The 72,089-nt window shown below is 39.2% G+C and overlaps 4 protein-coding genes across 4 annotated transcripts in view; 3 read left to right on the forward strand and 1 right to left on the reverse strand.

Annotated features, from left to right (window-relative positions):
• The first annotated feature begins 33,270 nt into the window (after window positions 1–33,270).
• LOC111896967 (uncharacterized) lies at window positions 33,271–36,398 on the forward strand. The gene is made up of 3 exons (XM_023892944.3): window positions 33,271–33,856; window positions 35,242–35,840; window positions 35,924–36,398. The coding sequence occupies exons 2-3, from the start codon at window positions 35,263–35,265 to the stop codon at window positions 35,943–35,945; spliced, it is 600 nt and encodes a 199-aa protein (XP_023748712.2). The 5' UTR covers window positions 33,271–33,856; window positions 35,242–35,262; the 3' UTR covers window positions 35,946–36,398.
• A 4,483-nt stretch (window positions 36,399–40,881) lies between these two features.
• LOC111896940 (uncharacterized) lies at window positions 40,882–42,120 on the forward strand. Its single transcript, XM_023892913.2, has one exon. The coding sequence runs from the start codon at window positions 40,882–40,884 to the stop codon at window positions 42,118–42,120; it is 1,239 nt and encodes a 412-aa protein (XP_023748681.2).
• Window positions 42,121–53,106: 10,986 nt separating this feature from the next.
• On the reverse strand, window positions 53,107–55,184 carry LOC128127551 (uncharacterized). Its single transcript, XM_052766107.1, has 2 exons — window positions 55,034–55,184; window positions 53,107–53,837 (listed from the first exon to the last, which is right to left on the reverse strand). Exons 1-2 carry the CDS (start codon window positions 55,182–55,184, stop codon window positions 53,107–53,109), a joined length of 882 nt encoding a protein of 293 aa, XP_052622067.1.
• A 16,853-nt stretch (window positions 55,185–72,037) lies between these two features.
• The window catches only part of LOC111896903 (cytochrome P450 Tp4149), a 10,097-nt gene continuing 10,045 nt past the window's right edge, over window positions 72,038–72,089 (forward strand). Inside the window, exon 1 of the mRNA XM_023892871.3 lies at window positions 72,038–72,089. This exon is cut by the window's right edge and continues 924 nt beyond it. The gene's annotated coding sequence lies outside the window, so the exon portion shown is untranslated.

Consider the following 72,089-nt stretch of genomic DNA (forward strand, 5'->3'; position numbering starts at 1 on the left):
GCAGTAGTTCCGGACTTCAGTCCGATGCAGTAGTTAGAGTGCTTGATGTCTTTGTGATTCAAGCATGTTTGTGTTATGTGTTCCGGACTTCAGTCCGATGCAGTATATGTGTTATGTTAGCAAATACGTGTTTATGTTATGCTATGTTCAGACAGTTCCGGACTTCGGTCCGATGCAATTAGTTCCGGACTCCGGTCCGATGCAGGAGACAAGGTCCCAGTCAGATTCAGACTTCGGTCCGATGCAGTTAGTTCTGGACTCCGGTCCGATGCAGGGGACAAGGTCCCAGTCAGTTCCGGACTTCGGTCCGATGCAGTTAGTTCCGGACTCCGGTCTGATGCAGTCAGTTCCGGACTTCGGTCCAATGCAGTCAGTTCCGGACTTCGGTCCGATGCAGTGGGCAAGGCCCAGTATGTGCTTTATTTGTTATTGTATGGTATGTAGTAGTTTGGGGGAGCTCACTAAGCTTCGTGCTTACGGTTTCAGTTTTGGTTTCAGGTACTTAGTTTTCAAAAGATGAGCTCGGGAAGATTGCAGTGCACACACCATTTGTTCAGCCTGGGATGTTTATACTCTGATATATTTGACAGTTTTTATGATATTTTGAGATATATTGTTTATGATTCTTATACGACGTCGATTAATATGGTTTTATTACTGATTTAAAACGAAATTGTTAGACTGTATTTTTGGGATGTTACACCGATACTTGCCCACATATGTAGCGATGTCAGCTTTCCTATTCAGCCACCGATGTTACTTTTTGAGGTCTAGATACCTCTTGTCTGAGCCTGGATGTATGGAGTAGCAAGTTTTCATGTGCTTCGTTCATGACGTCATTTCTGATTTCATCAACTTCGGTGTCCAGATCCGGTTCATGGGATAACATGCCCTGCCGCTCTTGCCTTCTAGGTTTTGTGATCGGTGAAGATCGTACATTTCGTGTTGTGCAGATAGTGCCTCAAGGTATCTATGGCGAATACTATTGTTCCTAGTTCGAGGTCATGCGTGACCTAGCCGACTCTGTACGTCTTTAGCTATCTTAAGTCAAAAGAAGTAACTTCTGCTCAGATCGCTGTATAGGGCTTGCTGTAGTGTTTCTTGTTTGTCAATTAGATCGGTAAGGATCATATGGGTTCAATTTACGCGACTTGATTAATTCGAATGGTAGAACATCCACTTGCTCTCTTGGGTAGCCTTGTCCCGAAGTTCATGATAGGACTCATACATGGTCCATCTTATTGGATTAGTGTCTAAGTCCATAACTATTTTGGTATGTACTTGACCCGATGGTGCATGGTCCTTTTGGGTTGCCTTCACCAAAGCAACTTTATAGGATGAATTATGGAGAGAGAGGATTAAATATGATTTATTAATATATTATGAGAATAATATATTAAAGGAGAAATCATATTGTTTAATTAATATTAGTCAAGAATTAATAAGAATTAAGTTTGTGGCTAAAAGACATTAATTAAACTTAAGGGACTAGAACTGTCAATTGTGTGATAGTTGAATATTGGGCTAATGGACTCCATATCAAAGGGGTGGACGAATTCTATGGGGAAACCCATTAGAAATCGTCCAAAGGCCTTTAAGAAAGGGGTTCATGGGTTGCTTAGGGCCTAAGCATCCAAATTAGGGTTTCCTTGTTAGATAACCCTAATAGCCTCACTATTTAAGGAACCCTTATGCCCCAAAAACGTGGTGAACTTGTTCTTTAGGGTTTCCACACGTTTTGGGCAGCCTCCTTCTCTTCTCCTCTTCATCCTCTTGCTCTTGGTGTTTGTGAGCCATTAAAGGAGTGACATTTGTGACTCTAAGCTTTCTAAAGTCATTACAAGGAGGATTTAGGATTGTTATTGCTATATAACAATCAAGGTAATATCTTAAACCCATTATTATGTTAATATTGATTATCATATGCTAGAATTAGGGTTTATAGTCTTGGATGAATTGCATATACGATAGAGAAACCTAGATCCAAGCATTAGGGTTTATATGAGCACATAGGATGTTCTTATGGCTAAGACCCATCAGTGGTATCAGAGCCTTGATTGGTTTCTATTGTATTGATGCCTTGTATGTTTGTTCAAGTTGCAAAATCGATTTTTTGCCTCCTGCCTGATGAACTCGGCGAGTCCCATTGTGGACTCGGCGAGTAGGCCCCTACTCGGCGAGTTCGAGCGTCAGAAGGAGGAAGTTTCGGGATTTTTTACCTATTTGGACTTAGGATAATTGCCATAATTGTTTAAAATTAATAAAATTCGAATTTTATTGATTCCTTATGATTATCCTTGTCAAAATAAAAGATTTTGGTCATCTAATTTGATAATTGTTACCTTATTTGATAAATGTTAAATTATGGAAATTATTTGATCATTATCTTGCAAGAATTTGAACTAGATCTAATTAGATAACCACCAATTAATAGTTAATTGCCTTATTTGAATTATGTGATCTAGAATATTCTTGACAAAGTTTGGAAAAGTTTCAAATTAATCCCTTTAGGTTTTATAGTTTAAATTAGAACTTGAAAGTTTTGGTTTTGAAATTTAAATAAGTTAAACCCTAATGTTTTGAAATGTTTCAAAACTTGCCCTCAAGTTTTGGAATTTAAAAGTTGATTAAAAGTTTAATTTGGAAATGTTAAATTCTAAAACCCTAGTATAGTTTTGAAAAGTTCAAATCACACCCTTATGGTTTTATTAATTAATTAAAGTGTATAATTAAAAGAGATTTAATAAATCCATAAAGTTTTGGTTTACAATTTAATTAAATTAAAAGTATAATTATTAAATTTGACCACCTAGTATTTTAAAAGTGTAAAATACACCCTATACTATATATAACATTAAAAGTCTAACATTATATATATATATATATATATATATATATATATATATGAGTAAAAGTCAGTCTTACCGTTAGTAGGCCTCATTCACGAAGCTGGTCTATAAGGGGTGTTTAAGGAAATTGCCTATAAAATGGCGATTGAATGGTTATCCACTCTTACCCACCGCACTCTTGACTAGTGGAGAGTCGTTAGCCGAACGGGTAGGATAGGACAGAAACCTTCCATTATAAGTATAATGAAATACAAAAGTAACTAAATGCTTTTACAAATTCCCAATCTTAGTTACTTTAGACAAAAGTGAATTGATGCAATTCCATGAAATTACACTTTGTACCCTTGCGAAGACGTTAGTGGAGCGTGTGTTGTTAACCGGCACACTAAATGGTTCTAAGCAAAGGTAGCAAAGGGTGACTCAATGTTTGTCATAGTTCGATGGAGCGTGTGTGGTTTACCGGCATATTGAATAGGTGACCGTAACATGTGAGGGCACCATGTAAGTTTGCATGGTTATTCACACCCGTTTTGTGATCCTCGGCATCCCAGTCACAAACTAGATGGGCATATCGAGATTTAAACATGCCATTGAAATGTTCAATGAATCTCATAGGATCTAGGAGTTTTCAATACATTTAAAACTTAATCTGTTTTTCGTTTTTAATGGTGGAGAATTAGTGAATCGCCATTCACTTACCTTCAAATGTTTTGTAGTTAGCGTTACGACATCCCTCTCCCGAGTTGTGGAATATTGTGTTGGGTCCTAGCCTTGATATCTCATTTGGGTGATTTATTAAGGACTCAATCATTCAACTAACTTGAATTCGTTTCTCCCGTTTTGTAGATGTCAAAGTACGACAACTATGGTCTTCCCAAATCCCGTGGAACAAGCTTTTCACATGAAGATGATATTCCACAATTCGATCGAGGAACAAGAAATCATGCTTCACTTCCTCCTCCTCCTCCCGTAGTTCTCCCTAACCCACAAGATCGAAGAATTGAAAGGTTTAATGTTGTAACATCCCGGAATAGCAAGAGTATAGTTGAAGGGATTAAAAAGTAAAATTGGAAGGGGAACTCGGCGAGTCCATGGGTAGACTCGTCGAGTAGAGTCGCGACTTGGTCGCGTGTTAAGTGGCCGACTCGGCGAGTCAGTAAGATGGACTCGGCGAGTAGGCGCTGAATGGAGAAAACCCTTTGATGGAGTTCAGGACCCGATTGTCGCTATGAGATGGTTATTAGACGTGGAGGGGTGTTTCTTCATGTGTTCATGCCCTGCTGATCAAAGGGTGAGGTGTGCTCTGAACCTGTTGAGGCTCGGGGCGAAGGATTGGTGGAGATTGACCACGGGGTCATATTCAGAAACGTAGAGGGCTGCGGTTTCATGGGATCAGTTCAAAGAGATGTCCAGCACTCGTTATGTTCCGCAAGTGGAGAGGGAGAGATTGGCTCAGGAGTTCCTTGAGTTGAAGCAGGATTCGGAGTCGGTGACTGAGATCACTAGGATGTTCACTGAGAGGGCGATGTTCTGCCCAGAGTTCGCTTCGGAGCAGGCTCAGATGTCTCGATATCTAAGCATGCTCAAGAGGGACATCAGACAGTTTGTGTCTACGCAGAGGTGCGAGACCCTGTTGGAGTTGTAGGAGGCCGCCAAGTGGCGCGAGTTAGAGATTGAGTTGCAGTTGCGTGAGCTGAGGCAGGCTCCGGTGCAGTCGCAGCCGGCGCCGAAACGGTCCAAGACCGTTGATGCTAGAGTGGGAGATCTGAGCAGCCACACGTGTGGGAAGTGTGGGAGGGGTCACACCGGAGTTTTTAGGTCCGGTGGTGCATGCCGCAAGTGTGGAAAGGAGGGTCACTATGCGAGGGATTATCGTCAGTCAGCGCCGGTTCGGGATTTGAGGATTTGTTATCATTGTCATCAAGTTGGACATTTGAGGGTCAACTGTCCACAGCTTGCTGCAGGACCAGTGCAGGCTCCAGCACCGGCCACTTTGAGGATTACGGGTGGAGGTCAGGGTGGAGCATAGCCCCCAAGGGCTTAGGGTCGTGCTTTTCAGCTTTCAGCAGAGGAGGTCAGAGCAATGCCGGATGCAGCTGCGGGTATGTTTCTTTCTTGATGTCTTGTTATCTTGCGATTATTGTGGTGTATTGTTTATGTGCCGGTATCTTTGTGTGGTTTTCGATGTTGTAATCGTCGTTTTTGAGGATTGTGGTTTGGTTATGGGTTATTGTATTGGGAATTTCGTTGGTTATTATTTATGAGGGTTATTAGTGGAATCAGGCGCTGGTCGGAATGCCTGGTAGCATCTGCTTCTGAGGAGTGGTTAGATGCAAATTGAGTTTCTTTCGAGCGGGTTAATCAGTGATGATGTGGGATCTTGTTAAGGTTGTTTATGCTTGTGTGAATCAATCCGCGTGTAAGTGTTGGTTTTATGCAGAGTTGTTCTGGGAGGTCGGTGATGGCGACCGGTGGTTGTTAGTCAGTACCCTAAGTGGGGGAGAATTGGAAAATTCTCCGGAAGATCGATGAGCATGTGAGGTTGCTTAGCTAATTGGGATTCAGCAGTGTTCTATCAGCCCAGAGTGTAGGCTGGTAAGAGCAAGTGTCGGGCATGCGAGGCGGGATACAGACCTAGGGCAATTGATTATGGAAGGCCTGGGGATCGGGCCGGGATCGAGTATGTATGATGGAGATAGAGTTTGGAACCCCAAGAGGGCTAGAACGGTATGCACGGGAGGATTTCCCGGAGAGATAGCTCAGAATGATGAATCCTAGTTGAGCGGCCTGGATAGACTGAAGGCCGGTAGGTGTACCAGTCAGGCCGAAGGCTCGGAGAATGGTCCAGCCAAACTGAAGGCACTGAGAGCGGTCCAGATTGGCTGAAGGTTCTGAGAGTGGTCCAGATTGGCTGAAGGCCCAGTGAGGCGGTCCAGTCATGCTGAAGACTCTGCAGGTATTGTTGGATCAGTTCGAGGATATGGATTGTGTATGTTGCAGTGTGATTGCATTAGAAGGTCTAGCCCCGGGTAGTAATCTTGATTAGTTGAGATAGTGCACGGGCTTGAGAGTCCCTGCGATTAGAGTTAGAGTATGTGTGTTGGATGGATAGCAGATACGCTATAAAAGGGTGGTGTAGCGTTGGGCGAGCACCGTGGCACTTGTCGGAGTGACAATGCAGCCAAGTGGATTCCTTGGTAAAGGAAAAGAGAGAGGTGTGTAACTCCGAGAGGGACTGCAAGTTCATGGAAGTGAAAGCGGCAGGGTAGAGTTATGATTAGAGTAATCCGAGTATGGTTATTGAGCAGCGTGTTTGCGGCAGTGGAATGGAAGCACATCCGGTTTGGGATGTCTGCTGAGGTCGCGGAGGGAATTCCGCAGGTGTAGAGCCAAGAGGCTCGAAAGGTATGCAGGGAGGGAGTCTTGGGCTCTCAGTGTGATTCTGATCAGGGAATTGTGTATGTATTAGTGGTTCATCCTGGGGGATGTTTGAAGATATCATCAGTGTATCGGGTTTTCCCAACCTGAGGGTGCTAGAGCTAGTTCAACATATGTATGTGATTGCAAGAGGAGAACTCATGGGAGTTGCTCTGAAGAATGTGTCTTTCTGTCAGCGGAATGATTAGAGTGGGCTTTGGATCGGTAATCCGGTGGTTCATGGTTATCTTCTAGCTCATATGGGTCGAGTGATGGTTGTGATTTGGAGTAGTGTTGCATCGTGAGTAGTACTCAGTAGTTAAGTGGTGTTATCAGAGGGTAAAGTCGGTGGCCGACTTGAGTCGGTGGTTAAGACACCGTAAGAAAGGAGAAAGTGAGCTTCTGGTTTCTATGGTTGTGTTTTGAGGAACCTGGTTGGGTTAATGCCAGGTGGTGCGTGGCGGGGGTATTTCTGGAATTGAGTTGCCGCAGGCTTCGAGGACGAAGCCTAATGTAAGTGAGGGAGAATTGTAACATCCCGGAATAGCAAGAGTATAGTTGAAGGGCTAAAAGAGTAAAATTGGAAGGGGAACTCGGCGAGTCCATGGGTAGACTCGGCGAGTAGAGTCGCGACTTGGTCGCGTGTTAAGTGGCCGACTCGGCGAGTTAGTAAGATGGACTCGGCGAGTACGCGCTGAATGGAGAAAACCCTAAATCCGGAAGCTGAGCCCTATATAAAGAGCATTATGTTTCCTCCCCAGCCTCCTTATCATCCCTTGAGTTCCAGAAACCCTAATTTCGTGGAGAAACCCCATTGTTGAGTGAATTGGAGCTTGGAGAGGTGGTTGTTGAAGAGATCTTGAAGAAGAAGAGGCTTGGATCAAAGGGCTTTGCAAGGATTCGGGTTGATCTTTCCTGGGAGCTTCCTTTTGAGGTATCATTTCATTGTTTGAGCTGCTATTGTCTAGATTCTTCATTTTGGGGGTGTTAGAGATCATAGCTTTTGGTGTTTTGGAGTTTAGAGGTTAGATCTGAGGTTGCTACCTCAGATCTGGAATGGAGAAGGGTTGGAATGCATGAAAGTCTCTGTTTGTGAGTGATTGATGGAGCCATTATGTCCCAAACCCTAGCCCTAGGGTGTAAAAGGCCTAGATCTCTTTGGATTCACGTAAAGTTTGCCACTTTACGTGATGGATGGGTTTTAGGAGGCTAGAGCTATGTTTTGGATCAATTGCATGGCCTGGATTGCTTATGTATGGATTCAGACCGATGGTACTCGGTGAGTCACATGGGTGGACTCGACGAGTTGCTTGAAGATGAGCTGGAACTCGACGAGTTGGAAGAACAACTCGGCGAGTTGGATGTAGATGGCCTGGAACTCGACGAGTTGGAAGAACAACTCGGCGAGTAGGTTGAAGATAGCCTTAGGCTCGACGAGTCTGTTCTTGGACTCGGCGAGTCTTGTCGAAGAGTCCCAATCCTTTCTGGTTAAACCGTGCATCAGTGAGTCAAGGGGATGACTCGGTGAGTTGTATGTGAGTGGACTCAGAGTTGTTGAACTCGGCGAGTCTCGGGGTGACTCGGCGAGTTGAGTCGCTGATTGGGGAAGTTCTGAGCTTGGGGACTCGGCGAGTCACCGGGTTGACTCGGCGAGTAGAGTCAGTCAGGGGTTGACTTTGACTTTTTCCAAGGGTTGACCAGTTGTCTTTCAGGGGTATTTTGGTAATCATGAGTATTTACTGAGTTCAGTGCTTTGGTGTTGTTCAGTGGAGGAGTTCATGTCGGGGTTTGGAGCAGCGGGATCTTATCCTTTCAGCCGTCAATTTCGAGGTGAGTTATCCTCACTATATCAACAGGGTCTAAGGCACCAAGGCCGACCCTTTATCGGATTGAGATCCGAGTATTTGATGTGATTGCTTGATATGTTGCATCCTGGTAGCTAGGATGGTATGTATTAGAGGCCTGATTGAGATTGGTATTCTGAGATGTAGGGTGATGCTATGTTAGTGACCTGTTAGGTCGATATCCTGGTTAGGATGATGATATGCCATGTGATCTGTTTGATTGGTTTGTTGACTGTGAATTGTTATGTGATTATATGATTATGTGCACATGGTTGTTTGGACTGGAGTTGGGTTGAGACGGGTCCTGCTTTGTGTTGTAGGCCAAGATACCTAGGGCGGACCGGTTGTCCTGAAGGCCCAGCGAGCGGTCCGGATAGGCTGTAGGCCCCAAGAGGGCGGACCAGACGTGCCGAGGCTCGGAGAGTGGACCAGTCATACTGTAGACTCAGAGAGTGGACCAGGTGGATTGAAGGCCCGGTGAGGGCGAACCAATCACACTGCAGACTCGATGTATGTGGTTAGATTCAGAGAGTGGACCAGGTGGATTGAAGGACCGGTGCGGGCGAACCAATCCCACTGCAGACTCGATGTTTATGGCTAGACTCAGAGGGTGGACCAAGTGGACTGTTGGCCGGTGCGGCGGACCAGTCACACAGTAGACCCAAAGTGCATGGTTGTTCTGTGATCGGATATGTTATGGCATGTTATGCGTGTATGGTATATGTAGTTGGTATTTTGGGGATATCTCACTAAGCTTTCGGGCTTACAGTTGTGGTTCTATATTTTTCAGGTTCTTCAGGAGACCGTGGCAAGGCGAAGGCGTGATCGTACAGCTCCTCGTGTTTATGTTGTGATGAGATTCTGGGAATTCTTAAAATAAACTGTAATGAAAACCTTTTTGTAATAACTTTAATGGAATCGAGTTGTTTTCGAAAATTTTAAATTGGTTGAAATTTTTGGTCGTTACAAATGTCACTAAAGCCCTATTGGAAATGAAACATGAAGATGGTAAACCCGTGTGTGCCCACGTTCTAGGAATGAAATCACACATCGATAGGTTGATAATGTTGGGTGCGTCATTCCCTGATGAGTTGGCTATAGGCTGGGTTCTACAGTCACTCCTTGAATCATATAATGAGTTCAAAAGAAAGTATTATATGATGGATCATGACGCAAACCTCATTGACCTACCTTACATGCTCATTGCTGCTGAATCAGAAATGATTTGGCAAAGCAATGGAGCATATTTGTTGGAAAAATCAACCAACCATGCTTCCGAGGGCGTTCTAGGAGAACCAACCTGCGTTTGCTGCCAAGAGAAAAGGGTGTTGGATACAAGTCTGCCCTAAGAGCCTGAAGAGTCTAGAAGATGGCAGAGTCAAAGAGTATGGTTGTGCTTCAGGTAAAATCCACTATCTAGCTCCATTAAGTTCCTATTCATTGATTCTTAATACATAATGTGATAAGATTGCATTTGAATGTTTTGCAGGATCAGTGAAAAGAGAGGAAGCTTGATGAAAGAGCAAGATGAGTCTAATCACGAAGAAATGGATCTCGATCGCATGAATTCGAAGATTAGATTTTGAGCTTAGAAAGTTATGATAGAATTGTTGGAATATTTGATTACATAGCTTTTCAGTTGATTTTGCATTATAAGGACAAATGTTTTCCGCTACTGTTATGAATAAAAATAAATTTTGGTTTGACTCATTTATTTATTTATTTTTTTCCTTGCAATAAAATCGTTATGAAAAATTGATGTTTGCATATTTCTACAACGAATGGATGTGATTCTTATTATGATTGTGAAAAAGTCGAGAATTTGCCAAATAGGGAGAGTTTCTCATCGCCCAAGTTTCAATTGGACAGAAATTTGGAATCACGCAACTTGGTTGCATGATGAATGACAAATTTCATATTTGTAAATTAGACTAATTCGTTGACAAGTGTCAAGTGAAGGACTAGGAGATCGAGTACACAAAGTTGTGTGTCGATCAAGTCCACCACAAGAGTAACAAGACATTCGTCATGGTTTACTAGAGGTTTAGTAAATATGATTATACTTACAAGATTAAGTGTAATTCTGAATTGATTGAAAAAAGTTTAAATCAATAGCAGAACGAATAAGAAGAATCAAGTAGGCAGAAAGATAAAAGTTTCTGTATTCTAAGAAGAAGGGAGAGTACCTTTTATGCTTTATGATAGGTCTTAATGATTAAGAACCATATCTCAATTGATCCTCTAAATGAATCTTTGTGCAATTGTATGTCTAAGAAAGAGGAATCGGGAATTGAAGAAATGGTTAAATCAAGAAGTCAATCATACTTCGTTCCAAAACAAGTCTTAGAGTTAAGATTGTGACATTGAGTGACAAGTCTTAAAAAGGTTTATAACATTCATCAAATGTAGAACTTGGAAAAGGTTTTCTTATTTGAAATTGGTAAGTTGTGATGTCTTGGATAAGACAAAGACCAACTAGGACCAATTTTATGAAGTGTTTTGTCTTGATAAAAGCTACACTAACTCTTGAATATTTGTTTGTCAAGAAATGTTTATTGACAAGAGAATCTTATATGTCAAGGAGTCAGTGGGAGTCTTAATGGTCTTGAAAAGTTTCAAGAACTAACCAAGAATAAACCTTATCGATCATCACTAGCACACAAGTTGAGGTTTTGACATTATCTTGTTTCTGTGCCGTTCCAGTTGAGTTAATTATGCATGTGAGCCCTATGAGTTCTCATTTGAGTGCATAAAAGGCAAGGACCTTAATTAGTGAAAAGTACATTGATTGGAAAGGGTGAGCTGCTTAACTACTTGGAAGACATGGTGGGCAGCCGTGTTACCATAAGGCAAGAGATCAAGATTAAGAAAGCTCGGTCCATATGAGTTTGAATTTGTCATAAACTTTGGTTTTAACAAATTTACATGGATAGGAACATATACACCATTAAAATCGAAGTGTCATAAGATTTCCTCCTTCATTAAAATGACTGTGAGAAAATGCTTTCAATAAGAAAGATTTTAAGAAGATAGTGATTGTGAAATTGTATTCTCAAATTTGATTATGGTTACGGTATCCCTTTCCGTGATTCGAATTGTGAGATTTGGCAATTAGTCTTAATTGTTTAAGACACACACATGAACTATCTAAGGCAAAGGTGTATAAGTTTATAAAGCCTTGATAAAAGATTATCAAATCATTGAGTATTAGAAATATGAACATAAAGAAATTCAATAAGCATTGTTTTTCTGAAAGTTAAGCTGTTTCTGAATACATGTCAAAGCTAGTGGGAGCATAAGTGTTATGTTTATAATAATCATCGTGATAGTGGGAGCATAAATGTTATGCTTGTATGATTATTAAGGCAAGTATTTCAAGTTAGAAATATTAATTATAGAAAACAAGAGTTATACTTTACAAAGTCGTAAGGATTGAATAGTTGTTTTGCTATAATTAAGGGAGAGAATATTATACTTCATTTCAAAACTAAAGGCTTAGGTTATGGAATGTTAATAAACTTAGTCAAAGATACATAGTGAGTTCTTAAAATTTCGATTATGATTATGGCATTCCTCTTCATAATTCGAATCACAAGAACGTAACACATAAAATATTATGGCAGAAGATTGATAAAGTATCAAACCTTTATGTAAGACAATATGCATCATGTCCCATACGCTTCACGTATAGGATAGATTGCAAATGCTATAATATTTGACCATTCTAAAATTTTCCAGATGTTTAGCGCATTTAGAGGGAAAAAGGACTAGAATCGGTTTTGACTAAGATAATTAAACAACTATCAAAGGACGATCCAAAGCTTGCTAAGGATTGGTCGCTTGTGAGTAATTGGAAGTATGATGTTGGATGGAGCATATCGACATAATTATGAATAGATAAGATTCTATTAAGAATGAGTTGTCATATGGTAAGTATGGAAAGGTTTCCATATTGGGAGTTGGATATTGAGAATCTATGTTTAGATTAGAAACTTTTATGCAAAAGGATGTTCAAAGGAATGTACCTTGAGTGAGAGACATCACATCTATGGAATTGTCCTGTAACAATCTCCGATAGAGGACTTTGTAATTTCATTGGCAATAGTCATTGTGACCTTAGTGCAGTGACATTACAAAAGGATCATTGCGTAAAATGTTAGAATCTAACATATTCTATAAACGGCAAGAATTTGATATTCTTTCACTTGTGGAAAGGATTGGGAGTTGTGAAATGAGGATGATTGGAAATGTGTTCATTTGATCTATTTCACAAAGTAAGAACCATAGGTAAACATTGTGTGCATGCTAAGAGCATGGGACAAGTGTGGTAATAATTCAAGTAAGAAGTTAATTACCTGAAACAACAAATAATGAGTAATCGATATGGTGATAAATAAAAGGTGTTTTATTTATACTCAAAGGTTTGAGGCTATATGGGATTAGTATTATTCTTGTGTTTCACTTTGCATGTTTTGACTTCCTGAATAATTTAATTGGTTCAGAACAGTCAAATTATTCGAACAGGCCACAATCGTTCATATGTTGGAAGTAGATATGAATAAAGACTGTCGTGAATTGGTGTGTGGATTGTCTTGTATTAGACATAAGCAATTGTTTGCTGCAACGTTCATGAGTGCTTATGAATATGATTTGAGCATTGGATTAAACCCACGCTCACTTGGATCACTTCATGGATTAGTATCACGAGTGATTGGTGAGACGATAACATCTTATATTCTTGAAACCGAGATGTGTGAGTTGTATCTTGCGAGTCGATTGCACATTGATAATATGTAAACGCACCAGTAACTTGGTGTTATAAAACATATTGTTGTGTGTGATTCGGTGAGTGAGTGCAAGCGAGCATTGAGTCAAATTTTATCCGTTCCTTTTATCCAAAGTAGGATACAAGCGATATCTGTGGGCCCCTCGATGATTTAGTGATGGCACCTAAGCGCTTGGCCAAGTCGGGACTAAATTGATGTGTTCAATTGTAGTCTGTTGTCAGTCGTCATAAATCTTAATTCGGGAAACAACACATAGAGAGATAGAATGATTTAGATCCATGTCTTAGTTTATACGATATCTAGAATGGAGGAATATATGATCCCTTATCTAAAGGACACGCGTATCTGATAAGATCAGAGTTGACAGCGGCTTTGGAAAGCTACGATTGCAGATCAGGATCTGAAGTCATATGCGGAATAGTTATTAGACTTATCCAAGTGGGAGACTGTTGGATTAGTGTCTAAGTCCATAACTATTTTGGTATGTACTTGACCCGATGGTGCATGGTCCTTTTGGGTTGCCTTCACCAAAGCAACTTTATAGGATGAATTATGGAGAGAGAGGATTAAATATGATTTATTAATATATTATGAGAATAATATATTAAAGGAGAAATCATATTGTTTAATTAATATTAGTCAAGAATTAATAAGAATTAAGTATGTGGCTAAAAGACATTAATTAAACTTAAGGGAATAGAACTGTCAATTGTGTGATAGTTGAATATTGGGCTAATGGACTCCATATTAAAGGGGTGGACGAATTCTATGGGGAAACCCATTAGAAATCATCCAAAGGCCTTTAAGAAAGGGGTTCATGGGTTGCTTAGGGCCTAAGCATCCAAATTAGGGTTTCCTTGTTAGATAGCCCTAACAGCCTCACTATTTAAGGAACCCTTATGCCCCAAAAACGTGGTGAACTTGTTCTTTAGGGTTTCCACATGTTTTGGGCAGCCTCCTTCTCTTCTCCTCTTCATCCTCTTGCTCTTGGTGTTTGTGAGCCATTAGAGGAGTGACATTTGTGACTCTAAGCTTTCTAAAGTCATTACAAGGAGGATTTGGGATTGTTATTGCTACATAACAATCAAGGCAATATATTAAACCCATTATTATGTTAATATTGATTATCATATGCTAGAATTAGGGTTTATAGTCTTGGATGAATTGCATATACAATAGAGAAACCTAGATCGAAGCATTAGGGTTTGTATGAGCACATAGGATGTTCTTATGGCTAAAACCCATCACATCTATCATTAATTTGTGCGTATAGGTCAAATGTAATTGAGTTGACAAAATAGCCGAATGGCGTGACACACCTCTCTTGAGTACTTCGAGGTTTCGTAACGAGAGATGACCCGGAGGTCCATGCCGGATTTGTGTTTATGAGAGACAAGGGTTTCAATATTCAGGAGGTTAGGTGAAGGGTCTTTCCATAGCATATCCAAATGGGGAAGGTGAGGACTAAACCAATCCAAATCAAACGATGTCATCGAACCTTCCTAGTAAAACATGTGTTAAGTTGTATCCGAACGAAATGTTTGTTAGGGAGGTAGAGCATCATGTGCTTCTTGTTAGTACGTTCAGTGTTGGTCGGTTTTATTATTACAGAAGATGATTTGCGTTGCAGTAGCTAGTACTGATAGTATATGTGTTCTGATAGTTAGCGATGATACTTGATATTTTGATCCCTAACAGGTCTCTTGATGATCGCTCGATGCACATAAGTGTTTTGATTTAATTGAACGAGAGAGTATTTTAACTACTTTTAAAAGACGATAATCTTAGCACCATACCACGTACATAACATACATATGGTACTTAAATATTCTTGTTTTGAAATGTTCCAAAAGTCCTAATAAGGTTCCTTGTTGCTTCTGCTGGTTCAGTTGTCACACTCCTCCTGCTCCTCCGTCATTCTTCTCGGTTGGGCAGTCTCTCTTGAAGTGTATCGTTTCACCACATAGGTAACATACTGGACTTACACCAGTATTGGTGGTTGAAGCGATGTGTTGGGTCGGGGTCCTGCAAAAGTGGACGGTATGTCCTTTCCTGTTGTAGTTGATACAATGTAGAATCCGGCAAGCTCCTGTGTAATGGTAGTTACACTTGTTACACTTTGGAAGTGTTCCCATATATTGCCTGTCTGGTGCTTGAGTGACAGATGTTGTGGCTGATGTCGAGCCATGTGTTGTGATTGCTGTCGTAATTGTAGGGGCAGCCACAGATTGCTGTCTCTTAGCGAATTTTTGAGATGAGTTGCACTTCTTTCTATCCCAAAACTTCCGTTTCTTGCTCTTAGGTTTGTGGTCTGAGGTATTTTCGTTGGTAGACGACCGCTGGTGTTCTTGATTGTTATTGCAGTTAGTATTTTCGGCACCATCTCCGCGCCCGCTGGCGTGGTTAGCATTGAGCTGCGCCATGACGACTGTCATGGCTGCCATGACTGCAGCTTGAAAAGTAGCAGAGTCTATCTACAAGTTTGGTGCCTTGCTAGTTGGTTGGTTACCTATTGGTGAAGACATAATTCTGTTTCATAATAAAAAACGACTTCGTGAGTGGGGATGATTACCTCAAGTGCATTCTTACAATTTATATTCACATATATAAATTTCGCACATTGTTGTACTATTCTTAGTGTTTCTGCTAAACACTCCTAAGATGGAGTTACGGAAATGGGTAGAAGTAGGTTTTGTACGAATGTTAAATTTATCCATCCTAGTTAATATCTTTGCCCAAACACTCTTAGCTGAGGAGTTCTGATGGGATCCGGTGCATTAGTTTTGGTATGATCACACACTATAGGTCTACGAAGAAGGCACCTTTCAACCAAAATGTTTAAAGGTGAGACAATAATGAGTCGTTAGAAAGGGCTATGCATCGTGAGTTATCTAACTAAGTTTATCTTAGTTCTAAGTGTATTGTATTTCGATTTTTATGGTGTTTTGAAAGCAATTCCTAATGAAAGTCTATATATAATAAACCCATGTATTTAGTAGTTCTGTATCGAAGTGAAACCTTTAATTTGATGCAAGCTAGGTCCTTCTTACGACCACTTGATGTATGCTTAGTTGCATGAGTAAGACTTAATAGACCTTCGAGTCTAATGGGTCTGCCGTAAGCCCATTTTGTTAATATGATTATAGTAATTTTGGTTTCAGAGAAAATTTTGAACTCGATGCAGGTCTACACCAGATCATTGTAAGGAAAAGTTTTGACAGCAAATAAATCCCCCGATTAGTATAACCACTTAAATCACAGGGTTGAGCTTACACATATAATAGAGTAGCACCAACGCATACTCATGAACCTAATCTACAAGGTCTTGTGAGCAGTATGAACTCTACTCACGACAATCCGTCCCTTGCGATGCCTGAGACAAAGTCGATGCACCTTGCAGCTCTACCAATCGACGCTTGGCTACAACCATTCTCTCTTCGAGTGACGTGCGTCTACCCTGTTACTCTTTTGCTTCTGCCCGAGCGACGATAAAGTTCTTAAGAAGTTGGTCTCTGGAATAGCAGTCTCTTTCCAAGTCTCGGGTACGTGGGATGGTAGTGTCTGTAGTAGCGAGCAGTTTCCGAACTCGATTTGCAGTCTCCCTGTTTTGATCCCCGATGTTCGCGATTTGCCGGGTCTTCGCCGAGAGGGCTCCGTCAGTCGGTCCCTCGTGGTTGAGGTCATAGCAACCTCGTTGGTCTCCAAATGGTAATCATTGTCGTTGCTTTCGACTCCAACCCTCGATCACGGTTGCCCAACGGGGAACAGGTCTGTTGTATTCGAAACGGTTCGCGGGAACCCTGGCTATGTACGGAGGGTTGATCACCTCTAGTTCCTCTTCTGATTCTGCCTCGTCTTCATCTTCACCCATCATTACTTCGATTTCTTCCTATTCAAATCCCTCTTCCTCGTCTTCCTCGGGTTCTTCATTGAGGTCTTCTTCGGGTTCTTCCTCGAACACCTCTTCGAGATCCTCTTTGGGTTCTTCTCCTAACCGTCCACCATTTCCCTGGTTGGGAAAGTAGGGGTCGCCTGGTAAGTAGAATCTTACCATGCTATAGTCCCCCTCTAGGGTCTCGTATAGTCACCAACTGACGCTCACAATCGATGACAGCGCCGAACCGGCTCAGCCAGTCCATGCCCACGATGACACAGACATCCCCCATCGCGATAGGAATCAGATCAATCGGGAATCCAACCCCGAAAATCTCTAGTACACATCCCCGAAGAACCTCCGTAGCACAAATCACCTTCTCGTCAGCTATAGAGACTCTCAAAGGTCGACTCAACGACTCACGACTAACGCCAATATGCTGACTAAAGTCCAAGGACACAAAGGACCTACTCGCACCCGAGTCAAATAACACTAAGGCAGGCACAGAGTTCACAAGGAAAGTACCTACGCGCATAACAACATAAGCATAACATATCGACATTAAAATAATTACATGAATTACAACATACCTGCCACAACATCGGGCGCAGCGCGGACCTCTTCCGCTGTCAGCTGAAAGGCTCTTCCCCGAGCCCTCGGGGCCTCGGCCTTCACCGGTCGAGTCGCAGTAACTCCGGCAGCAGGTGCAGATCCCTGAAGAAGCTGAGGGCACTCGGCCTTCCTATGGCCAGTCTGGTTGCAATGAAAGCAAACCGAAAATCCCTTGGGGCACTCCCTAGCAATGTGCCCCTCCTTGCCACACTTGTAGCAAGCACCAGATCGACATGCTCCATCATGACTCTTGCCGCACTTCCCGCAAGTGCGACCCTTCGAACCTCCTGTCCTCGAATCAGCGGACTTGGTCCGCTTGGCTGCCGGCTGGAATTGAGCCGGTCGCCGATCCACCCGCTGAGACTCGGCCTCCTCCCTAGCCTGAGTCTCCAACTCGATCTCGCGCTTCCTGGCATTCGCCTGAAGCTCAGCAAAAGTATGGTAAGTGGAGTTTGACACAAACTCCCGAATATCCCTCCTCAAGACACCCAAGTATCGGCTCATCCGAGCCTGCTCTGAGGACACCAGCTCAGGGCAAAACATCGCCCTCTCATGAAACTTCCGTGTAATCACCGCAACAGAATCGGTACCCTGCTTGAGGGTTAAGAACTCCTGCACCAATCGTTCCCTCTCCACCGGGGGAACGTACTCATCCCTGAACATGGCAGTAAACCCCTCCCATGTCACCGCTGTAGTCTCTGCCAACGTGAAATTCGCTGTCACGAACTTCCACCAGTCCTTCGCTCCCAGACGGAGCTGGTTCAAAGCGAACCGTACCCTCAGGTGCTCCGGGCATGAACAAGTATAGAAGCACCCCTCTATATCTGCGATCCACCTCATCGCAGCAATCGGATCCTGCGTCCCATCGAACTCTGGTGGCTTCGTGTTGCTGAACTCTCGGAACAACAATGAATCACCCCCCTGTGGCCTAGCAGCGGCCACAGCTGCGGTAGCTGCAGCGGTTGCAGCCTCAGTCAATGCGGCGTACCGCTCGTCGAATGTCTCCATCAGAGTGGTCTTGATAGACCCAAACATCTCCGGGATCTCAGCCCGGATCGCCGCCGCCACCTCCTCGTGGATCATCTGACGAATATCCTCGTCACTCATACCGCTCGAACTTGCCCCGTGCCGCGGTCTAACCATGATATCTCTGAAATACAACACAAAACTATCAGAGATTCCACCGAGTATAATCGTACTCGACACGCAACCCTACTCAGTCCTAGATATCCAGGGATTCTTACTTGGGCCTCCCACTGACCCGGTGTCCTCGGTAGTACGGGCCCAATACTACCGACCACACCGCATCAATGTTCATCCCAAGTCCTCCTCCCCAAACTCCAGATAGTGAGTACTCTACTTCTGATACGCTCTATTTACCCGCATACTAGCAAAGCATCACATATAGGCAACTTCCCTAGACTAAGGCATCACAAATCAGGCCACTCTAGTCCTATCATGAATACCTAGTCTTCTAGCATGCATAACAATTCATATCATATAATATTGTAAGGTATTTTGGGGATCGTTACCGTTCGGGCGCTGACTGATCGTACACACTGCTTCTTTCTTGCTTACCACAAACCATTTACCAAAGTTTATGCCTTTATTTGAAAAGTTTCCTCAAATCCTCGGTTTGAGTTCAGTTACCCCCGCAGGTGTACCCGAATCCCTCAAACCAAGGCTCTGATACCAATTGTAACAACTCATATTTTCAAACAATTTTTTTTTTCATTTTTAAAACATAAATATTTCCATTAAAAACCAAGGCATAAACAGTTTAATTATTCAGTCAATACAATTATTCAAACTCCCAAGATCATGAAACATTCTTCAGTGTGTATCGATCATGCCGGCGCCTTCCCACGGTCCTCGCTAGTATCTGAAACACATACATACATAACAACTGTAAGCATAAATGCTTAGTGAGTTCCCCAATATACAACTTACGCACATACGCCTTTCCAGGCCCGACCTTCCGGTTCATGTGTCTCAGGGGACTTCCGTCCCTGCTGGGTAAACCTTCCGGCCTTACCCACGCCGACCTTCCGGTCCATCACACATCCTCCGGTCCATGTGTCTCAGGGGACTTCCGTCCCTGCTGGGTAAACCTTCCGGCCTTACCCACGCCGACCTTCCGGTCCATCACACATCATATCGCCTTCCGGCCCATAATACATAGCACATATAACATATAACATACCACATATAGCATACATATCACATATCATATCCGACCTTCTGGTCACACAGTCAAACCCTTCCGGGTACAGTATAGTGAGAAGACTCACCTCGTAAGTGCTGAAAGCTAGCAACTCCTGAAATCACTCGCGCACAAACCAACGAGCTACAACCCTCCTATAACATTACATAACTCATTAACACTCATATCAGCTAAGTGTGACTATCCCTAAGAAGTCAGACTTAGGTCAACTCTGGTCAACGGTCAACGGTCAACTCGACTGGACTCGGCGAGTACCATGGCGACTCGGCGAGTCTAGTCGTCCTCACAGATTCCTGAATATTCCCTTTCTACTCGTCGAGTATACCTCTCGACTCGACGAGGTCCTCGTGGAAGAATCGCGGGGCTACCCCGACTCCACTCGCCGAGTCTGATGAACAACTCGGCGAGTCCCAGCACATCTTCAAGCTACTCGCCGAGTCTGAAGAACAACTCGGCGAGTCCATGCCATGCAGACGAGTAACTGCTTCCTGAGATAGGTCTCGTCCCGAAGTACACATGCATGGGACCTTCTGGACCTCTATAGGTCCTAATACATGACTATAATCGTGGGATAACAAGGCATTTCTTCATCAAATCACTAAATGGGTTCTATAAACCCTAATTTCATAAATACATCAAAATAACAGATTTGGTCCGAGTTATTACCTGGAATCGCACTCTCTGTGTCCCCCAAATCTCAGGACTCAATCCTCCTTGATATTCCTTTAGCCAAATCCTTATTCTTCTTGCCTAACCACTTCTTCCAAGTTCCAAAGCTTTCTCCCTTGCTCTAGGCGTCCACAGCGATTAGGGTTTCTCTCAATTGATCAAAAGACTGAAAATGACGGCCTAAGAGGCGTTAAATACGATCCAAACTGAACGGTTAGGGTTTCTGCTGAACAGCGTCGACTCGCCGAGTCCATATCTGGACTCGTCGAGTCCAGTCGCGGACCCGCGACCAAGTCTGCGATCCTACTCGGCGAGTCTAGGCTCCAACTCGCCGAGTCCCCTCTTAAATCACCCCAAAAACATAATTTTAATAATACCTGGGATTCCGGGCTGTTACAATTCTCCCCCACTTGGATTAGACTTCGCCCTCGAAGTCTCATTCTGCAAATAGTTCCGGATGCTGCTCCCGCATTTCGCGCTCCGGTTCCCAAGTCATTTCTGATCCCTTACGGTGTTGCCATTGAACCAACACCAGAGGTACCTCCTTGTTCCTCAGAACCTTGATCTTCCGATCCCTGATAGCCACTGGTCTCTCCGCGTAATTCAGGCTCGCATCCACCTGAATATCCTCCAATGGAACCACTGCCGACTCATCGGCTATGCACTTTCTCAACTGCGACACATGAAAAGTGTCATGGATCTGACCCAACTCCGCTGGCAACTCCAACCGATAGGCTACCCGACCTATCCTTGCAATCACACGAAATGGCCCAATATACCGGGGCCCCAACTTGCCTCTCTTCCTGAACCGAATCACTCCTTTCCAAGGGGAGACCTTCAGGAGAACGAAGTCGCCGACTTGAAATTCAAGCTCGGATCGGCGCCTGTCTGCATAGCTCTTCTGTCTGCTCTGGGCAGTCAATAATCTTTGTCTCACTTGTTGAATCTGCTCTGTCGTCTGGAGTATGATCTCCGTGCTGCCCATCACTCTCTGTCCCACCTCTCCCCAGCAAATGGGAGTCCGACACCTCCTACCATACAACAGCTCGAAAGGCGGCATACCAATGCTCGAATGATGGCTGTTGTTGTAGGAAAACTCTGCCAAGGGTAAATACGCATCCCAACTACCCCCGAAGTCTAACACACACGCTCGGAGCATGTCCTCCAGTGTCTGAATTGTCCGCTCGCTCTGACCGTCTGTCTGGGGGTGGTATGCGGTACTAAAATGCAATTTAGTACCCAGCTCCTCATGAAATTTCTTCCAGAATCTGGAAGTAAAGCGCACATCACGGTCTGACACAATCGAGATCGGCACCCAGTGCCGAGATACCACCTCTCTCACGTATATCTCCGCCAATTTCTCCGCCGAAGAACTCTCACTGATGGCAAGGAAGTGTGCACTCTTTGTCAACCTATCCACGATCACCCAAATTGCGTCAACTCCCCTAGCAGTCCTCGGCAATTTGGTGATAAAATCCATAGTAAGCTGTTCCCACTTCCACTCGGGGATCTCCAATGGCTGTAACTTGCCATGCGGTCTCTGGTGCTCAGCCTTAACCCTACGGCAGGTCAAGCACCTCTCAACGAACCATGCCACGTCCCTCTTCATACAGGGCCACCAATATTCCTTCTTTAAATCCAAATACATCTTTGTAGCACCAGGATGGATCGAAAATTTCGATCTATGAGCCTCTTCCATCAAGGTAGTACGCGTACCGCCTACGAACGGTACCCAAATCCGACCCTGAAACGTCATAAGGCCTCGACTATCCTTGACAAACTCTGAGATTAACCCCACAACCCGCTCTTTCTTCTGCATTTCTGGTCGCACGGCCTCCGCCTGGGCCCCACGAATGGCGTCCAATACTGGAGTCATCACAGTCAGTCTCAAGCATACGTCTCGCAATTGAGTGCTCTCCGCCCTGCGACTCAATGCATCGGCTACCACATTAGCCTTGCCTGGGTGATACAGGATCTCACAATCATAATCCTTGACCACATCCAACCACCTCCTCTGACGCATATTTAGGTTGGGTTGATCCATCAAGTACTTCAAACTCTTATGGTCCGTGTATATCGTACATCGAACCCCATACAAGTAGTGACGCCAAATCTTGAGAGCGAACACCACTGCCCCCAACTCTAAATCATGCGTGGGATATCTCGCCTCATGAGGCTTCAGCTGCCTCGACGCATAAGCTATCACATGACCCCTCTGCATTAACACTGCACCCAATCCCGAAATCGATGCGTCGCAATATACCACGAAATCTTCCATCCCTTCTGGAAGAGCTAATACCGGGGCTTCGCACAATCTTTGGCGAAGTGTCTCAAAGGAGGTCTGCTGCTCGGGCCCCCATGAGAACGTAACACCCTTCTGGGTCAATCTGGTGAGTGGCACTGCGATCTTGGAGAAATCCTTGATAAATCTCCGATAATATCCTGCCAACCCAAGGAAACTTCTGATCTCAGAGGGTGACTTCGGCACCTCCCAACTCATCACCGCCTCAACCTTGGCCGGATCGACCAATATCCCTTTCTGATTAACCACATGTCCTAGAAACTGGACCTCCCGCAACCAGAAGTCACATTTGGAGAACTTTGCATAAAGTTTCTCCGACCTCAATACCTCAAGGACCTCCCTCAAATGCTCCTCATGCTGCTCTCTCGATCTCGAATACACCAGAATGTCGTCGATAAATACGATCACCGACCGATCCAACATCGGCCTGCATACCCTGTTCATGAGATCCATGAACACAGTCGGGGCGTTGGTGAGTCCAAAAGGCATCACCACAAACTCATAATGTCCATATCGCGTCCTAAACGCTGTCTTCTGGACGTCTTCATCCCGTACTCTCACCTGATGGTACCCTGACCTCAGATCGATCTTGGAAAACCAAGATGCTCCCTGCAACTGATCGAATAAATCATCGATCCTCGGCAACGGGTAACGGTTCTTGACCGTTAGCTTGTTCAACTCCCGGTAATCAATGCACATCCGGTGTGAACCATCCTTCTTTTTGACGAACAGAATAGGTGCTCCCCATGGCGAGCTGCTCGGCCGAATGAATCCCTTTCCCAGCAACTCCTGGAGTTGCGAGGACAACTCTTGCATCTCTGGAGGTGCAAGACGATAGGGCACCTTGGCAATAGGCGCTGCCCCCGGAACCAGATCGATACTAAACTCTACTTGCCTCACAGGCGGTACTCCCGACAACTCCTCGGGAAAGACATCTGAAAACTCGCGCACCACCGGAACTTTCTCAACTGACTTCGGTTTCCCAGAAACCTCCCGCGTATCCATCACATACGCCACGAAACCCTTACAGCCCTGCCGTAGACACTGCCTCGCCCTAGCGGCCGAACAAAAAGCTGATCCCGAACGGGTACCCTCGCCATATACCGAAAGAACTCCCCCTCTAGGGTCTCGTATAGTCACCAACTGACGCTCACAATCGATGACAGCGCCGAACCGGCTCAGCCAGTCCATGCCCACGATGACACAGACATCCCCCATCGCGATAGGAATCAGATCAATCGGGAATCCAACCCCGAAAATCTCTAGTACACATCCCCGAAGAACCTCCGTAGCACAAATCACCTTCTCGTCAGCTATAGAGACTCTCAAAGGTCGACTCAACGACTCACGACTAACGCCAATATGCTGACTAAAGTCCAAGGACACAAAGGACCTACTCGCACCCGAGTCAAATAACACTAAGGCAGGCACAGAGTTCACAAGGAAAGTACCTACGCGCATAACAACATAAGCATAACATATCGACATTAAAATAATTACATGAATTACAACATACCTGCCACAACATCGGGCGCAGCGCGGACCTCTTCCGCTGTCAGCTGAAAGGCTCTTCCCCGAGCCCTCGGGGCCTCGGCCTTCACCGGTCGAGTCGCAGTAACTCCGGCAGCAGGTGCAGATCCCTGAAGAAGCTGAGGGCACTCGGCCTTCCTATGGCCAGTCTGGTTGCAATGAAAGCAAACCGAAAATCCCTTGGGGCACTCCCTAGCAATGTGCCCCTCCTTGCCACACTTGTAGCAAGCACCAGATCGACATGCTCCATCATGACTCTTGCCGCACTTCCCGCAAGTGCGACCCTTCGAACCTCCTGTCCTCGAATCAGCGGACTTGGTCCGCTTGGCTGCCGGCTGGAATTGAGCCGGTCGCCGATCCACCCGCTGAGACTCGGCCTCCTCCCTAGCCTGAGTCTCCAACTCGATCTCGCGCTTCCTGGCATTCGCCTGAAGCTCAGCAAAAGTATGGTAAGTGGAGTTTGACACAAACTCCCGAATATCCCTCCTCAAGACACCCAAGTATCGGCTCATCCGAGCCTGCTCTGAGGACACCAGCTCAGGGCAAAACATCGCCCTCTCATGAAACTTCCGTGTAATCACCGCAACAGAATCGGTACCCTGCTTGAGGGTTAAGAACTCCTGCACCAATCGTTCCCTCTCCACCGGGGGAACGTACTCATCCCTGAACATGGCAGTAAACCCCTCCCATGTCACCGCTGTAGTCTCTGCCAACGTGAAATTCGCTGTCACGAACTTCCACCAGTCCTTCGCTCCCAGACGGAGCTGGTTCAAAGCGAACCGTACCCTCAGGTGCTCCGGGCATGAACAAGTATAGAAGCACCCCTCTATATCTGCGATCCACCTCATCGCAGCAATCGGATCCTGCGTCCCATCGAACTCTGGTGGCTTCGTGTTGCTGAACTCTCGGAACAACAATGAATCACCCCCCTGTGGCCTAGCAGCGGCCACAGCTGCGGTAGCTGCAGCGGTTGCAGCCTCAGTCAATGCGGCGTACCGCTCGTCGAATGTCTCCATCAGAGTGGTCTTGATAGACCCAAACATCTCCGGGATCTCAGCCCGGATCGCCGCCGCCACCTCCTCGTGGATCATCTGACGAATATCCTCGTCACTCATACCGCTCGAACTTGCCCCGTGCCGCGGTCTAACCATGATATCTCTGAAATACAACACAAAACTATCAGAGATTCCACCGAGTATAATCGTACTCGACACGCAACCCTACTCAGTCCCAGATATCCAGGGATTCTTACTTGGGCCTCCCACTGACCCGGTGTCCTCGGTAGTACGGGCCCAATACTACCGACCACACCGCATCAATGTTCATCCCAAGTCCTCCTCCCCAAACTCCAGATAGTGAGTACTCTACTTCTGATACGCTCTATTTACCCGCATACTAGCAAAGCATCACATATAGGCAACTTCCCTAGACTAAGGCATCACAAATCAGGCCACTCTAGTCCTATCATGAATACCTAGTCTTCTAGCATGCATAACAATTCATATCATATAATATTGTAAGGTATTTTGGGGATCGTTACCGTTCGGGCGCTGACTGATCGTACACATTGCTTCTTTCTTGCTTACCACAAACCATTTACCAAAGTTTATGCCTTTATTTGAAAAGTTTCCTCAAATCCTCGGTTTGAGTTCAGTTACCCCCGCAGGTGTACCCGAATCCCTCAAACCAAGGCTCTGATACCAATTGTAACAACTCATATTTTCAAACAATTTTTTTTTTCATTTTTAAAACATAAATATTTCCATTAAAAACCAAGGCATAAACAGTTTAATTATTCAGTCAATACAATTATTCAAACTCCCAAGATCATGAAACATTCTTCAGTGTGTATCGATCATGCCGGCGCCTTCCCACGGTCCTCGCTAGTACCTGAAACACATACATACATAACAACTGTAAGCATAAATGCTTAGTGAGTTCCCCAATATACAACTTACGCACATACGCCTTTCCAGGCCCGACCTTCCGGTTCATGTGTCTCAGGGGACTTCCGTCCCTGCTGGGTAAACCTTCCGGCCTTACCCACGCCGACCTTCCGGTCCATCACACATCCTCCGGTCCATGTATCTCAGGGGACTTCCGTCCCTGCTGGGTAAACCTTCCGGCCTTACCCACGCCGACCTTCCGGTCCATCACACATCATATCGCCTTCCGGCCCATAATACATAGCACATATAACATATAACATACCACATATAGCATACATATCACATATCATATCCGACCTTCTGGTCACACAGTCAAACCCTTCCGGGTACAGTATAATGAGAAGACTCACCTCGTAAGTGCTGAAAGCTAGCAACTCCTGAAATCACTCGCGCACAAACCAACGAGCTACAACCCTCCTATAACATTACATAACTCATTAACACTCATATCAGCTAAGTGTGACTATCCCTAAGAAGTCAGACTTAGGTCAACTCTGGTCAACGGTCAACGGTCAACTCGACTGGACTCGGCGAGTACCATGGCGACTCGGCGAGTCTAGTCGTCCTCACAGATTCCTGAATATTCCCTTTCTACTCGTCGAGTATACCTCTCGACTCGACGAGATCCTCGTGGAAGAATCGCGGGGCTACCCCGACTCCACTCGCCGAGTCTGATGAACAACTCGGCGAGTCCCAGCACATCTTCAAGCTACTCGCCGAGTCTGAAGAACAACTCGGCGAGTCCATGCCATGCAGACGAGTAACTGCTTCCTGAGATAGGTCTCGTCCCGAAGTACACATGCATGGGACCTTCTGGACCTCTAAAGGTCCTAATACATGACTATAATCGTGGGATAACAAGGCATTTCTTCATCAAATCACTAAATGGGTTCTATAAACCCTAATTTCATAAATACATCAAAATAACAGATTTGGTCCGAGTTATTACCTGGAATCGCACTCTCTGTGTCCCCCAAATCTCAGGACTCAATCCTCCTTGATATTCCTTTAGCCAAATCCTTCTTCTTCTTGCCTAACCACTTCTTCCAAGTTCCAAAGCTTTCTCCCTTGCTCTAGGCGTCCACAGCGATTAGGGTTTCTCTCAATTGATCAAAAGACTGAAAATGACGGCCTAAGAGGCGTTAAATACGATCCAAACTGAACGGTTAGGGTTTCTGCTGAACAGCGTCGACTCGCCGAGTCCATATCTGGACTCGTCGAGTCCAGTCGCGGACCCGCGACCAAGTCCGCGATCCTACTCGGCGAGTCTAGGCTCCAACTCGCCGAGTCCCCTCTTAAATCACCCCAAAAACATAATTTTAATAATACCTGGGATTCCGGGCTGTTACATAAATATCATCGAAAAAGTTACAATGTAGCATGTGTTCACATATTTCAAAATCAATTACATTATGATGACAAAATGAAATGTTTGACGTCTAAGCATCCCATCCTCAAAAGCTGTTGTTTATCTAGTTCACTGATTTCCTGAGAATACAAGTAGTTTTGAAAAAGTGTCAACAATTAAGTTGGTGAGTTCATAAGCTTTTTAGATGAAGAGTTTAGAAACCGATCTTTGTAATGAGTTGTGTGTTACCAAGAAAAATCCAATATTTTCCTTACAAAAGTGATGTATAGTTTTTAATTACAAGACCGAAAGTGTACAGTAATATCCATACTTATTGATATAAAAAGTGATTTTAAATCGACATAAAACCCTTTTTGATTTGTGAAAATCCCTGTAAACTTTATGTGTTGTTAACTCCCTATGTGAGTCGCTATAACCATACTATGACTAACTGAACATCCCACGATGTTTCTCAGGAATCGAAATAGATAATGACACTTGTCACCCCAGACCTGCCGGTCTAGCTGTTGCATGCAGCTCAGATGTGGTTTGTCAAACCCAATATAGATCTATACACAACTATCACGTTCTCCCTACAGGAGACTCTGGTTATAACTACCTGGAATTTTAACCCGTACTCTAGGGGTACTAAGAATAATGTCCCACAATTTACATTAACAATTTTACGTGTAGTGTGCGTGAGTGTAAAACATTTTTCTGTGGGAATAAAACTTTTCGAAATGTGTTTGTTGTGTTAATGAAAACATAAACTATACCTATTATAACTTATCAAAAACGTTTTGTAATGGTAGAAATCCTCTTTGTATATGATCTAAAGCTTTATAATAAGGTAAAAGACATGTAATATAACCAACATGTATTTATATATGAACATACACACCTTGCTCAGCAAATTACAATGTGTAAATGAGTTATTAACAATTTGCAAGTTTTATCTTTTCTGTTCATGTTCTTGGAATAATTATAGAAAAATCATACGGAGTCGAAAACTGATTCCGTAAATTCTGGGAGTTTAGAAATTGTGTCTAGTTCGTTCATAATTTTTATCATGATTTTTAGAAGTTTATAACTGGTGTGGAAGCGTTCATATTCACTGACTGGTCCGAATTTGTAGCTACAGTGATAGACAGTTTTGTAAAAATCACCAAAAATTATAGAAAAATCGTGTGAATATGTGCAAGTAGTCATTTTAAAGGTATAAACCTGAACTATTTGAATCTAATACATTTTTGAAAACTAAAAAAATTAATATGTTCAAAACAGTCCGTGAATGAACATTAACTTTTCTGTTGAAAGTTGATGTTAGAGTTTAGTTGTGTTCTTGGTGTTTTAACTTGTATTACCCCCATTAAAACTTAAGAAAAACATGAAAATATAGGGGTATGAACTCACCTTGAGTGATCTCTTAGGATGGATGATGGATAAAAGGAGTTTCAAGTCAATAACACTTGGGAGATGCTTGAAGATTTGAAGATTCTATGAACAAATATGGTGATATTCGTGTAAGAAATCCTTGATTTGAGTGAATAAGTAAAGAGTATTCAAATGTAGGGTGAAGATACTTACCAAAAATAGAGGGAATGCTCAAGAACAACCTTGAAATCTTGAGTTTAGAGAGAGAAATGGGTTTGCTCTTTAGTGAAGAGTGAGTAAGGTGGGAGGAATGGTAAGGTTTTTACCAGATTTTTGAGCAAGATAACTTGCTGGAAAAGGGTGTGAGGGGACAAGGAAGAGACTAGGGATGATGGTATTGGTGACATAAAGCATGAATAGTGACATGGAGTGGGTATGGGAGGTTGCTTGTGTCATAGATTTATGGAAAAGCCAACACTCCACCTCAAAATCTTATCCAATAGCTTTTATTCTTAGACTAAGATTTTCCCTTAAAACTGATTAAAATATGAATATATATAGGGTCTCATATGCCAAAATACGAGTTTGGGTGAAAATCCCGCGTCAAAATTATGAAAAACGGTCTTAAAACGCGAAAGTGGTCGAAAATCAGAAACTGATGCAAAATCTGCGAAATACGGATTCGGAGCCGAGGGTTCGGTCTTTGGGGTTGAGAACCGAGGGTAGGTTCAGTCTAGGAAGGATGAGGACCGAAAGGAGGTTCTGCCCGAGAACTTTCGTAGGCGAGAAGGGAAGGAGCGAAGGCGAGAGTGGGGAGAGAAGCGAAAGCGAAGCTAGGTCGTATGGGACCTTCGGGTTCGGTCCTCCTGAGTTTCGGTTATGGGTTCTCCATATTGGTTTCGGCTCTTACTGTTTCGGTTTCGGCTCTTGCTGTTTTGGTCCCTTCTGGTTTCAGTCCTTATGAGTTTGGTTCCTAAACTAGTCTCGGTTCTAAAGGGAGGCTTCGGTCCAGGAGGCTTCTTAGGGTTTCGCTTCTTAGGGTTTCACCTTCAAGAGGGTTTCGCTTCTATAGAGCTGTTTTTCGCATAACCTCCCCGTTTCGAGCGGTTTTTGACTAAGTTAAGGATCGGGATGCCCCAAATTATTATAAAATGTTGAGGGAAGTTTTGAGAGAGATTTAGGAGAGAGAGAGAGAGAGATTGATAAAGGGAGATTGAGAGAGACTTCGTTTGTGATCTTTTTGGGATGTTTGGCTTCGCAACGCAAGGTTCGTACACCCCATTTTGCCATGTTATGAGCGTTATACGCCCCCGAAGGGTATGTATTAATGTTTTATCGAGTAGTTCCATCACTTACCCTAATTTGGGTGTAGATTTTCTGAACACATGAAACTTATAAGCGATGCTTTGTATTAAGATGGTGTGTTGTACAATAGTAAACATAAGGTAAAACCTAATATACAAGGGTTAATTGAGTTGACCGGTTTGGATTGTTGACTTTATTTGACTTTGACTTGACCAGAAATTGACGGTTGTCACACCTTAACTCACCTCCAACCCTCATTTCCTTCAGCCTCCATCCTATCTAACCTTAAGAATGAAACCCTAAGCCTCTTGCATGCATTTTGAGCTTACCGTGAGGATTTTGGTGTTATTTAGGTGATTTGAAGAAGAAGGTGTTTAGAGAAGAAGCAAGAGATTAAAGAGAGCTTGTAGATCCAGAGGTTTTACATAATTTCCAGCCTATTGAAGGTATAAAGTTCTCATCTTGGTGCTTCTACATCATAGATCTAGGTTCTCTTGGATATTGTCCCTTTTTGGTTTCAAGAATGGATTTTTATGGTTCAAATCCGTTTATGGACTTAGGGTTGCCACCCATGAAGCTATTTGAGTCCCTTAGGCAGGAAAGTTGCCATCTTTAAGGTCCTAATGGGTTCATGCAAGAGTTGTGGCCATATTTATGGAAGTTGATTGCTATTTCTTGAGATTGGGACTTTCGGGTGTATGCAAAGTCATCAAGTTCGTGACTTTATGATTTTAGAGGTCTTAAATAGCTTTGATCTATGTTTGGATAACATGGCTTAAACATTAAGTGCTTAATGGCCAGTTTTTGGAATCTAGACACAAACACGCTGCTTAGGGATTGGGAACGTGCTGTGTCCCTTCTGTGACTCGCGACCAGGATTGTGAAGGAATGCCCAGCGTTCCACAAGGGAACGCCCTGCATTCGTAAGTCAGTGGGCCTTTTTAGGTTATTTCCTTGGATTAGTTGATTATAGGCCTTAACAGACTATTCTGTTTGGCTATTAATGGACTATATTATATGTTGGGCTTGAGGGAAGGCCCATTTGAGAAGTTGGGCCTAATTTAGAAAATTAGGCCATAAGTGGGCTGTTAGTGGGCTTAGAAAGACTATATGGAATTGGGCCTTTCATGTGATGGATTTGGGCCTAGGTCATAGACCAAATTAGATCAGGGGTAAAATTGTCATTTTGCCCTAAGGAGGATTAATGGTTTTTGAACTAAGTGTTATCTTGGTACAAATAGTTCGGGGAGCCGAAGGGCAACAGTTCGGGGATCCGCCAGCTAGCAGCGAGAGGTTTATTCGTAGAGGGTTCTACAGTCAACTTGTGAGGTGAGTCTCCTCACTGTTTGTATGAGTCTAAGGCACTAATGCCGAACCATTTAGTTTATGTATGATAGGAAGACCCAGGGGTTAGCCCTAGGCATTATGCATGAAAGACCAGGGGGCGGCTCCTTGCACATAGTATGTTATTATGTATTATAGGAAGACCCGGGGTTAGCCATAGACAATATGTATGAAAGACCAGGAGGTGGCTCCTGGCACACTATATGTTATTATGTATGAAATACCAGGAAGTTGATCCTAGCACACTGTATGCTGATTAGCTAAGTAGAGTAGTATGTATGCTAGTTTTCTTTGTGATGCTTGTGTGGAAGATCAACAGGTAGCTCTCGGCACTTGTCTGTAAGACCGAGGGGGTGACCCAAGGCTTAGCATGAAAGACCACGTGTGACCTAGGACATAATGGCAAGATTATGTTTGACACATAGCACCTTACTTGATTATGATATGTTTTATATGTATGGCTCACAATATGTATAGCATGTATGCCCCAGATGATATGTGATATTTGGGGAACTCACTAAGCTTTGTGTTTACAGTTTATAGTTTTTGGTTTCAGGTATCTTCAGTTTTCAAGAAAAATGAGCTCGGGACGATCGCATCGCATTCACCCATGTTATTCCGCATTATGTGATCTTTGCGATTAGACTCTGATGTTGGTTTTAATTGAAATATTTCCAATGTTTGGAACAAAGTTATTAAAGGTTTTCTTATATTAAAAATGAAATTTTTGACCTTAAATTTTGGGATGTTATATGTGAAAAATATTTTGGAAGACCATGTTTATGAAAAAACAGTGAGATTATGACTAGACAATTTTAAAGGATCTTCTAGCATTGTAATGACTTTACAAACGTCTTCCAAGAATAATACACTAAAACTATTGGCTAACCACCAAAATGCATTTTGTATTATCAACATGTCTGGACCTTACACATAATCGATTTTTGATCATGTCAAAGACTTAGTTATACGGAAATTCATGTGTAAACGTAGGGGAATACATGCATTGCTAAATTTATGCAGTTTCAGAGTTGAGCGCAATTAAGTGAATTGAAAAATATTATGTAGTGGGGTTATAAGTTAATATTAATTGTCTCCATTTTTTAAATTTAATGAATAAAATGTGTTAACATTTTGATTGATGCATAGTCTAATATACTTATATATTTTGAAGAATCTACCCAATTAATACATTTTTTTACTAGAACAATAAAATTTACCGCGTTATATAAATGGAAAGCCTTTGGATTTGGATAATTTTAGAGGAAAACTATTAATATTAAAGAGAGTGTCAAACTTTTCATATTTCTGCCACAAAACACAAGCTTTGTTTGTAAAAGGGTTATTGTTAACATGATTTTTTTTCCCCGTTTGGCAAATGTGACCTCACATCTTTTGTTATATTACAAACATGAATATTATGGGAAACGAGTTACAATAAACATTTTTATGATATTAGAGATTAACTAATTGAAGATAATATTAGTAAGCGTCAACATTGATTTTGAAAAATGAATTATTCAAATTGTCTTTAAGTTGCTAAAACTTAATTTATTATGTAAAAATATAAAAAACAAACAAATTATATATTTTTTTATAAGCTATCATAAGTTACAAGTTATCTGTATATTTTATATTTATGTTTCAAATTCGGTCATTATTTTACAAATCTTTCCTAAAATTATTTTCTTTTACAAAATTTGAACTTTTTAGACTTTTTACACAAACTTTTTTGTAAATTAATAATTTTTCTATTTATATTGGATTAATCATTACGATTTCAAATGATAAGTAGTTTTTTTGTTTTTTTTTTTTTTTTAATTGTGGTTTCTATGGGTTTAAGTTTTACAGAATAATAAAAACCAATAATTTATTAGATCAATGCATATTATTACATGAATGAATGAAACACAAAAAAACCCAAAAGTATATCATGTTTTTTTCACCGCATAAAAGAATTAAGAATGTTACATTGACATTGCATTTCGTGTGAGGCAAACTAGGAACATCCTGCGAGGTCAATATGGTAATTTCGGATTGTCTAACCTAAATGGTTCCGCCCATACTATTAAACCATCTCTCCTTCCAAAAACATGTAGCGATTTAGGGCTTGTACCCTCGCCGCCATGTATACGAGCTTCAAGAATTTTGTGGTCATTCTTCCGTGTAAATACTCTTGTCTGCTTGCAAGCAACTGAATCAGCTTCTGCATTGCATTTCTTTTCACCTTTTTTAAAAAAAATCTCCATTCTCTACAAATCATATAATGGAAGTCGCCGATTATTGAAGATGGAGGTTGGAATCGATGATTTTGCGGTTGATTTCAATATGTATGTATTGTTTTCGATGGATTTAGTTCGTGAAATATCGGCGATGGTTTTTCCGACTCGGTCTGAAGTCTTTCAGCCGCGATTTCCCTGTTTCAAAGGTATGACTTTTTATGTATTTTATTTTTGTTTTTTTCTCATCTGTGACTTTGAAATTAGGGTTTATAGTTTATATTAAGATTTGAGATTTATCTTCCTTCGCTAATTACTTGCGGTAAATAGTATAGTGAAAAATGTTAAAGTCATATTCTATTGTTTATATAGTTATTATGTTAGGTTTAGAATTTGTTTTTTTTTTTTTTAGAGAAAATGACAAAAATAAGAGAAAATGACAAAAATAACCATTTATACTAATTGCATTATAAAAATAGTAAAAAAAAAATCGAAATTACAAAATTAGTCAGCCATTTCGCAGATGGAGATGCCCCATCTGTGAAATCAGCATCTCATCTGCGAAATTGATGTCTATCTGCGAAATCCCCTTCTTTTTCACTATATAAACGTTTTTTTTTCTCAATTTTTCATCATTCTTTACACAAAAACTCTCTCTATTTTTGGGTTTCTCTCGGAATTTTGGCTAGTTTTTGAAGAAAATAGAGGATTATGTCAACAATCCAGCAAATATGGTTAGATTTAAACTTTTTTAATGTTTAAATTTTTTTATTTTATCATTTATTGTAATATTTGGTGTTAAAAAATAGTAATTTTGTTGTGTTTGATAGTTTTAATATTTCTTTAGTATATTTGAAGTTTAAATGCTATTTTGTTAGTGTTTGTTTAAATATACAACAAGAGACTGCGTAGATAATGTTTATAATTTGTTATTTTTGTTGTTTGTTTAGTTGTTGTATAACCTGAAAACTTGTATATTTTTATCGTATAATTGTTTATATAAAGTGAAAAATAGTTAAATTATAGTATGTGCAAAATAGTCGTTTGTATATATATTTGTCATATAAGTATAACATTTGTATAAGTTGAAAATTTGTCGTATATATATTGTTAGAAATTGTTTGTGTTTGTTGTATAAGTTGAAAATTTGTATAAAGTTGTCGTATAACTTGTAAAATTGTTAATTTGATTGTCGTTTTATTTGAAAAATTGTTTGTTTATATGGTTATAAAATGTTAGTTTTAATTAGAAAGATAAAAATTGTTTATATATTTGTCGTTTAAGTTGAAAATTTGTTTAAGTTGAAAATTTGTCATTGATATATTTGTCGTTTAAGTTGAAAATTTGTTTAATAAAATGTTTATATAATTATGTATGATATTGTTTTTTTATCGTAAATATATTTGTTGTATAACTTGGAAAATTGTTTATATATGTGTATGTTATTGTTTTTTATCGGAAATATATAAATTATTAATTAAGAAATTATATTTGCATTATTAATTGTTTATGTACTTATTGCAGTTCGTAATCATATATTTTAAAAACAAAATATTTTTTAGTTTTCTAATTTGTTTTTGTATTTTTTTTGCAGCATGATTTTAGTTTTATCAATATGAAAGCCTTTGCGAACTTAAAAGGCTCGGGCGGTAACATATGGAAAATATTTGAAGTTTTAGATGATGTCAGACATGCCATTTTCAGAGACACCGTATTTTGTTATTTTATTGATGTTTCTCGTTTACAAGGGGACGCATTATTGTTTCATAAAATGTTCCTTCATCAGATCCGGCCGGACCCTGTTTTATCTCCAGATGGAATAAAACGATTATATTTTCGAGTAGACAATACGAAAATGATTTATGGGCCGGAAGAGTTTTGTTTGATTACCGGCTTCAATTTTGGGGAGTATCCAAAAAACATTGGGAGAAAAGGGTCGGAAAAATTATTAAGCAGTAAAAAAAGATGTTTATTGCGTGAACGGCTATTTCCGGACCATACTAATAGTTCGGTGAAAATCGGCAACCTGAAACGTTTAATTTTAAATCGAACAATCCTAGCACTTGACGACGTTGATGCAGTTAGAGTATGTTTGATATACATTTTGTGTGAAGGTTTTTTGGGTAAAGAAGTTAATGATCGGATGCCACAAGATTGGTTTTTTTTGGCTGAGAATTTGGATCTCTGGAACAGGTATATTTTGCTTACGTTAAAAGTTTTATTTTATTAAAATTATAATTTATATAATAACCAATTTTGTTTTTTTGTTTTGTTAGCTTCGCTTGGGGATACATTTGAAGTCGATGACAATTTTGAAGTCGATGACAATTTTGCCACCAGCAACGTACAACTTGAAAGAAGGGTATGTAGTTGTGGTAAATGGCAAAAAAACGGTATATCATGTGGCCACGCTATAGCATGTCTAAGAACCCGTACATCTGAATCCATTCACGGAATGGTTGATTACAAGTTCACTAATTATGTGTATCGATTTGCATATGAATCTGAGTTGGTGAATACTATACCATCACATGTGCATTGGGAAATACCAAATGAAACGGTGGTCCTGTTACCTTCCTTAATGTAGTAGTTATTCATGTAGCACCTTTATTTTTTATGTAGTATTATGTATTAGTTGTTTATGTCCCCCGTTTTTATTTTAGTGTCGTGTTACGTATTAGTTATCCATGTACCCAGTTTATATTTTATGTCGTATTATGTATTAGTTATTTATGTACCCCATTTATATTTTATGGCGTTCTATGTATTGGTTATTGAGGAAACAACATACATTAAAAGAAATGGACGTTTATTAAATAGTAACGACTACACACATACAACAACAAACAACTTAAATAACAAAAACAATTAACTTAACCAACATGCATTTAAAAATAAGGGACATTTTTTAAAAGATTCTATGCATCTAAGTGGGTAAACTCGCTACCATCATATTCAAAATGGTATAGTTCCAAAGCCACCTGCCGTAGAATTTCTTCATCCGTATTTGCATGTTCGTTATCCAACTCGTTATAAATACGTTGAAATTGTTTCACCTTTATTTTCATATCCAGAAACTTCGCTTTGACATCTCTTCTTCTTCGATATTGAGTATGACTCATTAAATGATGAAACAAATGACAGACACGAGACCAAAATGATCCAGCACGAACTTGTGGGGGACCCGGTGGAAAATCCTCCTCTACAGTTATAATCCAAGCTTGAACCAAAGCGACCTCCTCTGCGTTCCTCCATATATGTGGTGAGTCCATAATTGCAAGGAAGGAAGTAATACAATACAATTACAACATATATTAAAATCTATTTATAACGACTCCTTACTTTTCTGGTGCAATGGCTTGTCAATTCAAGCAGCAATGTATTTTGTTGTCATTCGACCGGGGATGACTTGTCAACTCGAACAGTGATCTGTTGTGTTATAAGTATAGTACACTGCATTCGTCAGTTAATTTTGACTATGAATTGCAGACATATTAGAAGATTGGACTGCGATTTTGTGTAGAAACTACTATAAATTGACCTTAAGTTACATAAATACTTAATTAAATAAACCAATATAGCTATTCAAATATTGTTTTTTAGATTCTACTCTCTTTGTTTCAATCAAAATGAGTTCTATATCATGGAGCAATGCAGAGTTCTTGGTTCTTACACATGCTTATATTCATGTGTACGAGACAAGCAAGTTGAACGATCCAATGTTTTGGAGCCGTTTAACCAATATTTTCAATGCTGAAAACCGAATGGCTACAAGAAACGATCGTGACGAACTAGACATCTTAGCAAGATGGTATGAAATGAAAATCGAAGTTCTATTATTCAACGATCTTTATACCAAAATTGATGACACCCGTTTAAATGCTACTAAGGAGGTCATCTTGGAAGCTGCTAAGGAGGAATACAAGTCATTAAGTAACGGGTTGAAATTCCAGTTTGAAGCCCCTTGGAATATTTTGAAATATATCCCGTTTGTTTAAAATCTATTTTAGTTTATTATGTGAGTACTAGGTTATTTTCATTTACTAGGTTATTTTCATGTATTTCGTTTGTTTAAAATTTATTCTAGTTTATTATGTGAGTACTAGGTTATTTTCATGTATTTCGTATGTATTTCGTTTGTTTAAAATCTATTTTAGTTTATTATGTGAGCAACTCGTATGATTAATTTGAATAAATAAATGCCCATTGCATTAGTTTTCACAATACATTAGAATACATTAGTAACAAGGATTCCATGAACCATTAAAAACATTACAACAATTACATGAAAAACAACGACATAATACGAACAAAGCATTAACGTAAAACACAAGTCCATGGGTTATTCTTAACAAAAATTAGAGCGGTCTACATGAAATACTGTTTATCTTTAACAACCTTCCAAACTTCCTCATATTCGAAGTCTCTGCCGTCATGCTCACAAATGTAAAAATCTGTAACAACTTCCAAGAACTCTTCTTCGTCACGATAACGAACATTGTTACTTTTCGCATAATTACATGCTCGATTGAACCATGTCACTTCTTCCTTTACATCCATCCACTTAGTAACAACATCTGATTTTTCTCTTTTTTGTCCTTCTCCCATCTCATGGTTAAACAAAGATGTTATGCGAATCCATTCTTCACCAATTAGGCAATGCGAGGGAGCAAGTAACGATACACCATCCTTAACACTTAGCCAGCATCGTGTTAGAACTAACACCTCGTTTGTCGTCCATGGCCTTTCAGAATTGGAACCAGGTACTTCATTCGAAGAACTTGCTGCATTCGACGACATTTCTAATAATGGGAGTTCGTTTCGTTTAGGTGATTTGGGTGTTTGGTTTTTAGATCTTAAACATCTATTTATATAAATAAATAGACTAGGAATTAATACTTTGACTACGAAATGGTTATATTTGGACTACGATTTTCAGCTTTATGCAGTGTTTTATCATGTCAAACTGTCATTTATCTCTTGTCACTTAGGGGTCCCACTACGATGTGCAGGTTACTATAGTGACTTTTCATTACTGTCTAGTCATTTCAAAGTTGGACTTCTCATTACTATCTAGTATGTATAAATACCACTTATAGCTCCAGTTTAATACAATATCGACTTTATTATGAGATCCTCACACAAATTCGAAATTTGCTCATGCAACGAAGTAGATTGTTACTACTGTGATTCGGTAGACCCTTTTTTTACACCCTCTTCAGTCGGGCCATATATGTCACATGAAAATTTTGAAGAATAAAAGAAGGCTGAAGCACAACAAGAAGAGGACAAAGAGTCATCCCGACTTCTCACTCAACTTGCTAATGATATTGAATCGGAATGCAAACAAGCTCAAGAATGGATTGACCTCAATCAAAACAAAATCAAAGAGCATAAAGATTGGATAAAAAAAGAGTAAGAAGGCAATCAAAATGACTGAAAAACGGCTTGCTAAGAAGGATGAGCAGTTGATACACATTATGGTAAAAAAGGATCGTTTCGAAGACAAAATGAGAATTAGGGATGACTATATAAAAATGGAGAAAGAGAAGTACCCATTGCAGTTCCCTGAGTTTAAAAATTAGTTACAAAGTTGTTGTAATATTATCATGAAACAGATTAGGTTGCAAAAGGATCGTTTGTTGTTTTTTTAAATAACATGTTGTAACTGTTAAAAAAAATCTGCAAACTATATTTTATAATATAAAGGCTTCATTCATTGTTATAATCAACAAACTTAACTAAAATAAGAAAGCATAGCAATGTCTTGTAAGAGTTAATAAAAATATTACAATACATAATAAGTAAACAACTCATCATTACTCTTAATTTCAAGGTTGTTTTATATAAAAATCAGCATTATAGGTTTGTGAGCAACCCGCTGAACCACCAATATTATATGCCATTTCTGCAGTAGAAATTATGTGACCTGCTCTGCTACTGGACGCCCTTCCAGTACAATTATTTATTGTGTGTCCTAGTTGACCACATGTAGAACACTCTTTTATAATTGGACCATTGCCTTGGGATGGAATGCAGTCTGTGTTTCTTGGCCTGCCTGGCTGACGTTTATCCATTATAGGTGGCTTAACAATCATCAAATCATCGGGGATCTCCCATTCGGATGGCTTTGGCAGAGGGTTTATTGATTCCTCATATGTTTTCCTCAGTGTTTCGGTAAAGTAAGCATTTAATGCAAACCTCGAGCAGTCTTGGTAATTGTTCACTGTTAAACATCTTATGACATGACCACAAGGTATCCCATCAAGTTGCCAATGCCTACATGTACATGTCATATGTTGAAAATCAATTATCACATTTTGTGCCCCCTTTTTGACCTCGCATTTCATATTTGAGATCATGCGAACATCCCATTTGGTAAAAGTTTTCTTGTTTTCTTTTACAATATTTTCCAAAAATCAGAGCTTCAGCTTTACGTGTGGATTTGTAAACACGAACACGACACGACACGGCATCGTGTTTTTTATATTTGACACGAACACGACACGAAAACGAATTCGAATTTTGATTTCATCCCAATTTCGTTTCGTGTCGTGTATTTTTGTCGTGTCGTGTCATAAATTGACACCCCTACCTTGCATACTTATTGGGAACGGTTCAAGAAATTGTGCTCAAGATGTCCACAACATGGAATTACAGAATATCAGTTGCTGCAATATTTTTGTGAATGAATGTCATCTTGGGATAGGAGATTACTCAATGCATCAAGTGGTGGATCTATAGCTGATAAGACTCCAACAGAAATTAGAGTTCTTATCAAGAACATGGCAGAAGAGTCCAAGCACACAGTCCAAGAAGAAGAATGAGTGATGCACCAAGAGGAGTGAACGAAATTTCTACCCCAAAAATTGAAAGTCAACTTTCTGAGTTGACTAAGGTAGTAATGATGCTTGCAAAGGACAAGGGTGTGCAACCACCAACAGTTAGACCTTGTGGTATTTGTACACAAGTTGGACATCCAACCGACATGTGCCCTCAACTTCAAGAGGAAGATTATGAAGAAGCAAAAGCCATAGGAGGTTTTCTTAGATCTAGTCAAAGGGGATATGAGCAGCCACGAGGTGATCAAAGATGGAACAACAATCAAGGTTGGGGAGGAAATCAACAAGGGAACTACCAACCAAGTCAACCACATCAATACCAACAAAGACCACCACAAAACTTTCAGCCAAGGCAACCACAACACCCTCCTCAATAAGCGGGTTCATCAAGTATGTCTTTAGAGGACATAGTGAAAATTTTGGCAACTAGTACACAAGTTTTCCAACAAGAGACAAAAGCAAGCATAAAGAACTTAGAGAAACAAGTTTCACAGCTTGCTATTTCCGTAAGCAAACTAGAATCTCAAGGAAAGTTGCCTGCCCAAACTGAAGCAAACCCAAGGCACAATGTATGTGCCATCACATTGAGAAGCGGGAAGAGTTATGATGGTCCAAAATTGTCGGTTGATCAAAAGGAAGAAGAAATAGTAGTTGAAGAGACGACCAAAGAAGAGAAGGAGGAAGAGAAAACAATTGAAAAGAAGCCCTTCATCACTGAGTCTAAAGCCACACCTGCTCCATTTCCTGAAAGATTAAAGAGCACGAAGAAAGAACGGGAGGAGAATGAGATCATGCAAATGTTCAAGAGAGTTCAAATCAACATTCCACTCCTCGAGGTCATCAAGCAGGTACCTAGATACGCAAGGTTCTTTAAGGATCTTTATGTATCTAAAAACAAATTAAAAGGAAATCAAGTCGTAACGGTTGGGGAGCATGTATCCACGGTTTTGAAAAAGAGGATGCCCCCGAAGTGCAAGGATGCCGGTGTCTTTACCGTGCCTTGCAAGTTGGGAAATCTTTATGTACCCCGAACTATGCTTGATCTAGGTGCATCCGTAAATGTCCTACCATATTCTCTTTTCAAATCAATTGGTGTAGGAACATTGAGCAAAACCGGTGTGATCATCCAACTTGCTGATTGGTCTTTAGTACACCCAAAGGGAGTATTAGAGGACGTGTTAGTGCAAGTCGATGAATTTGTCTTCCCGGCTGATTTTTATGTCTTAGATATGGGAGATGATGACTCTCCAAGTTCAAGTTCCATACTTTTGGGTAGACCTTTTCTTAAAACTTCTAAAACAAAAATCGATGTCTACAATGGAACTTTGAGTATGGAATTTGATGGTGAAGTTATCAACTTCAATGTGCATGAAGCAAAAAAGACTCATTTTGATGTTCAATCTGTTAATTTTGTCAATTTGATCAATCCCTCAACAAAAAATGGTTTGAACTTGTCTAACAATGAATTTCTAGAATTAGTTTTGTCACGGAAACTAGAAAGGGACAAAACCAAAGAGCTTGCAAAGAAGTTTGATATGGATAATGAAGTATTGGAGATCTTAGAGTTTATTGATGACAAGAAGCATGTGAGGAGTGATGATATGTTAGAGAGGCCCACGTATCCAGACTGAAGCACAAATAGTTGGGGCAAAGTCGAGCCAACGACATTAAAAAGGGGTGGATAACCGGGAGGCAACCCTGGGGTATTTTTGTCATTTCATATATTTTCATTGTATTTTCTTTGTTTTCAAACTTCCAAGTTGTTTTTTATGCTAAAAGAGGGTTAAAAATCATTTTTCGGGCAGTAGAGGTTTAGCGGGTTGCAATTTCAAAAAGTAAAAAAAATCAAAATTTTTGGCCTTCTCAGAAGTTTACACGGTCGTGTAAACTTATGCCTTTAATTTACACGGGCCGTGTAAACGATTAAACACGGTATATCTGATTCAGGGATTTACACTGCCGTGTGAATACTCCCCTTTAATTTACACGGGCCGTGTAAACGCAAAAACAGAGCTGAACGATTTTAAGGTCAAATCTCGATTTTTCTAACTAATTCTTCTCTCAATACCTGCGATTCCTTCTCTCCCTACTGCCCCCCCCCCCCCCCCCCCCGAAAGAACCCTTCCAAATACTCAATCTTCCTCAATTTTGCATCAAAAAATCAAGCTCCAAGGTATTAAATTCTTCTCTTTTCTTCATCTTCTTTATCTTTCACATCTATTTCAACCTCTCATGACCAATTTTGGGGTTTTTGAGCAAAACCCTAGAACTTTTGAACTTCAAAATTTCGACCTAATGCTTGAAATTTCTTGTAGGATAAGCTTGGGTATAGCTTGGGGAACCATTGGATATCACTCTACCACCATTTTCAAGCACAAATCGGTATAATTGTTCCAAACTCTTACTTTGTGCATTTAGATAGAACCACATTCCTTTTTGGGTGATTTTTGGTGAAACTTGCTAGTTCTTGTGCTTCAATTGTCTTAATTGTGTGCAATTCTTTGTTGATTCATTTGGGTAATGGCTTCCCGGGGTAAAAGACCTAAAATTGGAACTTCACAGGATGAACAAGACCCACATCCCATGGACAACCCTTATGAATTTGGTCTTATTTTTGAGACCAATAGATAGGAGATATTGTATGCAAATCTTGTTACAAGAACAATGGGTGCTCAAAAAATTGTGGACATCCAAGCCCTCAAATATTTACATATCTATAATGGTGTCCACAAGCTCTTTAAAAACATAGGATGGGATGGTCTTTTGAATCTTTATGCAGTTAGTTACCAAACACCGATGTTGGAACTTTTGTCTTCCATTACCTTTGACTATCAAACCCATCTCCCGACTTTCCGTTTGCTCAATCAAACCCATCAGTTTCATGCTGACATCCTCTGTGATATGATTGGTGCTCCCAAAGCAAGAAGGGATGTATACACAGAAAAGGGAAGAAAAAATATCATTTTTGAGCAAGACTGTACAAATTTTTGGAGAAGCATCTCTTGTGAGTATGACTATCAGTCAGGCACAGCCAAAGCTTCTTGCATTATCCATCCGGTCTTGAAAGTCGCCCACCGGATCATTGCTTCTCTCTTATTCCCTCAAGAAGAGATTAGCAAGGCTAATAAGAAAGAGATAGAAGTCTTGTGGTGTATGATTCATAAGCCTGCAGAAGTCCCTCATTTTGGGTGTTGGGTTATTCAAAAAATGCTCAGAAGTGCTACGAGCAATGGTGGGCAGCTACATTGTGGAGGCATGGTTTCTGTTATTGTTGAGCATCTTGGCCTCCATCTTCCCAATAACCCAACCAATATAATCATCGGCCGCACTCTTCTATCCATTGATGTTATGGAAACAATGCATCTTTTCCACCGCCTTCCCACTGGGGATGTTCGTTGGACAGTAGATGGGAAAGAGTATCTACGCATAGACAGCAGAAACAAGAAGATACTCAATTTAGCTAATGACATTCCATCAACCACTTGGAAACTCAAATCCAACTTAGGTGTTACAGTAGATCATAGTCCTCCACCCTCTCTTTCTCCTGCTCCTACTGTTGGTGCCTCTAGCTCATCTCGCCCCACTTCTTCTTCTGAACACAATCTTTATATGGGTGAGTTTGCACGTTTGAACCACCGTTACACCAGCATACAATAGGAAGTCGGAGAAATTTATACGGGTGTCGCTGAAATCACTTCTGATTTCAGGACTACCGTAACTTGCAAGAAGAGCATTAGGCCCAACAAGAGCTGCAGTGGGCTGAACAAGATCAAAGATGGGCCGCTCAAGAGCAACACAACCACAACATTCATCACCTGCTGAGCGATATCCATAGAGTTCTTGTGCTCCCCACACAACCCAATGGCCTCCCTATTATCCTGCAGATTATCCTTCACAGTTCCCTCCATATCAACTGTCCGGTCCTCAATAGGACGGCTATGCCTCTCTCCAAGCATCGAGGACGATGCTTATTTTAAGCTTGGGGAGAGGCATCCATCAATGCATTATCCCGTTGCATGTAAATTTTGTACATATTGCATTGCATTGCATTATTTTTCTTTGTCATTTTTTAGAAAAATTTTCAAAAACCAAAAAGATTTTCTTTCTACTCTATTTTTATTATACTTTTTGCATTTTGCATCTAAATTTTTGCATTTTCATTTAAAAAAAATAAAAAATAAAAATAAAAAAAAAAGTAAATTTTTTTTGATCCAATCCCAAGCAACCAAATCTTCTCAAAACAGTTGAGATGGTAAGTGAGTTATGTGCCTTGAGATTTTACTTGCTCTTTTTATTGAAAAATCTAAAAGCAAGTTAATCACACACGAGCACATCTCCCGAAGCTACTTGTGCAAAGCAGAAAATGAGAAGATTGTCAACACTAGAGCATAACAGCAGGTATGAGTCGATTCTTTGGGACATATGACCGGTCTTATGAGTAGTAATGCTCAATTGAACTTAAAATGCCAAATTCAAAAGTTCATAAAAAGAATGCAAAATCTCAATGTCCCGCCTTCCAGCGCTTTTAAAAGTCCTTTCTACTCATTCCCTTTTATATACCCTGCTTGAGGACATCGCTTTCAACTATACTTACGGGTTTTTGCATGTTAACATTTAGTCCCCCGAAAAATGTCTAGAAGTCCCTCACGGTAATAGAGCGTGAGATGTCCCATAACAGAAAAGTCAAGGACGAAAATATAAAGAAATCGGCCAAATAAATAAATTAAGTGTTATGTGTTAACTTAGTTATTTGTATTTATATAATAATAATAATGGATTCTTAATAAAAAAAAAACTATTATTAAGTTAATCTGTGACCTCAACTTCACCAAATCACTTCTACTAATACTGATCTCTGCTACTCCCATCCTAGGCTTGCCCTAGGGAACCTCTGATTCCACCCAAACCAGTCCTCAGCTGGTGAAAGCCTCCTTGTAATGCCAATTAGCCACCACCTGAATACCATCACATGCAATGAGGCTCAGATAATCCTTCGAGTAAAAGTCTCGTCCCTACAATGGTTAGACTCAAACGAGAGCTGCGCAGTAGGGCGAAATCCAGCACTCTGAGATTATCCAACCCTGATCACATGTGATGTGACGTATTCACCTAATGGCTAACTCCCATCACTCAGAGTCCCACAAAGCACAAAGCAAGCAACATTTGGATAAGGGAAACATACTCAGGAAAAACTATTCTCGTAACAAGAAACTGCACTAGCACACAATGCTAAGCTCACACTATCAGGCATCACCTACACAGGCGATCCTACTACTGTCTACTCAATACTAGCATGCAATTCTCATCAAGCTGGAACACATAAAGCAGGCACATAAGGCATCATCCTAGATCCTTAGTCCTATTCTAGCATGCTGTTCTACTGAAGCTGAAGCTGAAACTGAAACTGAAACTGATACTGATAATCATAACATAACTTGTATGGGTAAATTGGGAGTACTTACTTGAGCTCGGCTGATTGCATGCACCACACCCTTTTCTCTTTTCAAAACTCTTTTTGCTTTTTTCTAAAACTCTTTTCTTTACACTTTTTCTAAAATTGTTTTCTTTTCTCAAAATTCTTTTGTAACTACGATTTTTCTTTTGAAAACTCTATACCACTTCCTTAGTTTGAGTTCAGGCACACTCGGAAGTGCGCTCGAATCCCTCAAACCAAGGCTCTGATACCAACTTGAAACGACCCAAAAATCATGACTAAAAATTTCTTTTAAAACATTACTAAAACTAGATTTATAAACAAAGTATCATAAGCCAAACATAACTTTCGAGTATTAAATTCAAAACATAATATCATTATCAGAGTCGAACATTCCCAGGCTAACTGACTATGGTGTGTGCTCTGCAATCTTCCCGAGCTCCTCTTTTGAAAACCGAATACCTAAAACCAAAACTGAAAACCGTAAGCACGAAGCTTAGTGAGCTCCCCCAACCTACCACATACCACGCAATAACATATAACGCACATACTGGGCCTTGCCCACTGCATCAGACCGAAGTCCGGACTAACTGGGGCCTTGCCCCTACATCGGACCGAAGTCCGAAGCTGACTGGGACCTTGTCCCCTACATCGAACCGAAGTCCGAAGCTGACATCGGATCGAAGTCCGAAGCTGACTGGGACCTTGTCCCCTACATCGAACCGAAGTCCGAAGCTGACATCGGACCGAAGACCGAAGCTGACTGGGACCTTGTCCCCTACATCGAACCAAAGTCTGAAGCTGACATCGGACCGAAATCCGAAGCTAACTGGGACCTTGTCCCCTACATCGGGCCGAAGTCCGAAGCTGACTGAACATAGCATAAACATATTAACTAGCATAACACATAAATACTGTCTGAGCCACGAAGGCATTAAACATACTAACTACTACATCGGACCGAAGTCCAAAGCCGACTGGGACCTTGCCCCCTACATCGGACCGAAGTCCGAAGCTAACTGAACATATCACATACATATCTACTAGCATGAACACACATAAATCCTGTCTGAGCCACGAAGGCATCAAACGTGCTAACTACTGCATCGGATCCAAAATCCGGATACTACTGCTAGCTAAACGGGCTGGCATTGTGGCCTTAGACCCGTTCCTACTGGAAGGAAACTCACCTGAACTGTTGAGCTCTACTGATAAACCTCTGGCTGCTACTCGACAATCCCCTGAACCGCTGCTCCTCTAGCTCTCCGAGCTATCAATATACATATAACACTTAGTCTGACAGTCAACTAAGTCAACTCTGGTCAAAGTCAAAGTCATGGTCAAGTCAACCTTCCAGGTCAACCCTACTCGCCGAGTTCATAAGCTCAGGGTCTTTCTATTCGTGACTCAACTCGCCGAGTCATTCTATGACTCGCCGAGTCCAACTAGTTCCAAGTCCTGTCCAGTCCAACTCGCTGAGTCACCACCCGACTCACTGATTCGAGTCTCAGCTCGAAGGGTTTGAGGTTTCGCGACCTGACTTGCCGAGTCCACTAATAGACTCGCCGAGTCCAAGGTAATCTTCAACCAACTCGTCGAGTTGTTCTTCCAACTCACCGAGTTCATGCTTAACTTCATCCGACTCGACGAGTTGTTCATCCCACTCGTCGAGTTCCTCCTCATCTTCATGCTACTCGCCGAATCCACTCGAAGGACTTGCCGAGTCTATTCAGTCCTTAATCCATGCAGTGGCTTTTCGAGCGAAACAGGGCTTCCAACTCGTAGATCCATACTTCTAAGGCCCATCCCCCACGTAAAGTGGCAAACTTTACGTGTAGATCAAGAGATCTAGGCTCACAACACATTCAAACTAGCGTTTATGGCAAACATACTTCTTCAACTTACCAAGGGCTGATACTTTAGGGGATTCTAGACCAAAACAAGCATGGATCTGAGGTAGCAACCTCAGATCTGGACCTCTAACTCGAAGTGGTTACTTATCATGCCAAAAATGTCCAAAACTCACACATGAGAATAGATCTAGGTGCAAAGGGATTCCAAGCAACACCTTATTACCTCCAATTGGTCTGAAATGTCTTCTCAATCCCGGATCTACAGTCCCTTCTTGCACCTCCAAGGCCTTTCTTCCTTTTCCAAGCTTTAGTGCACTCTTCAAGGCAAGATCTAGCTCAAAAATGGATATGGTGGCTAGGGTTTGGTGTTTTGGGGTAGAGAGGCAGTAAAGGAACCCTAGGGGAGAGAATGAGACGTTTAAATAAGCTCCAAATCCCGGATTTAGGGTTTTCCTTGCTCAGACCAAACTCGCCGAGTCACCTTGGCCGACTCGCCGAGTCGGTCGCTTATACCTCAACCCGGATCCCGCTCGGACTCGCCGAGTCCTTCCTTGGACTCGCCGAGTCTCCCCTTAAAATTGGGGTTTTCTTTCTTTACTTGGCTTTCCAAACTTTGGGGTGTTACACATTGAAAAACCACACCCAACGGTTTTAAGAATGCAAAAACCGCACCATGCGGTTTGCGGTTCGGTTTTCCCCTAAAACCGCACCATGCTCACCCCTAGTGTAAATACGAATGAAGTTAAGAACATGATATCATATATGGGCAAGCGTAAAATAATCTTCTTGAGTTTTTAGCCATACCCGAAATCCTAATGATACGTTCACCTCCACAATTACAACATGCCATTCGCCTTATTTATTCTATCAAATATGACTTAGTTTCACAGATAAATTTCATGGAGTGACTTTACACCCATTTATAGAAGAAATTTTATTACAGATATGTATGTTTGACTATGAAATGAACATGTTTGACTATGAATTCAAAAAGTTAAACTATGAACTGCAGACAAGTACATTGTCTTGTCTTGTTGATCAACGATGTTTGACTGTGAAATGAACTAGTTTGACTATGAGATATGAAAACATAACAATGTCTTGTAACATTTAATTAAAAAACTACAATACATAATAAGTTAACAACTCTTCATTAATTTCAAGGTTGTTTTATATCAAAATCAATGTCATGGGTTTGTGAGTAACTCGCTGAACCACCAATATTAAATGCCATTTTTGTAGTAGAAATTGTCGTGCGACGTGCTCCACTAACGGACGCCCTTCCAGTACAATTGTTTCTCGTGTGTCCTACTTGACCACATTTAGAACACTCTTTTCTAATTAGACCCTCTCTTTGGGATGAAATGCGGTCTGTGTTTCTTGGTCTGCCTGGCTGACGTTTATCCATTATAAGTGGCTTAACAATCATCAGATCATCGGGGATATCCCATTCGGATGGCTTTGGCAAAAGGCTTATTGATTCCTCATACGTTTTCCTCAGTGTTTCGGTAAAGTAAGCATTTAATGCAAACCTCGAGTGGTCTTGGTAATTGTTGACTGTTAAACATCTTATGACATGACCACAAGGCATCACATCAAGTTGTCAATGCCTACATGTACATGTCATTTGTTGGAAATCAACAATCAGGTTTTGTGCCCCCTTTTTGACCTCGCATTTTGTATTTAAGATCATGCGAACATCCCACTTAGTAAAAGTTTTTTTTGTTTTCTTTTACAATATCATCGGCCCAAGGGGTGAATGTTGTTACTCTAGATTAAAAAATAGACAAAATGAAGAAGTTAAGATCAATAACGTTTAATAAAACATTAATATTAAAATTAACTTAATACCTGCAAAGTTATGTCTTTGAAACCACCACCGTTATTCATAACTTTAACTTCTTGTTGGGGGAACATCAACATAACGACCACCCACATCATTAATATATGTACCAACATCATTATCACCAACGTACTTGTAATTTTCAGGATCCACATAGTGAATAGATGAATACCTCACATTAACATTTTCAGCAATACTATGAAATTGAGGTATACTAGGTGTCATGAAAGTACTTATTGGATTGTTGCTCCCTTTATCGCTACATAAGTTAGCAACCGGCTCATTTCGACTCTCGCCACCCTCCGTAACCGCATCACCTTCATCAGCAACCATAAAGACTTTCACAGCCCTTCCTCCAATCGATTTGATTACGTTGAACAACATTCTAACATCCATGTCTTCAACTATAGCTATATAATGATTCAATTTAGGATGATGGAAATGAAGACTAATTTTATATTTGTCTAACAAACCGGTTTTTCTTCTCACCAAAAATAAAAACTCACCATAACTAATATACTCAGAATATATCAAAACGAATTCAGAAATACCTCCCTGTGGACATACGTATTCAAGATTTGTTTCCATAACTTTCCACCTCCCATCGGTTACAACGCAAACCAAATATTCATTCATTTTATTAAAGAGGTTTTAAAGAAATTTTCCAAAGAAATAACAACTAAAGTGATAATTTTTTGCAAAACTTTATATATAATAATGTTGTTTCGTAGTCAAATCCTATCAATTTCGTAGTAAAAAAAATCGAAATCGCAGTTGGATTGAGAGGAAATCATAGATGAACTTAGTTCATTTGTGATTTTAAGCATAGACTGCATGTATTTATACAACAAAAATAAAAAAACAAAAAAAAGTCATCTATGAACATACAAGTCGCTAAAGCACGACTATGCTTTAGCGACTTGTACGTTTGCAGATGACTTGCTAAAATCGCAGATGAATTTAATCCATCTGCGATTTGGTGGCTAAAAATGTAATTTGAGTTTTTTTGGCTATTTTCCACAAAGTAATCAATAGATTAGGCTAAATTTGCAATTTTCTCTTTTTTAGATGCCATGTAATATCCTTTGGAAAAAAATCATTGTAAATTAAATTCCACGTATTTTTTTCTGAGTTCTATAGATTTTTCTCCAATCAATTACACCACACACAACCAAACACCCAACCATCACCATTACAACCATCGTCCACTCCACCCTTACCATTATCATCACAACCACCTTCCATCTCCTTCCACTACCAAGATTGTAAAGAAGCAAGCAAAGAGATAGATCTACCATAGTTGCAAACTCATTCTTTACAATGTGAAAGAATATATATTCGGTTTGTGTTTCAAATAAAAAACTGTAAATTTGGTACTTCCTAGTTCCTATCTGCCATGTACCGGTTCCAACTAGGCCTGACAGTTGGGTTGGGTTCGGGTTGGCGGGTCAAAATACATTGACCTAACCAAACCCATATAATATACGGGTTGGTGGGTTGGCGGGTCATGAGTTGAAAACATCAACCCAACCCAACCCATATAACCCGTATAAGTATATGGGTTCATGGGTTCGTGGGTCAGTGAATCGGACCCAACCCGTATAAATCATTTAATAAGCAACACATTTTAAAATGAAATTAAAAAATACAAATAAAATGAAGTCATAAAGTCTTACATATTAAACATAAATTTATAAACATAAAGTCATAAACAAGAGGAGCGATGACGACGAGTGGTGTGCGACAGCTGGAGAACGAGAAGACGAGTGGTATGCGTGCGACACTGCGATTGTCGATGACTCGATGCATCAATCGACGAAAACGGGAGACATGGAGTCATGAGTTTGGAGACTGAAGACTAAATTTCTTTTTTATTTGGGGTTTCTTAGGGGTTAGGGGATGCTAAGTCGAATAAAAGATGTTTTGTAATTTTGGAATTCGGAAAACAATTAAATGATAATCACATATTCAATTAAATATATTTTTTAAACATTATATATATATATATATATATATATATATATATATATATATATATATATATATATATATATATATATATATATATATATAATCGGGTTGGCGGGTTGACCCGCGAACCCAAAGAGGTAACCTAACCCAACCCATGAAATAAACGGGATTGACGGGTTTGTGGGTTGGCGGGTCAAAAATCTCAACCCAAACCCGTTTATTTTGTGTTGGGTCAGTGTCGGGTTACGGGTTGGGTCGATGATTGTCACCCCTAGTTCCAACCTCACATTTGCATATCACCACCTAGAATTAATGAATAACATAACCATGAACCAAATAACTTAATTGTAATCTACGTTGAAGAAGACCGTTAGTCACAAACCCAAAAGTTTGAACCCAATATTTGATCTTCAAAGGAAAGCTCAAGAATGAATCTGATTTGATTTTTTTTGTTCTTACAAATAATAAGAACCTAGCCAAAAAGAATGGAAATAAATTTCCTGAAAACTTCAAAATCCAATATATGAAATTGAACCAAAAATTTATATATTCTATCAATATCATTGAGAACACATAATTTTTATACTTATAATACTATAACCAAAGTAACACAAGAGACGATGATATGAAATGATTAATTGCTCGAAAAGAAGAATCGATAGCATGAAAAACTCCTGGGATTACGCACCTGTTGTTTAAAGCTTAGCGGTTGCAGTTGAGTTCTTGAGCAATTTGGCATCCAATAAAATGAATTCCTAAATCGCAAGTGATGGATGTGAAGAAAGGCACCGATGATGGGTGGTGAAGGAGTCGTCATCTAAGGGTTATTGCTAGGAACATCGAAGAGGGAGGGAAAGGTAGTTGGAACCGTAGGAGGAGGTGTCCGTGAATATATATATATATATATATATATATATCTATATATATATATATATATATATATATATATATATATATATATAGTAGGTGAAAACCTGTAGAATCCACGGGTGTTAATGTTAAATAAAATTTTAAATTTAATTATGTAATAAATAATATATCATTAAATTAGAAGACTAATATTGTATTTTTTATAAGGATTTTATTTATAGGTATGTAGTTACACAAAAATTGTTAAGTATTTAATTACAAATGGAGATTTTTAAAACCTTTATTTTTTACTTTTTTTTCCTTATCTTTCATGTCGATTGTACGTTAGGTTAATAGAATTTTTGTTGTTTTCGTCTGTTTTTTCTTAGGATATGTTTTCTATTTAGAATAAATTTGTAAACTTTAAGTATTTAATTACAAATGTAAATCCATATATTTTATAAAAGTAAATACTTTATATAATGCAACATACGTTTATGTAATGACAAAAAAAACATCACAATTGATTTCATTCAAAACAAAAAAAATGATGTCTGTCATGAAATTAACATAAAAAAAACAATACGTAATTATAAAGTATTTACTTATTACGATGGATGAAATGTGCTCTGCTAAAAATAACTAAAAGATGCTACAAAAAAGTTGGTTATAGATTGCGAAAAACTTCCTTATAAACAACATTGTAAGTTTTGTTTGTTAGTCTACCATCTTTATCTAAAATTAATAATTTCAATCCCTCTCCGTTTTGAACTCTAGACAACGCAACATACAATTGTCCATGTGAAAAAACCGGATCTTTGAGAAACAAACCAACCTTCGATAATGATTGTCCTTGACTCTTATTAATAGTCATTGCAAAACATACCGCCAAAGGAAACTGTCTTCTTGTGAATTTGAATGAAATTTTTTTTTCTGATGGAGTTAAAGACATTCTTGGAATAAAAGTTCGGTTTCCAATATTAGTTCCAGTTATTATACGTGCCTCGATAACACGTTTGCCTAATGATATCACCTGTAGTCTTGTGTCATTACATAAGCCGTTTTTCTGATCAATATTTCTTAGTAACATTACTGGAACACCAATTTTTAAAACTAACTTATGATTTGGTAGACTGGATACTTTGAGACCACTTAATACATCAAGAGAGTATAAATTTGCATCAAACTGATCATGGACAAATTCGGACTCACATATGCTATCTGAACTTAAATATTCAACCTCATATCTTGGAAACTTCTTAAGCAAACTGTCGTTTATTTCTTGAACAACTTCATTCTTTGGAGCAAGTATCGCTCTTTCTTGGAAATAATTTGTACTACTATACTTCTCCAAAATTAAAGGATATAGAAACTCAATTAATGAACCTATAGGATCATCTGCATCATTAATGAGAATATCATCCAGAATATCGATAATCGTTTCGCCGTCGTTCGGACCACCGAAACTTCACTTTGTGTAAAATAGTGGGAAAATTCGATGGGGGGAAGGCTCTATGACTGCCACGTGTACAAATCTACCTATTTATTAGAATAGAGGATATATATATATATATATATATATATATATATATATATATATATATATATATATATATATATATATATATATAAGGTTAGGATTAAATATGAACTATAAATATAATGTGAATTTATGACCATTTTTGGTCCATCAAATTTAAAAAATTGAATGATTGTGATCATAAGGTATATCATATCAATATAGGGTAGCATTTACTAAATAGTTACGCCTAATTAATTGTGAGGGTAAATTAGTAAAAATTTTCAACAATAATTTATGGAATGGAAAATGAGCATATTAAGTGATGAAATTTAAATTAGATTTCAAAAAAGAATATTATATATTGTAAATTTTAACTTAGTTACTGTATGGTTAACAATGATTTGTATAAACGTGTATATGTTTTTAAATTTTTTTATTGTTTGTGCATTCTTTAAGAATATGGTGTAACAATTAAGCACAATGGAAATTCTACAAGAATACCTTCATTATTTTTGTTGATTCTATTGGTTATTATGTATGCATTCATAAAAATATGATATACTACAACATATTAAAAATTCTTTAAGAATACCTTTATTCTTTCGGTTCATTTTCATGGATTAATGTTGGTATTTTTATCAATTTATTAAAAACAATGATATTATCTAATTTTTTTAATAATTTCTTTTAGCCTAATGTAAAACATTCTTGTAAAATTAGTTATTTTGATAGAATGGTTAGTAATTAGCATTCAACAACGGTTAAACATATATATTAGGAAAGAATGAAAACTAATTAGCATTTTACTACCGTAAAATAGTTGATTCTACCAGAATGGTAAATCTCCTTGTATACCTGTATCCTATCAAACATGTTTCATTCTCTAAAAATAAAATACAAAATGCTTCTTTCATTCTTTATAAATAAGTTTTTTCATTCTTCAATAATTACTACCATCAAATTGGTGACATATATGAAATACATTTCATTCCTTAAGAACGAATACAAAAAAGACATAATAATATCAAATAATATAAAACTTATCAATATAATTCTTTAAGAATCATATTACATTTTAAAGTGAAGATATTAACCGAATAATTCTTGCAAAAATTAAGCATTCTTGAAGAATTCTTTAATAATACAATGTCTACAACTTTTTGTGTTTCCACTCTTTCCGATCCATGCCAATTACTATCCGCATCATTGTCCTCTCCCGCCATCTACTTGTATAAAAATGCCACCATAAAAATATTGTATTTCCATCTTTCTTTGATTGATATCAACTACTACCTATTCATCAATTTGACTTTTTAAATTAGCATAAAAACAAGTTATTTGCCAAAATAAAATAGTAGGTCATAGAAGAAGTCAATCATTTAGCACAAGACTGATTTTGACTTTTTTAAGAAGAATATCACAATGTCAAAAACAAAATCTTAATCATATTATCTATCTTGAAAATGAAACTTTAATAGTTTTGTGGATATAAGTACGATATTTCCAGCAACCCTCATCAACTAAAATAATAGTAGCACTAATAATCAAAATATGCCCATATCTACATAATTCTCAAAAAATACAAAAAAATGCGTTCATAGCAAATTTCTATTTGTTGAATATGAATAACATAATAAAAAAACACATCCATGACAATTTTCAGCTTGCTAAATACAAATAGCATAATTTGGCAAATTTCTATTTGCTAAATATGGATAACATAATAAAAAAACATCCATGACAATCTTTCCTTGCTAAATAAGAATAGCATAATCAAAAGAGACGGAGAGGTCAAATGGAGAAGAAAAAAAAAACATCTCTGACAATTTTGATACTTATATACGTGTAAGATAAGAAAACATAAAGAAAAAAGAATGATACATACCTGCGAAGTCGATGTAAAGAAACTGATCAGAAAAGATGATTCACGATTGATGGTGTCGATGGTGGTTGCTTATGAATGCTGAATTATAGTAGTTGTGGAAAGATCGCAGACAGTAATTTACACAACAAATGGTTTTAATACATAAACATAAGGATTTGATTTTGAAATTTAAATTATCTTCCATAAAGATAGGATCTAATTACGGTAACAATTAATTTATTTAACTAAATTACTATAATACCCTTATGAGTTGATTGGTCTAAAATTAGTATACATTCACATAATATTTAAAGTAGAGTGATTTTTTAAAATTACACATAACAAGCTAATTCACAAGTCTTACATTTTTAAAGTTGACATCTTTCATTTATTTTTCGAAAACCCATCGTCACTCGTTCGATTTTAACATCCATAAATACTTATTTTTCAACACCACAAATCAAGTCATCGTTCATGAAAAAGCGGGCAGCAAAAAGTAAAATATGTTTTTTTCCTTTGTGGATCGTTGTTGAGTGTTAATTCGTTTCCCTTTGTTGAGTCGATGTTGTGAGCTAATTAATTCCCTCGTTTACCTTTGTTGAGTCGAGTTGTGATGAGTTAATTAATTCCACAGTTTGTCTTTCAATTCCACCGTTCATCATTTTTTCATTTTGTGGGATAATTAATTCATTTAGTTGGCTGTTTGATTTAGAACTTTGGACTTCATTTATTAGACTTAATTCATTTAGTGGGTTGTTTGATTTATAACTTTTGACTTTATTTTATTTTATTAAGCTTAATAGAATACCAGTTGCATCTTTAAATATTATGTGGATTAATTCATTTAGTAGGTAGTTTGATTTATAACTTTTGACTTTATTTTATTAGTGGGCTGTTTGATTTAGAACTTTAACTTTATTTTATTAAGCTTAATAGAGTAGTAATTGCATCATTTAATTCTGTGTAGATTAATTCATTTAGTGGGTTGTTTGTTTTAGAAATTTGGACTTCATTTTATTAAAGCTTAGTAAAGTAGTAGTTGCACCTTTTAATTCTAGATTAGGCACCGTGTACATAGGAAAAAAAAATTCAAAACTTTAAATACGAATGTGAAGAAAATGAGGGCTAGTAATTGCTATCCTACCATAGGTTAGTTCCACCATTTCATATATGTTTTACTATTTTATTTAAAATTGAAAAATCTTAAAAAATAGTCTCTTCCAAAGAAAATAAGTTTTGTCTTTAATTTTTTTTTTTTTTTTGGTCATCAAGGATAAGTCTAAACATATACCACACATGTGAGGACAAAATCGTTATTTAACACACAAAGACTAGAAATATTAGAATATATAAATATGAGGGACTAAAACTGTAAATTAATCTCTTCTTCCGTTTTTAGTCTATCATCGGACCTCCACTGTAACACAACGCCGCCCAAATTCCTACCCCTCCGATTCTGGGTTGCGATTTCGTGGAGGTGGTGTAGGAGACTGGATCGTCATTCTCGAATTCATGATCTTCCCGTTCATATGGAGTATCCCGATCTTCTCCTCCGGCTTACCTCGAACTCTAGCAATCTTGTTTTCTACAATCATCATATATTTCGTCAACTACACCGGTTTGAATATCATAGGCATCTCTTTCCTCATCTCTATTTTCCCTTTCATCTCATGTCACTCATCACCATCCCTCAAATCCGGCCACACAGTTGGCTAAGTTTGGGCCAAAAAGTGTCAAAAGATTGGAACTTGTTCTTCAATACCCTTTTCCGGAACTTAAATTTCCGGGACACCATGAATGCTATGGTCGGTGAAATCGATGGGAATTCGGGTTCATGGCGGTGGCAGCAGAGATGATTCCAGGAAAGTGATTAAAGATTTGGATCGAAATCGGAGCTGTGTACTGTGTTATCGGCTATAAGTTTATTCGAAAATTTGGACCGAAACCTAGTGATGAACGGCGGTGGTTGTGCAGCCATTACCACCGCTGCCGAAGGAGGAGGATAAGGTTGAGGTGGAAGGGCTTAGACTCCGCCTTGTGTCGAGAACAAAGATGGGTTTATTACTGTTGTTGCTACCAAAACTACCGTCGGTAAACTTATTATTAGATTATGTCAAAGGTTGAAAATCTGCAACTTCGAATGGCATACGGCATACCTCTCATCATCTGTTCATCAAGAAGAAAAAAGTTATTTAAGCAAAAACAAAACGATAACACATTTTTTGGATTTTGAGCTTTCAGATGGGTTCAAATCTTGATTATTTTCGGTTCAAAAATGATAATTTCTTTTTGTGGATGTTCAAACCTCAAAGATTTGGAGCTTTAAGATAGGAAGTAGAAAAGATATGTTCGGATGGTTTTGAGGTGTGTTTTCGTGAGTTGTATTCGGGTAAGGGGAAAAAGAGGCGGTGGGGTGGGGATGGTGGTGGCGTTGTGGTACAGAGGAGGAGGTGAGGCAGCCGGAAGAGGACATGTCGCCGGAAAAAATGATTTCAAGAACGGTAGTAGAGAATAGGTCCGATGAGAGGCTATATGGGGAAAAGAGATTAATTTATATTTTTGGTCCTTGATATTTATAATGTTAGGGTTGTTACTACGTTATTTTTAGACAAAACTTTAACAATAGTGCCATCGGGTTAATAATTTATTGAAGATGCAACACCTCACCGGTATCATGCTTGACACGTGAGCCTTGTTAATTTAAAATTTGACTCAGTCATATAGTAGTGGTAGTGTCTTAGTGGACAATTTTTCCTTTTTCAGTTGTTTTCTGTGTAATCGTAAGCCATATGTGGCAACATCCCTTTGCTTTTGTTTTTCGGTTGAATTAATGTAGGAAACCTTTGAGTCAATCTCTCTTCCTCTGTTCTTTGCTCACTAAAGTTGTTGTGTACAACTTGTGATTTTTTTTATTCCAGTCAACAATCTGGTATCAAAGCCTCTCCCATGGCTGAGTTTCAAGTTGTAGGTGGTGTTAAGAAACTCAACAACCAGAATTACAATACATGGTCCACCTTTATCACTTCGTATATGTAGGCACAGGATCTGTGGGAAGTTGTAAACGGTGCTGAGACAGAACAACCTGCTGCTGAAGACAATAATGGGGTTTTACGAAAATGGAAAATAAAGGCGGGCAAGGCTATGTTCATCCTGAAGACAACAGTGGAGGAAGATGTGTTAGAACATTTACGAGATGTGAAGACTCCAAAGGAAGCATGGGATACGCTTCTTGTTTTGTTCTCAAGGAAGAATGAAACAAAACTTCAACTCCTTGAAAATGAACTCATGTCTTTGGTACAACAGGATATGACGATTCCACAGTATTTTCACAAAGTGAAATCCGTACGTCGGGAAATCTCTAAACTAGATCCTCAAGCACGAATTGAGGAACCGAGAATGAAGAGAATTATTATTCATGGGTTGAAACCGGAGTTTAGAAGCTTTGTTGCAGCAATACAAGGTTGGCCTACTCAGCCATCTCTTGTAGCATTTGAGAATCTTCTCACAAGTCAAGAAGAATTAGCAAAACAGATGGGTCGTGTCTCTGTGAAGGCTGAAGATGAAGCTTTGTATGTAGGAAAAGGCAAGAGCAAGTATAAGCCTCAAAGCAACCATGGCAATAAGCGCCATAATGAGAGGTTTAAGAAGCATGACAACAAGAAACAGCGTGAACTCGAGAAAGGAGATTCTTCAGGTGAAAAGAAAAACCATAGTTCAGGGAAACGGTTTCCATTTAAGTGTTATAATTGTGGAATTCGTGGTCACATGGCACGTAATTTCCCGAGTGAATCCAAAGAAGAAGGCAACACATCAACCATACAAGAAGAAGAACCCTGGGATGCTGAGGCTTGTTTCGCAAAAGATGCGGATGTCATGGCTCACTGCAACTGCTGAAAACAAAGGTAATAAGTTGGATGATTGGATAGTTGACTCTGGCTGTTCCAATTATATGACAAGAGAAAAAGAACGATTACACAATTCAACTGAGTATGGGGGTAATCCAGTGGTGGTAATTGCAGACAACTCCAGGCTGGCCATTGAAAGTATTGGTGATGTAAGCTTCTCACCAAGCAGAAATAAGCAAGTCTTAACTCTTAAAAATGTGTATCATGTCCCAGGTGTGAAAAAGAATCTACTCTCAGTATCACAGCTGACATCTGCAGGTCATTATGTTGTATTTGGACCTAATGATGTGAAGATCTACAAGGAGTTTGAAACTCCGGCCATCTACGGCTGTTCTACAGGGACGAAGAAATGATTCTATTTATGTTCTCTCTGCAGAATCAACTTATGTTGAAAAGACGAAGACGAATCAGAATGTGGATCTATGGCACATGACATTAAGCCATGTAAGTGTTGGATTAGGTGTCTAAGCCCATAACTATAATTGGTATGTACTTGAAATGATAGCAGCACAGTCCCTCAAACCTAGCAACCAGACAAGGAAATTATGAAAGGACAGATATTAATTTATTATAAGATTAATAAATTAATATAAATGAATTTATTAATATGTTAAAAGATTAATATATTAATAAGAAATCATTTTGTTTAATTAATTGTTAGCCAGAAATTAATTAGAATTAATTTTGGGGTTAAAAGAATTGATTATAAGGTGCAGGGACTAGTTTGCAATTATCTAATAGTTGAGTGGAAGGCTCTAGAACCCCCTTGGATAAGGGTGGACGAAATCTTTAGGGGAAACCCTAATAATTTCGTCCATAGGGGCTTGGATAAGGCCCTTGGGTTTGCTTAGGGCCTAAGCAAAGGATAACTAGGGTTTCCCCTAAACCCTAGATCCCTCAGCTATATAAGGAGCCTCCTGGTTCATTTTTTGGTCACTCTTTTCTTTTGAAGAAACCCTAAGGGCCGAAATTTTGCATACTCCCTCTCCCATCTCTCCTCTACTTTCCTTCTTGCTAGTTTGGGTGTGATTCCATTAGAGGCATTACACTTGTGGTGCTAAGCTTCCAAGAAGATCAAGATCAAGATCAAGGGAATTATCAATTGTTTACTATAACAATTGAAAGGTATGTAATTACTAAACCCTAGGTTGTAAATTTCGATTATAGCCTCTCTCCTCTAGGGTTCTTGTTTTGCAATTCAAAGTTGTATGTTCAATAGATAAAACATAGATCCAAAGTAGGTTGCATGTGAACTTAGGAATTGTTTTCTAGTTTATTTGTTTTACCCAAAACCCATCAGTGGTATCAGAGCCATTGTTTGTTTTAAATTGAATTGTTATAATTGCTGAATTGCAAATTAGGGGTTATAGCTATTAAACCCTAAAGGCCATTTTTTTTTTCGATTTTTAGGGTTGTGGATCAAAGGGTTTTTGAAAACCCTAGCCTCCAAAGAACCCTAATCGAAATTAGGGTTAGGGTTTTGAAAACCCTAGCCTCCTCCCTTGAAAATTTCGAAATATGCTATAAAGATTAGGGTTTCTTTGTTTTGGATAATAGTTGCCTTATTGGATAATCGAGAAAAATAAGGAAATTATCCTATCCCCATATTTTCGAAATCTAGAAGGGATATGGATTAGGATTAAATTAATTGTTTAATTTAATTAGATAATCCTTAAAAGATTTAATAAATTAATTAAAAATTAATTAATAGATAAATATTAAATCTAATTAATTGGTTTATTTAAATTTAAAATTTAATAGTTTAAATTTCGAAAAAATTTATATAAACCCTTGAAGTTTTAAAATGTTTTTAAAACACACCTTATATATATTATAATTAAAAGTTAAATATTATATATGTATAAGAATATGGTCAGCCAAATCGCTAGTATGCCTCATTCACGAAGCTAGTCTATAATGGGGTATAAGGAAACTGCCTATAAAATGGTAGTTGAATGGGTGTTCACTCTCACCCACCGCTTCCTTGATTAGTGGAGGGTCGTTAGCAGAACGGATTTGATAGGACAACTACTTCCCATTAAAAGTATAATGCTATTAAAGAAAGTACTAGAACACTATTTTTCAAAATCCCAACTCTAGTTACTTTAGGAAAAATGTGAAAAATATGCTAATCCATGAAATTGCACATTATGCTTTATTGGTCGTTAGTGGAGCGTGTGTGGTTAACCAGCACACTAAAAGGCACTAATAAAGAGTAGTAATGGGTATCTTATAATTATCATTTTGATGGAGCGTGTGTGGTTTACCGGCACATCAATAGTTAATGATAAAGACAATAAGGTTACCAAGCACATTTGCATGGTTATTCACATCTAGTTTGTGATCCTCGGTATCCCAGTCACAAATAGTAGGGCATAATCCGAGATTAAAACATGCCATTAAATAGTTTAAATGTATCTCAAAAGAATTAGGAATTTCACTTCGTTTATTTTGTCTAATGGTGGAATTGGTGAATCGTCATTCACCTACCTTTATGAGATTTGAACTTGGATCTCGGCATCCTATTTCTAAGTTGTAAATCGTCATAGTTGGTTCCTAACCTTGATATGATATCTTTGGGTTATTATATTGAGGTGTCTTGGAATCTAACTAAAACTATCTTTCTTTTCAGATGTTTACTCCTGGAAACACTTCTGCTTCATCATCCTTCAGCCACAACTTCTCTCTACTAAACATCTGCTCCAAAGTCATTATGGATGGCTCCAACTATAACGATTGGATGCGTAACATCAAGATGGCGCTTAGATTCGAGGACAAAGAGTATGTCCTTGAAAAGGAGCTCAAAGAACTTGATGAGTCAAAAGCCACTCCTGAAGAGTATGCTGCCTACAAGAAACACTATGATGATGCTACCAAAGTGGCATGCATCATGGTTGCAACCATGTCCCCAGAATTGCAGAGGTACTATGAGGACTATTGGCCTTTTGAGATGAACAAGGACCTTATGGAAAAGTACCATAAGCGAGCTCGTCAAGAAAAGTTTGAGGTAGTCAAGTCACTCATGGCTTGCAAGATGAAAGAGGGGGAATTGGTTGTATCTCATGTGCAAAGAATGCAATGCTACATAGAGCGTTTGGTCAAGCTCAACATTCACTTCGATGAGGAATTGGCCATTGACATGGTCTTGAACTCGTTGCCTGATTGTTATGGTCAGTTTATCTTAACTTACCATTTGAACAACACTGAGCAGACTTTGGCCCAATTGCACAACTTGTTGCAGACAGCTGAGGCAGGGATGAAGGGTAAAAGTATACCCTCCACACCTGCAAGTGCCCCTGTCTTGGCCATTGGATAGGGAAAGGGGAAGAAGAGGAAAGGTCCTCCCAAGCAAAACTGGAAGAGCAAGGCTCAAGCTGTGTCATCTAGTAATGGCCCGAAGGCTAAGCCCAATGGTTCCACTCCCCATGTTTCTGATCCAAAAGAGGCCATTTGCTTTTACTGCAATCAAAAGGGGCATTGGAAGAGATCTTGCCCACAATATCTGCAAGATATCAAGGATGGCAAAGTGAAGCCATCCTCGGCAGGTATTTACACTATTTCTGCTAATAACTCATTATCTTCTCGTTCATGGGTCCTTGATTCAGGATGTGGATTTCATATTTGTTTTGATTTGCAGGGGCTAAGGGAAAGTGAGGACATAGAGCATGGGAGAATAAACTTGATCATGGGGAACAGAAAGTCTTCACCAGTTACCAAGATCGGAGTTTATCAACTTTTGCTCAGTAATGATGTTAGATTAGATTTAATAAATTGTTGCTATTCGTTTGAGATGACGAGAAACATTATTTCATTTCATGCATTGTTCAGACAAGGTTTTAAATATTCTTTTAATGATTTGAATGGTTCAATTTCTGTTTATAAGAATGGTGTTTTTGTGTTTGAAGCTTTACCTTGTGATGGTGTGTATGAAACAGTGACTTGTGTTGATAGCTTAAGAAATAGTGTACTTAATATTGACTTGTCTAATAGTGTAGACAAGGCATGCTTGTGGCATTGTCGTCTTGGACACATTAACAAGAAACGCATAGCCCAACTCCAAAAGGATGGAGTGTTGGAATCATTTGACCTAAAATTAGATGATATGTGTGAATCTTGTCTTTTAGGAAAGATGACAAAATCACCATTCACAGGGTCTTGTGAAAGAGGTGAAGGTCTGTTGGATCTCATACACACAGATGTGTGTGGGCCCTTCAGATCAACCACAAGGGATGCTAATCGATTCTATGTGACTTTCACTGACGATTATAGCAGATATGGTTACATCTACTTGATCAAACATAAGTCAGAAACCTTTGAAAAGTTCAAAGAGTTTAAGCATGAAGTCGAAAATCAATTGGGCAGAAAGATCAAGATACTTAGATCCGATAGAGGCGGGGAGTATCTTAGTACCGAGTTCAACGACTATCTGAAAGAATGTGGGATAGTCTCACAATTGAATCCTCCTAGGACACCACAGTTAAATGGTGTAGCTGAGAGGCGTAATTGAACCTTGTTAGACATGGTTCGTTCTATGATGAGTCGTGCCTCGCTTCCTATTCACTTCTGGGGGTATGCCTTAGAGACAGCCGCCCACATCCTCAATCTTTTCCCTACAAAGAAGGTTGCCAAAACACCTCACGAAATGTGGACAGGGAAAGTTCCCTCGTTAGCACATATTAAAGTCTGGGGTTGTGAAGCTTTCGTAAGACGAGAGACTCACGACAAGCTAGCAGCTAGAAGTGAGAAATGTGTTTTCATTGGTTACCCAAAGCAGTCTTTTGGATATTTGTTCTACAGACCTAGTGAAAACGTGGTGTTTGTAGCTCGAAGAGGAGTCTTTCTGGAAAGAGAGCTCATATTCAAAGAGGACAGTGGGAGTACCATTGACCTTGAAGAGATTCAAGAGTCAACCAATGAAGGAACCTTATATGACACTAGCACTCAACCAGAGGAAACAGTTCCTGTGAACCGGTTGATAAATCATTACCTCTTCGAAGATCCACTAGGGTGAGTGTGCCACCTGAGTTGTATGGTTTTCATATTACTTCAGATGGTGACACATTCATAAGTGACAGAACACTGGTAAACTTAGATGAACCAGTCACTTATAAGGAAGCAATGGCAGGCCCAGAGGCTTCCAAGTGGAAAGAGGCAATGGACAGCGAGATTAAGTCCATGTATGACAACCAAGTTTGGAATTTGGTTGATAGTGCACCAGGTCGGAAGACAGTTGGGTGCAAATGGATCTTTAAGAAGAAGACAGACATGGATGGGAATGTGCATACGTTCAAGGCTCGACTGGTTGCAAAAGGTTTCACTCAAACCCCAGGGGTTGACTATGATGAGACTTTTTTGCCGGTGGCTAAGATTAAATCTATTAGGATATTGCTCGCCATAGCTGCTTTTCATGACTATGAAATCTGGCAGATGGATGTCAAGACTGCCTTCCTTAACGGGAAGTTGGCTGAGGATGTTTACATGAGTCAGACAGAGGGTTTTGTTGATGCAAAGTTTCCCAATAGAGTATGCAAGCTTGAGAAATCCATTTATGGATTGAAACAAACATCTCGCAGCTGGAATCTTTGCTTCCATGAGAAAGTCAAAGAGTTTGGTTTCTCTAGAAGTGAAGATGAGTTTTGTGTGTATATCAAGGCTAGTGGGAGTATAGTAACTTTTCTGGTGTTATATGTCGATGACATATTACTCATTGGCAATGACGTTCCAACCTTGAATGAAGTTAAGTCTTGGCTTGGAAAGTGTTTTGCCATGAAAGACCTAGGAGAAGCCGCCTATATTCTTGGGATTAGAATATTGAGAGATAGAAAGAAGAGACTAATTGGACTTAGTTAGAGCACATACTTGGATAAGGTACTAAAGAGGTTTAGTATGGAAAATTCCAAGAAGGGAGAGCTACCTATCCAGAGCAATACCAAATTGAGTAAGACTCAATGCCCGAGTACAGATGAGGAAATAGATGACATGAGTCGTGTACCTTATGCTTCCGTTGTCGGATCGATCATGTACGCTATGACATGTACTTGCCCTGATGTGGCATTTGCTTTGAGCATGGTCATCGCTATCAGGGAAACCCAGGTAGAGCTCATTGGATAGCCGTGAAGAATATACTCAAGTATTTGCGAAGAACAAAGGACTGGGTCCTTGTACTTGGTGGCAATGATACTTTGAGAGTAGATGGTTACAGTGATGCCAGCTTTCAGACGGATAGAGATAACTTCCGTTCTCAGTCAGGCTGGGTATTCTTATTAAATGGAGGAGCAGTTACTTGGAAGAGTTCCAAGCAAGATACGGTGGCTGATTCTACTTGTGAATCAGAGTACATAGCAGCAAGTGAAGCGTCGAAAGAAGCAGCTTGGTTGAAGAACTTCATTGGGGATCTCGGAGTTGTTCCAACCATCCAGGAGCCTATGGAACTGTTCTGCGATAATGAAGGAGCGGTTGCCTTGACAAAGGAACCGAGAGATCATGGTAAAACCAGACATATCGACAGAAAGTACCATTTCATCAGACAGAGAGTAGAAGAAGGCCATCTTATAGTGAAGAGGGTGTCATCTGAAGATAACCCAACAGATCCCCTCACAAAGGGTCTGAGTAGGGCTAAGCATATTTAGCATGCTCGGAGCATAGGACTGAAAGATGATATTAGTTTTAGTAGTTAGATTAGTTTTCTGAAACTTGTAACAAAGTAAATGTAATTGAATTTTGGTGATTAAATAATAAAGTATTATTTATAAGTTTGGGTTCTACCTTTTGTCAATTGTTTATTATTGTGTTTCATTTTTGCATGTTTTACTTCCCGAATAATAAGATTATTCAAACTCCACAGTCGCTCGTACTTTTGGAAGTAAGTAGTGAATCAAGACTGTCATGAACTGGATTGTAGATTGTCTAAGGATAGACATGGCAATGTATTTGCTGCAACGTTCATGAGTACTCAGAAATTGAGATTTGAGTATTGGATAAACCCTCGCTTAGAGTATTACTTCATGGAATTCATCACGAGTAATACTGAGACGATAATATCTTATAATCTTGAAACAGAGATATATGAGTTGTGATTTGCAAGTCGGCTATGCATTGGTGATACGAAAACGCATCAGTAACTTGGTGTTATAAAACGTATCATCATGTATGGTTTGATGAGTAAAAGATACAAGCATATGAGTCGATGTTTATTCGTTCCTTTTGCCCTAACGGGAAACGCGATATCTGTGGGCCCCTCGATGATTTGGTGTTGACTTGTGTGCTGGGCCCAGCCAGGACTAAATTGATGTGTTCAATTAGAAGTCCTACATCATCACAAATCAGGAATCGGGAAACATAGATTCTGGACAAAGAGGTTGATTGCATTCCATGTCTTTTGTCTAGGGATATCTAGCAGAATGAAGGATTATATGATCACTTATCTTAGGACACGTAACTGACTGGGTCAGAGTTCGGCAGCAACTTTTTGGAAACTACAATTTGCTGGTCAAATTTAGAAGGCATTCTAGCAATTATAGTTACAGACTTATCCAAGTGGGAGACTGTTGGATTAGGTGTCTAAGCCCATAACTATAATTGGTATGTACTTGAAATGATAGCAGCACAGTCCTTTTGGGTTGCTCTCAAACCTAGCAACCAGACAAGGAAATTATGAAAGGAGAGATATTAATTTATTATAAGATTAATAAATTAATATAAATGAATTTATTAATATGTTAAAAGATTAATATATTAATAAGAAATCATTTTGTTTAATTAATTGTTAGCCAGAAATTAATTAGAATTAATTTTGGGGTTAAAAGAATTGATTATAAGGTGTAGGGACTAGTTTGCAATTATCTAATAGTTGAGTGGAAGGCTCTAGAACCCCCTTGGATAAGGTTGGACGATATCTTTAGGGGAAACCCTAATAATTTCGTCCATAGGGGCTTGGATAAGGCCCTTGGGTTTGCTTAGGGCCTAAGCAAAGGATAACTAGGGTTTCCCCTAAACCCTAGATCCCTCAGCTATATAAGGAGCCTCCTGGTTCATGTTTTGGTCACTCTTTTCTTTTGAAGAAACCCTAAGGGCCGAAATTTTGCATACTCCCTCTCCCCTCTCTCCTCTACTTTCCTTCTTGCTAGTTTGGGTGTGATTCCATTAGAGGCATTACACTTGTGGTGCTAAGCTTCCAAGAAGATCAAGATCAAGATCAAGGGAATTATCAATTGTTTACTATAACAATTGAAAGGTATGTAATTACTAAACCCTAGGTTGTAAATTTCGATTATAGCCTCTTTCCTCTAGGGTTCTTGTTTTGCAATTCAAAGTTGTATGTTCAATAGATAAAACATAGATCCAAAGTAGGTTGCATGTGAACTTAGGAATTGTTTTCTAGTTTATTTGTTTTACCCAAAACCCATCAGTAAGTTATGACAAATTGGAGCTAATGATGAAAAAGAAAATGGTCAGTGGATTACCGGTGCTTGAAGTAAATAAGGAATTAGTGTGTGTAGGATGTCAGTTTGGAAAAGCCCATCAACTACCATTTGAGAAATCAAACTTCCATGCAAAGGCACCTTTGGAGTTGGTACACTCTGATGTGTTTGGTCCCATGAAACAATCTCCTGTCAAAGGCATGAAATACATGATTACTTTCATTGATCACTACTCAAGATATGTATGGGTATATTTCATGAAAGAAAAGTCAGAAGCTTTAGCTAAGTTCAAAGAATTCAAGAGTGAAACTGAGAGAGAAATAAAACAAAAAATTCATTTCTTGCGATCAGACAATGGAGGTGAGTATCTCTCACAAGATTTCACCAAGTTCTTGAAAGCACACAACATCAAAAGACAGTTGACTTGCCTAAATACCCCACAACAGAATGGAGTCTCAGAAAGGAAGAATAGGCATCTGGCAGAGATTTCGGGCAGCATGATTCTTGATAAAAATGTTCCAGGAAGGTTTTGGGCTGAAGCCATGAGAACTGCAGCCTATGTAATCAACAGAATTCCACAACAAGGTCTCTCGTATCAGTCTCCATTTGAAAAGGTATGGAAGGTGAAGCCAAATGTAAGTCATTTGAGAGTATTTGGATGTGTGTGCTATGTTTTCATACCTGGTCATCTAAGACACAAGCTAGAGAAGAAGGCAGTACGGAGCATATTTGTGGGCTATGACCAAGAAAGGAAAGGTTGGAGATGTTGTGATCCAATAACCGGAAAGTGCTATGTGTCGAGGAATGTTTTATTTGATGAAACATCCTCGTGGTGGACAACAAACCATGAAGTGCTTCCAGATTCAGAAAAGCTAAAAGGGAAGCTAGTGTCATCTGGGGTTAACTTTAATCTCAACCAAGAAGAAATTGTAATCGAATCAACTGAGGTTGAAAAACAGAATCAACAACCATGGAGCTCAGGAGTTTTCCACCATGGAGACACAAGTGATAACTGTGAAGAGCCACCAAATGTAAGAAGATCGTCCAGACTTAAGAAACCCAAGCCCAAGTATGCTAATGCTGCTATAGTTGAACAGGAAGTGTGTGAACTTGATTCCTTTGAACAAGCAAGTACAAAAAAAGAATGGATTGCAGCAATGGAAGAAGAAATGGGAGCCCTAATAAGGAATCAAACCTGAGAATTAGTTCCCAAACCAACTGGTGTTAAACCCATCTTGTGCAAATGGGTCTATAAAGTTAAGCAACGTGCCGATGGCTCGGTTGAAAGATATAAAGCCCGATTGGTGGCCCGTGGATTCTCCCACCAATATGGTCTAGACTATGAAGATACATTTAGCCCAGTAGCTAAATTAACAACAATCCGTGTGTTACTAGCTTTGGCAGCAAACAAAGGATGGAAATCGTGGCAAATGGACATGAGCAACGCGTTTCTATATGGGGACTTGGATCATGTGATTCATATGACACAACCTCAAGGGTTCATAAGCAAGACAAACCCCAACTATGTATGCAAGCTCAAGAAAGCCTTGTATGGGATTAAACAGTCGCTTAGAGCATGGTTTAGTAAAATAGCTGAATTTCTCGAACACAATGGTTACTCAATAACCAATGCAGATGCTAGCTTGTTCGTGAAGACTGAAGGAGAAAAAGTGGCTATTGTTCTGGTATATGTTGATGATCTCATAATCACAGGAGATCTTGATGAAGTAATTGTTCAATTGAAAGAAAACTTGTGTACTCGTTTTCACATGAAGGATCTTGGAAAGCTAAGACACTTCTTGGGTTTGGAAATCGAATATGAAGTTGGAGATATAATCTTGCATCAACAGAAGTATTCATCAGACTTGTTGAAGCGTTTTGGAATGTTCAACTGTAAGCCAGACGTGCCACCAATGGATACAAATGCAAAATTATATGTGGATGTTGGGAGAAAACTGGAAGATGCAACTATGTATAGGAAACTTGTTGGAAGTCTAATCTACTTAACTCTAACTAGGCCGGATATTGCCTTTGTAGTTGGAGTACTAAGTCGGTATATGCAAAATCCCAGAAAACCTCATCTTGATGCAGTTAGAAGAGTATTAAGATACATCAAAGCTACCATGAATTATGGAGTTATGTTTCAGAGGGGACAAGAATGCAAGCTGGTAGGTTATTGTGATGCTGATTATGCTAGAGATGGAAGTACACGTCGCTCCACTACATGTTATGTGTTTATGCTGGGATCATGTGTTGTGTCGTGGTGCAGCAAGAGGCAGCCTACTGTGTCCCTCTCTACTACAGAAGCTGAGTACCGAGCAGCAACTATGGCAGCCCCAGAATGTGTTTGGCTAGTCCAACTCCTCAAAGACTTAAATCAAGATGTAAAACCCAAGATTCCCTTGTTTTGTGACAACTTATCTTCAATACATCTCGCAAAGAATCCTACCTTTCATGCTCGAACAAAACACATCGAAGTCCATTATCATTTTATACGTGAGAAAGTTCTAAAAGGGGAGATAGATTTAATCTATGTAAAAACAGCCGATCAAGTAGCTGACCTTCTCATCAAGAGTCTAGCCAATCACAAACTCGTGGACTTCTGAAACTCTTTGGACATTTTTGAAGCAGGTGTTGAGAGGGAATATTGAAGATGCAACACCTCACGTGGTATCATGCTTGACACGTGATTCCCTTTTAGTTATGTTTGGTTTCTACATGTTTATTTTCTAGCCTTGTTAATTTAAAGTTTGACTCAGTTATATAGTAGTGGTAGTGTCTTAGTGGGCAGTTTTTCCTTTTTCAGTTGTTTCCTGTGTAATCGTAAGCCATATGTGGCAACTTCCCTTTGCTTTTGTTTTTCGGTTGAATGAATGCAGAAAACCTTTGAGTCAATCTCTCTTCTTCTGTTCTTTGCTCACTAAAGTTGTTGTGTACAGCTTGTGATTTTTTTCATTCTAGTCAACATAATTAGAAGTTTATAAATTTTTAATTTTTTTAATACAAAGTTTTAAACTAATGTTTAACGAAAGTATTTTAAAATTTAATAAAAAATATTAAATTGTCAAAATCTATAAAATATATAAAAATTGTTGTAAAAGAAAGTTTAGAAATAACTGTATGAAAATTATAAAAAAAAAAAATTTGTATGCAAATGTAAAATAAAAAAAAAAGTTAAAAACTTGTAAGAAAATTTTAAAACATTTATAAAATATTTGGTTTAAAAGCATTTGTATTATAATTATATGAAAATATAAAAAATAGTCTTAAAAAAATATAAACAAATTTTAAAATATTGTATTAGAAAAACCTTTAGAATAAAATATAATAATAATGTTGTGAGAAATTATAAAAAGTCTTAAGAGATTTGTAATATATATATATATATATATATATATATATATATATATATATATATATATATATATATATATATATATATATATATATATATATATGTGTGTGTGTGTGTGTGTATGTGTGTGTGTGTATGTGTGTGTTTGTGTGTGTAGACAACTTTATTTTTTTATATACATTTGATTATTTAACTTGTTAAATATGTTTACCTATTATCATTGTCATCTGTTATATGTGAACACATTTACTAAGTTAAATGATCAAATATATATAAAAAAATAAAGTTCATAAACGTTAACAAAACGAAAATGTAATTACCTCACAAGTCATTTTCCTCTATATTAATTATAAGAACCATCCATTAAAAGACTTCAAACCATATAAACCATCCTTGACGACTATGAAAAAAATAAAAATCAATGATCATAACCATTCAATTATTGGGCATCATAACCATATTTTGCTTTATAATAATAGCTACCCCAGAAACGCCCCTTAGGTGAGTAGCTCCAAGAAAAATCATTATGTGCTGAGATTTCAACTTTCTATATAACCATTCCATCATTGGGCATCATAAATGTT

Source organism: Lactuca sativa, chromosome 1 (assembly GCF_002870075.4).
Source record: "Lactuca sativa cultivar Salinas chromosome 1, Lsat_Salinas_v11, whole genome shotgun sequence".
Lineage (NCBI taxonomy): Eukaryota > Viridiplantae > Streptophyta > Magnoliopsida > Asterales > Asteraceae > Lactuca > Lactuca sativa.

Excerpts from the sequence above, each read along its gene's own strand:
- LOC111896940 (XM_023892913.2), top strand. The coding sequence starts at position 40,882 with ATGTCTTTAGAGGACATAGTGAAAATTTTGGCAACTAGTACACAAGTT.
- LOC128127551 (XM_052766107.1), bottom strand. The coding sequence starts at position 55,184 with ATGGCGGGAGAGGACAATGATGCGGATAGTAATTGGCATGGATCGGAA. Across the intron at positions 53,838-55,033 it reads TAATATCTTCACTTTAAAAT|ATGATCCTATAGGTTCATTA; the intron begins GTAATATGATTC and ends TTAATGATGCAG.
- LOC111896967 (XM_023892944.3), top strand. The coding sequence starts at position 35,263 with ATGAAAGCCTTTGCGAACTTAAAAGGCTCGGGCGGTAACATATGGAAA. Across the intron at positions 35,841-35,923 it reads AATTTGGATCTCTGGAACAG|CTTCGCTTGGGGATACATTT; the intron begins GTATATTTTGCT and ends TTGTTTTGTTAG.